At 38.6% G+C, this 72,089-nt stretch overlaps 1 long non-coding RNA gene across 1 annotated transcript; it reads left to right on the forward strand.

The window, feature by feature from the left end:
* Window positions 1-6,737: 6,737 nt before the first annotated feature.
* Window positions 6,738-44,108, forward strand: LOC120750729 (uncharacterized). Its single transcript, XR_005700125.1, has 3 exons — window positions 6,738-6,822; window positions 38,680-38,820; window positions 44,053-44,108. It is a non-coding gene; the product is annotated as an uncharacterized LOC120750729 (long non-coding RNA).
* The last annotated feature ends 27,981 nt before the right edge of the window (window positions 44,109-72,089 follow it).

Here is a 72,089-nt window from a genome sequence, read left to right on the forward strand (position 1 = left end):
CAGCCTGGTGTCACCAGCAAACTAGCTAAGGCTGCACTCAATCCTACTGTCCATGTGACCAGCAAAGATGTTGAACAGTGCTGGCCCCAGTACCCTGATCCCTGAAGGACATCACTTGTCACTGGTCTCCGTGTGGACAATGAGCCACTGACCACAACTCCTTGTGTGCTGCCATCCAGCCAGTTCTTTATCCACTGAGTGGTCCATTTATTGAATTCATGTCTCCCCAGTTTAGAGACAAGGACATCATGTGGGACAGTGTCGACACTTTGTATAAATCCAGGTAGAAAATGTTAGTTGCTCTGACCCTGTCAGAGGACTCCAACAATGGAGTCATCAGTCATCCTCACAATAAAAAAAATATTTCCTGATGTTCTGATGGAGCCTTCTGTGTTTCTGTTTGTGTTCACTGCCTCTGATCCTGTCTCTGGGCGCCACGGGGAAGTGCCTGACTCTGTCTTTAGACCCTTTCTTCAGGTACTTGTATACAGTGATGAGATCCCCCCTGAGCCTTTCCTTCTACAGGCTGAACAGTCAGTCCCAGCTCTCTCAACCCTTCCTCACAGGAGACTTGCTCCTTTAGTGATTTTTCACTGGGCTCTGTAGTATCTCCATATCTTGCTTGTACTCGGAAACACAGGACGCCTTGATATCCAGAAGCTTTACAATACCTTATTCTGAGAATTCAGGCTTCTGCATAAACTACGCGTGTAGTCTGACTTTGATAACGAGTTTTGGTCATTTGAACTTAAGCCAGTGATGCTATTTTTTAATATTTCTGTTATTTTGTTATTAATTCATATTGTTGTTTTTGAGGGCTTCAGTGGGAGCACTGTGGGACCGACTCAGAGCAAAACAGACACAGCAGATAACGGAAAGTGTTGTCACTGGCATAGCTCAAAGGATCTTGGGTGAGGAAACTGTATGCAAACTGGTACATTCAGTGCTTTACAAGTGTTGTCATAAGAATATCAGACATTTGTAAGTGCTCATATGAATATGCCTTAGCTTGAAATGCAGAATATGCACAGTAATACACCCCTATTAATCATGTCTAGTGGAACTATATCTGGGTGCTTTGCTGCTAAATAAGTCCTCAGAACATCAGCCTTGGTTGTAGAGCAAGTGTCATTTATCTGAACTTGGTGTGAAATGCTTGGGGAAATTTTAAGACAGGAAGGTAAGTGTGGGTTAAAAGCCTGACGATTTTGCTCCTTATGATCACTTTATAACTGCACAATAGAAAAGAAACTGCTGCTACTTCTGGCTGTGGCATTCCAATGATGCCCTTTTTGTCCATGAAATGACAAGAGTAAGAAAAATAAAGAAAACTTGCAGTGTCTGCTGCATCAGTGTTCTCTGTAACTTTATTCATGGACCTCTGCTGACATTTCTAATGACTTTACTGCTCAAAAGAAGTGATCCTTCTTTGGGCACCCAGATTTGTTTAGGCAAAACCCCACATTTGGCTTTATTTTTCAGATAGACTGGGATTTTCCCTTTTTTAAAATATACGTATATGGAAGTGTGTATATATATATATATATACACACACACACACACACACACACACATGTATATATTCTGATATAATTGTGGAGCCGACACTGGTTTATGTAATCTACAAATTGTTAGCTCTCCTGATAATATATTACCATAAAGAAGGGTGCAAAGGCAGCATTTTATATGTTTTAAATATTGTATAGGAGTATTATTACGTACAAGAGTACTTCATGACCCTTGTAGATGTTTTAAAATGCATGAATTTAGTAGTTTCTGTATAGAATTATTATAGTACTATTAAAATGCCATGCAGGCACATCACAGAAAAGTCTATTTTCTTGATGTTTTAGACAGCTTGTAATTTATAAACAACTTTGGACATTGCTTTCTAATTAGAAAGCAACATTCATACAGTGATCAACAAATAGACTATTTTTGTCTGTTATTTATTTCATAGGACTGTCACATGAATAGAAATTATTTTGTATTCTGTGTCTCAGATACTGCTTTTTGCTATTGCCAAAAATTTGCACTAAAATTGTTTGCAGTCTTTTTGTATAAGCTTTTAGGCATCCTGAACTCCAGCATCTGTCTGTTCTAATGGTGAGTGACCTAAAAAGACCTTTATTATTACTTCTGTTTTGGTACTTTTAATGATAATCACATTACCTACTTAGAAGCAGGCCTAAAGCATCCTAACTGTTTGTATCTGCTTCAATCAGGTATTCGGGAATGATCTATTGAAATTAATTTAGACTACTACATTTAAATTTCAGAAAACAAACCCTGTCTCTTTGATCTTCCTAAAAATTGCTTATAAGGAAGTAATGTCATTGCTTGTGCTTTATCAGGTGATTTAGGGAATAACAAACTTGATATTTCAGTAGACATATGTCTTGACCTATGAAATTGTAATTAGATTTTGAGTTTATTGCTCTCTCCTGCACAGACTTGGCACATTCATCTTAGGCAAGGAAGATGAAAAAGACAGAAGATAAAATGCAAAATATTTTTTAAACTTACATTTGTGCCTGAGTGACTTTACTTATGTCAGTAGCAATTCAGTTGCTTAAAATTTCAGTTTGCCTTGTATTCAGACAATTTGTGTTTAAGTAAATATCTGTAACATCTAATAATATATATAAAGGTAAATATTTGACCCAGGATACAGTAAAATGAGAACTAGTAACTGGAGTAAAGATAAATGCATAATAGTAACTTCCCTTCAGGATTGTTCAGATTTGACTTTCTATTATGTCTCAATGTTTTTGAACTTATATAAAAGAAATTTGAACTGGTTGAGGATTTATTTTATCTGATAAACTTCATATAGATTGGAACTGTGGATGTTTTCATGGAAATCTGTGTCCTTTTTTAGAACAGTTTTTCAGATTTCTTAGCAAATCATTAAATTTATGCAGTATTTTTCTGCCTTAGGAGGTATGTTTGTAGTGCTTTGGGTGTATCTACATCTTTTTTTGAGCAAAGCATTTTTTTTCCATAGTGTTGTTAAGTCTAGCCTCAGAGAAGAGCATACTTCTGTTTGCAGAACAGCGTAATCCATTTTTCATCCTTCTTTAACATTCGTTATCTAGAATTGAAAAACCATAAGTTAAATTACCTGTTGGCAAAGTGGAGCCTGCTTTAAAACAGGTAACTGTTCCTATACAGGCCCTAGACAGGCCCTTTCATGTGGTGGGAAGTACAAAACTGGACTCACAACGCCAGGTTTTTCTCACCAGGGAAGAATAGAGAGGAAAGACCACCTCCCTCGAAGGAAAGACCATCTCCCTCAACTTGCTGGCAGTTCTCATCCCAATGTGGTCTAGGATGCAGCCAGCCTCCTTTGCTGCAAGGACACATTACTGGCACGTGGTCAGCCGCTTGTCTGCCAGGACCATCAGGTCCTTTTCTGAAAAGCTGCTTTCAGGGAAGATTAACTTTATAATGCCAAACTTGCCTGAAAACTGTGATTTAAACTCTAAAGCTGAGATCTGAAGACGGGCTTAAATGTATCCATGATGAATGTCAGAGAACAAAGTCTTCAGTCACAGAGCTGCAGAATCTGGGATACCTTGCAGGGAGGCCTGCAGGGGCACACAGAAAGCTAAAAGCCTTTGAATACCACCAGCATATATAGCTGGGATCTCGTCCATATTAGATGTTTGAGCAGGAAGGTGCCTACTCCATCTGACAGTGAAATGCTGTGGACCAGAATATGTCCTAAATCCCCTTCTCCATCTACTCAAATTCCTGCCCCAGATCCTGCCAAGGGAGGCAGGTGCCTCCAGCAACTTTCTGTAAAACTTGAATGATGACCATTTCCCCATTTTCTCTCTCTCTCTCTCTCTTTTTTTTTTTTTTTTTTTTTTTTTTTTTTTTTTTTTTCTTTTCTTTTTTTTTTTTTTTTCCACCTTTAGCAACATTTTTAGGGCCCTTATTCATTTTTTTGAAGTATCAGCTTTAGGTTATCTGTGGTTTGAGGGGAATCACTTCTCAGGAGAATGTCTGAAGTCAAGTTATAATATGAAGTCCTTGCACTTCACACAACAGAATTAAATATTCTCTGAGAGAAAAGAGGATTCTTCATTTTTTTGAGTCACCTGGGAGTCTGAGGCTTGAATCTCAGTTATGTAATCTTTCCATCCCTTCTCATTCCCTCATCTCTAATTGTTTTATAACAAGTGTGAAAACTTTATCAGAAAAAGTATAGAAACCCTTTCATCTTTCAAAAATTATGATACTTTACCCAAATAATAGATGTCGGTCACAGAAACTGCAAATTTCATTCATAAATCTGTTTGAAGAAACAACTTTTTTACCACACATTTCTACCATACACATATATTTGAGTCTGGATTACTTTAATTAGGAGTCCAAACTCTGCAGATTGTTGCAGTGATTCAAGTAGTGATTACTGCTTATGAAACTTCTTTATTATTTCTTACTTGAATTGTAATGCTGCATTTCTTCCTGCTGAATGGCAAAGTGTAACACTTGTCTCATGGGAAGGAGAAGAGGAAGAGCTCAGGAAAATAGTCTTCTTTTAAAAAAAAGTAAACATGCAGAAAGAAAGATTGCTTGTAAAAGATCAGAAATAACAACAACAGCAATAATAGTAATAATAGAGTTAGATGTATCATAGTTTAGCTATAGACAGTTAAGAAATGTCTTTAAAACCAGACACTTAAACCCCAAACAATTGCTTAACATTACCCTCTATGGCATTTTGAAATTAGGCTGGTATAAAATATTAATTTTTGATGAGCTTGCTGCTGAAGTACTTTTCTGCATAACTTCATTCTTTTGTTTATAGCTATAATGGGTAAAATTCCAGGTTAAATCACATTTTGCCTCCTCTAGACCATCTATTACTTCCTAAATGCTTTTAACTATCGTGGAATGAAATCATATTTTCCATGTCCAGCACCAACATGATTTCCTCAGGTCAGAGCAAAGTCTATGCTGTGCAGAATGGAAGGGATGTGTACCACTTCACAGGTCTCTACTGACTGTCTGTGCCTGGGATGGTGTTACAACACCTTGGAGTTCTTTATTGAAGAACTTCTGAGGAAATATGGTGTTTATAGTGACTAGCGTTTAACAGCCCATGATAGTTGTGTCATTCTCATTTCATCTTCCCTTATGTTTTGTTTTTGTCTGTGTCTTTTATCCTGTTGTGTTTCAGATGAATTATTTATCTTTTTTTTGCCAATCACATCAGTAATTAAAATTCTCACTGGCCTTTATTTTTCTTCACTGGATTAATTTTCCTTCAGTTTTATACGTGCAAATCCATTGTCTTGAAAATATAGCTGAGGTGCCATCCGAGTAAACCCCTCGGGAATGTAAATATGCTAATTACAGTCAATTAAGAGACAAAAATATGATGTGAAATCTGCACGTGAAGAATACTACACCCCTATTTAAAAAAAAAAAAAAAATTAAGTACTTACACAGGTCTTTGACTTCAAACATGGTACCTGCCTTCATGAAGACTTTGGTCTCATGTCTCTTGAGGTTCAATCACAGATTTGTCTGGTTCCCACCTGTGGAAACATTGTGTGTTAACTTGGCATTACTCCTTATTTGTTTATTATATTTATTTTATGAGGTCTCTCTTACTATGCCTACGTAGATTTCTGCAAGAGGAAGGCACAGTTTAAACCTCTGTGGTTCACATGTTCCCTGGAGAGACTTTTCACATATGCTGTGCCCATATATGCAAGGGCTCGTGAATCTTTAAGCCAATTCCTTAGGCTTAGCACGATCTCTGTATGTTCCAGTATTCTTCAATTGCAGTTCATTGTTCTAGGCCTTGACAAAGCTATGAGACAGTAAAAATTAGAGGATTTAAAAATGTCTGTCATCTTGGTGGGTACTTCTGAGCATAGACTGCAAGAAATCCCACGAGTATTTGGGCCAGTCTGAAAATAACTAAAGGTGATCTTTTTATATCTTAAGAATTATGACAAGAATATCAATCAGTGTTCTCAGTGTGAAGTCTGTTACAAAAGTGTTGTCTGATGCAGGATTGAAAATTTACAGCCTGTAAGCTGCAGGGGAAGAGATGACATCATAACTATTCTTTTTGATATTTGGATCTATTATCTCAATATATTAACTAATTTTTTTATAATCAATTTTTTGAATGAAATCTTTAAATTTATGTGAACACACATTACTGTGTGTTTAGCATCCAGATGCCTTGGCCATGGAGGAGACCTCTATTTTACAGTCTACAAATTTAGAAGAAAAAGACAAGCCCAACCTATGCAGAATTTTCAGAAAGTATGAACTAGAGTAGTCCCATCGGTTATGAATATATGTCAGTTTACAGTGAATGAGAACCACAGTGACAACTGATGTAAAGAAAAAGAAGTAGAAAATAAATGCTTATGCCAATCAGATCTCTGGAAGAAGCCCTCCAGTGCAGAGTTATTTTGTACCATCACCTTAAATGTCCTTGAATGTAGCCTGAACAGCCTGGAGGGAACTTTTCTCCAGATCTTCCCTCTCTGTTGGTGATAGCCTAGGCAGGGAGGAATGCAGACAAGGTCAGGGCTGTTATTTCTTGTTTTTGTTGTTGGCCTCTTGTGTCTGTTACTGTCCTGTAGAAAGTAAGGAGGTCCTTGAACTACTCTAACATGACATGAGAGGAGTATTCCTGCAGGAAGCTGTTGCACCTGGATGAGAGCTGAGTAAGCAAATCCCTTGGGCCACCTTTGCAATCTGGTCACTGAGTCTGTTGAGCCTCACCACTTCTAAGTTCATTGATACACCCAGTTGTCCCAGCTGAAGATGGATCCTCAGAAAAAGGTAAGAGAAATCTCACTCTGTGAGATATTTATATAACTTATTTTTATACAATAATATATATATTTATATATACATACACACGTATATATACATATGAAAGTATTTTTGTAATGTAGGTCGTCAGTAAGACTTGAGAGAAGGTATGAATAAAAGCATTTACTTTGAAAACATAGCTTTAAAAATATTGTTAAGGAAAATGTGATTCCCAATGACCAAAGTTGCAAGCCAAGTACTAAATTGTTGATTTTATCTGTTCTTATTGTTGTGACTGCTGTATCACATTAACAATATCCTGTTTAAAGTGAAGATTGGAGCTTGAGGTCAGTTTACTAAAAGGGCTTCATTGAATAAGTCCTTAAGTGAAAAAAATTCGGAAATTAGCTATTCCATGAAGAGATTAATTGGGAGACTGAAGTGCTTGGGTAGGCATGAGTCTCGAGGCATTAAAATCTGCTGTCCTGGACAGGTACATTTCATTTTATTATTAACTGCAAGGACTGCACAAGGTCACCTATAGCTGTATTTTGTTGTACAGAGGACCAGTGAAAGCCTGGGTGCTTTCCATGGAGACAAAGACGCCGAATGAAGGGAAGCTGTGCTGAAAATCTGGTCCTTAGCTAGTAATGGTAGCACAAAAATGTTAATTCTTGCTTTTGCATTCTTTAGGTTTGTTTCTTGCATAATTAATTATTGAATTTTGCATGTCCAGGTTCTTTGAGTTTTCATTCTTGAGGAACTCCAAATAAACTTGAGTTGCAGTAAGTCCTACATCAGGCCCTAATGAACTATTTCAAGTGCAAATCCAGAAGTGAGCCTCGGTTATTTCTGAAAATTTAGGCCACAAGTTATTTGACCTCTCAGACAATTTGAAACCTTGGGGTTGAAGGGAGTATATGAACTGCAATGTGACTATAGACCTACTTAGACTCTAACCTGGTTTATTGTGTTCTATTTTTTCAGACAGAAAATACTTAAAAAAAAGGTGCCTTAGCATGAAACTCCTTCAGACAGAACTCAAATGCACAAGGGAAACTTCTCAAGCATGTCTGCTCTACTAACTTGTTAGGACCTTGTGCTTTCTTACAACTTCCCTTATTATATCAAGTCCAAAGTGCAGCTCATCTATGATTCTTCTTTCTCTAGGCAAGAACCAATAGTATAAATTTAGCTACTCATACATATCAGTCCTACTCAGTCCCAACTCTTCCTTTCTGTGAAATTCCATCTTGATTTGTTGGGGTTTTTTAGTTTGTTTGTTTTGTTTTTGTTTTATTTTTCCTCTGCGCTTCTTAAGGCATGAATTGATTTTGATTCCTTGTCTCTGGTGTCTGGTCTCTGCAGTTTCACAGTTTTTCATGATCATGTAAGTTACCAGCTGTGAGGTACATGCTCATTGTAAGAAGATGCACATTGACGTGGGTGAGAGGATTTTGAACTGCTTTTTCCACTGATTTGTGGAACTCCTGAGTTTCTTTTTGAACTACCTGATCTTTCATGACTCTTTAGTCAAACCATAAAAAATATTTGCACGTCTTTTTGCTTTTATCCATTTTTAAACACATGCTGATAAATACATTAATATCTACCTAGAGGTTCCTCAGCACTGCATTAAGAACAAAGTACGTATATAGTTTTCTGTGGCTTGTAGCACAAATATACAGTTTTGAATGCAAAGAAAATTTTGTCACAGAACTTTCCTTTGTCAAAAATGGTATTTTGATGAATTGAAACCTTTTGCAAAGGCCTGTCATTTCCTTCAAGACTCAGAGGAGATGCTGTCAATAATGCTTCCTAGGGTTTTTGTTGTTTTGTTTTCCATTTTTCTACTCTTTCTCTAACCGTCTTTGCTCATTGCCTGGCAGGGACATTGGACAGCTATATCCAATCTTTCTGGCTTACTGTGTTCATACTCTGGACTTCTCTGCTCCTTGGGATGTCCTTATGACCAAATGGCTCATTAGACAGGCTGTTTAATTGTTCTGGTCCCTCAGGTTTGTGAGCCAAGCCCTGTCTCTTTAATCAGGCTGGCTCCTTCATCCTCAAAGTGACTGGGAGGGGGCTGGCCTGGCTCATGAGTTTGCCTGTTGGAGCGACCTGGGGTTTCCATCTGCTGATGCAGCTTGTGAATAGGATGCCTGGATATTCAGTCATTAGAAGGCAGGGGAGCTGCCTGACCACCCAAAGATGTCTATGATTATGGGGGAAGGGAAGAACAATACAATACTTTTCTTCTGTGGGAAATCTTTTTTTTTTTTTTTTTAATCTTAGGGTTATTTATTTGGTTTCAAAATTAAGCAACAAGATTTGTAAATACACAGTGTCAGATTTCTCTACAGATCATTCTAGTCAGCTGTCTTGTTGGATGCTACTCTGGTGCTGTTGGTGCTTTTGAAGATCTGCAGGAATCCCTGTGTGAATGATGAATGCCTATAGGAGCAGCTTGATATGAAAATCACTCAAAAAATATGAATCACATCTTAATCTTGTTCCTTGAAGAAATGCAAACTGCAGTACTATGTCAATCTGAAAACTATATTTCTGTAGTATAGAAATATAGTATAAAATCAGTGCTTCAGATTGAAGACTAGTGTAAATTAGCACAGCTACACTGACCTAGTTCAAGCCATATTGATTACACTAGATATGAATCAGTCCTGCAGAACAGAGGTTTAGTAGAAAAGTTGAGTGACTATGTGGAAAAAAAAGATATGTATCTGTCAAAGTGCTTTGTCATTTGTGAATGTCAAAATGTTAACCAGTAGGCTTACATCAGGAACTATTCTTCATTAATTTTCAAACAGATGCCTAGTAAAAGGCCTGCCTGATTGAGCCAGTCTTTTTGTAAGAGTTGGACTGGCAACATGAGAAAATCTATTTTTTGGTGTACTGTTCTCAAATTTTATCTTAACAGTAAAATATTTTCCTGTTCCTCTGAACTACAAGTGCATGTCACTGACAATGGCAAGATACAAGGCTACTCCAGCATGGTATTTCTTGCCTTGCTGAGTGCATGTAGCAATGGCCTTTGCCATAACGAAACATATCTGATCCAGGTGTCTAAAAGGTTCTTCTCATTCATTGGAGAAGAGATAATTTGGAAAACCTTTACGTCTGACCCGAGGCTTGTGATGAATGAGGGATATTACTTAGGAAAATATAAACAATTTTAGATACTGCTTTTTGGCCTTATCCCTGGATTTAAAAAAAATATGATGGACACTTCAAAGGTGCTCAACAGAAACAGTGGTGAATTAATAATAAAACTTCATTGTGAAGATGCTCATACCTGAGATAGGTTAACTTGTTTGCCTGAAAGGTGGGCCACATGCAGAAGAAGAAGTGGTAGATTATATTCTCATCATTACAAGTTGCTTTCATTCCTCACAGCCTGGTGGCCTTTAAGTTCAGGTTGCAGAGATCTCTTGTAATGATAATTATTTAGATTTGGGCATACTAGATGCATTTGTTGGCTGCATAAAAACCACTGGTTTCCATTAATTTATCTTCAGACTCCATGCTGTCAGCTTAATGGAGAGTGGAAAACTTACCTTAAAGATCCTATCTATTTTTACTCTTATGAGAAAAAAATGTACAGATCTGACCTGCATTATATTAACATTCATGTGTAGTAGAGGAAGGGTCAAATTTTAATTATTCCATTACCAGCATTCAAGTGGATAATCATAAGTGCTTAGTTTTGTTTGCAAGGTACTTGGATGTTTGGGATTTTTTAAATAAAAGGAAGTTCTTTTTTCCAAGCATGAACATTTCTCAAATGAAATTGCAGTTAATTGAAGCTGTAATTGCTTTAGATGAACATCATTGCAATGTTTAGAAAGGTTTTTTTTTGTTTTTTTTAATGGCTTTTGAAAGAAAACCTGCAGCTTTTAGTGCTGTATTTTAAAAAGGTTCAAGACAGTAGATTTAATTCTGGTTTAATGATTTGAAAGGATTCTAAGACTTTACCTTATTAAAATATTTAAGTCTTGAATGAAAGAAAGTAAGTTAGGGAGGTTACCAACAGTGTGAATAGTATACATGCGTGTTATAATTAAATATATCAATAATACAATTCCTTGATGCCTTTCTTTTGGCAGTGAGACAGATTTTTCCCACCCCATACTTGGGATCTAACATGCTGCTAATGATATTGTGTCATCTGTAGATGTAATTAACAATTACTGTAATTTTTTTTTTTAATTTTAAGAGGAGCTATTTGCACAGAGCTGCTTCAGCTTCCACACACCTGTGAGGCACTTGGTGTTTTACTGACAGCTTAAAAGGTACATATACATGTGTCTTAGGTTTGTACTTCTCAAGTGGCTGCCAAGGAAATCAGTGAAATTGTGAAAGACTGACACGTTTGATCTCTTGGTGCTCCTCGTGATGTTTCAGTCTCTCAATGTCTTGCACTGGATTCCGTGTCCCTACCACATTTCTCTCAGGGTGGATGGGACTTGGAAGCTGCTTTAGAGGCTGAACTCATTTCCTTGTGAGTAACCTGCTGGGATGCTCTGTAGGTCATGAAGTTTCCTGCTGCAGAGGCTGGCTACTTCCCATGCTTATCTAACTTGATAGGATAGGATAGCTGATAGGATTTCTTTTTGTTTAAATAATTTTCTTACTATGCTACTTTGCAGAAGTACCACACAATTACTCTCATCTTCTTCACCACAGCAGTGATCAGAGATGGTGAACATTTATTATGGTTTAACCTGGCAGACAGCTGAATAGCACACAGCTGCTAAACCACCATCACACCCCCAAAGGGATGGAGAGGGAAATAGAAGAAAAACCCAGCAACAGTTGTGGGTTGAAATAAAGCCAATTTAATTGTGCGAAAAATAAGGAAGGGTTAATAATAATAATAATGATAAAAGAATTAGAAAATACAAAACAAGTGTTGCACAAAGCAATCACTCACTACCTACCAAACTGTGCCCAACCAGATTTGAAGAAGCACTCCTGACTATCTTTTTCCTACTTTATATACTGAGCATCTTGACATATGGTATGGAATATCCCTTGGGTCAGTTGGGGGTCAGTTGTCCTGGCCTTGTCCCTGCCCAACATCTTGTGCACCCCCAGCCCACACACTGGTGGCATGGTGTGAGAAGCAGAAAGTTCCTGACTCTGTGTAAGCACTGCTCAGAGGTTACTAAAACATCCCTGTATTATCAATGTTATTCTCATCCTAATTCCAAAACATAGGACTATACCAGATACTAGGAAGAGAATTGGCTCTGTCCCAGCTGAAACTGAGACATGTAAAACATTTTGTTTGTTAGTTTTCAGGGCTGTAGGTTATAGCTCTGCCAGCTACAGCAAGTGGAAACTATAATAAAAAAGAGGTTACTATTAATTCCAAATAAGCATTTAACTTAATGAGCTAGTTACTGTATATTAATCAAATCTAAATATCTTATTGAGAGAATCTTTCTGAGATTGTTTCATGCCATCTGGTTAACTTGTTTTAAGCGACAAATGAAATAAGTAATGATATCTCTATTAAGTGTATTTTAATGAGCATTTTTCAAGGTGTAGTGAAAGAATAGAGATGTTACCATCTAAGAGTAATTACTTGCAGTAAGAACTTATATACAGACTGCTGTGGTAACCTATCTTTGGAGCTGTGTCATGCAGACAAGAACAAAACGTCAGCTTCTTCTTGTGCCGTGACAGTCTTAGAATGAAAAGCAAAGACTGAACACATATCTTCTAAAGTAGACTTCATATTTCTTCCTCCTGTTGCTTCTGCTCAGTAGAACTAAGTCTGCTTTGTGAGGCTACAGCCTGTGAATTTATCAAGAGATCTACAGTAGTGGAATATTGGAATAGGATAATTCTGGAGACAGAGTAGGCTAACTTGCCATTTCAACATTGCCATCCGCTAGTGTTCTTACTAGAGTTCACCTCTACTTTGCCACTACTGTCACCTCACCCTACACATGGGACATCTATATCTCCCAGGATGTAATAAAACCAGAGGCCCCACAAAAGAAGGAAACCAATTTTCTTTTTAAATTAGGTTATGTAAGGTGCAGTTGAGGAGCAAATAATTGAAATGATGACAGTATTTAGGGAAATGCTCTCTGTAGTGTGTGTATAGTGCTCTATAAAGTCTAGTGAAAAAGAATTTTTTTATATTTGTGGAAAAGGAAAAGTCTTCTTGAAGTCATACTGCTGCTTTTGTCAAAGCATGGATATGCTTGTCATTACATATGGATAACAGTAATTTTCACAAAAATCACCTTTTCAACTTGGATTTAAACACAGTTTAGCTGCATCAGTTCTTGTTCAGTGACGTGCTGAGTGACTGAAAGAAAATGAATGATAGTCGTAATTAGGAAAAATGCCATTACCTGTTTTTCAGGGCCACCTTGGTCTGCAGCCACAGATGACATGGTCACACTTTACAGGGAACAAATGGCAGAAGTTAGATGCTGTCCCCAGAGGTGGTTTTATTCTCTGCTTAAGCCATGAGGGCGCCATAGGCAATGCTCAGAGTTGATGCCCAATCTGTTTCTTTCTGTGGCCAGGTGGGAGCTGAGTGGTTTCTGTGACAACCACCACTTTTCACTAATGGAGAGATAATAGGAACACAGCACCTAAAGGAATTTGCCTTTTGTACTGTTCAGAAAGAAGAGTAGAAAGAAAAGGTGAGAGAATTTCACAGAGACTTCAGTACTATGACTGGCCAAACAAAAGGGTTTTCCAGTTGCAAGCAACACTGGGGTGTTGTGCTAGGTTTGGTTCACAGTGGATCTATCTTATTTACATGTGCTGCTTATAAGATTTACTTGGATTTGAAGAGTTATTGTTTAAATGCGTTTAATTGAAAGTCAAAACCTCACAAAAATCAACAGGCAGCTCCATAACATGTTTAGATATTTTATGTGGCAGGAAGCAAGTTCAGATAAGAGTAGGCAGAAAATAATGAAAGCCCTCAAAATCCACATTGTTTAGCAACTGGATAATGATATAATTACAGATTTGTTGGCAGAGTGCTTAACAGCCAGCATGATTGTCTCATAAGGTCTCCATGCAGGGGGCTCTGCTGAAGAGAATGCGCCATCTCAAACCCATTTGAATACTCTTTGCTTTTTTGTTCATCTGTGTGTGGGGAGTAAAACCATTTTGGTCGAAAAGGAAGACTTAAGCACCAGTTTCTTAATGCGCAAATTGAATAATTGTGAATTAGTACTAGATTAACAACCTATAGTTTCAATGTAATTGTAAAGAAATAACAGTTCTCTAAGCAATGTATTAACCACAAAGGTGACAGATCATACAACACAGAAATAAACTTTGTAATGGAAAGTACGTAATGTGAACCACAAAACTAATTTCTGGTTTATTTTTTTTTTTGCTCCATTCTTCGTCATTTCTCCCCTTGAACACTCCGCCTTTTATCTTTCAGCCTCATGATCCCTGTTTTTCAGAACGCTAAAGGCAGCAGAACCATTGCAGTTTGAGCATAGTAGCACATCATCTATCAAATAATCTTATCCAGGCATCTTAAAATTCATTTTTCTGCCTGACCTCCCACTCTTCCTCCTTTTAAGAGGGGAACACAAAGCCCCAGAGCTCTCACTTCAATTGCACCAGCTCCCTCTACTCTGCTTATTAGTTTCAGGAGGCTCTAAATTCCCACCAATGAGTCAAACTTTCTGCTTTTTCTTTAACCTCGGTCATGCAGCTGTCATACTGTAATTGCAGATTTCAAACTGAAGAGAAGACAGCGAAGCAACTGCAAAGGTGATTCTTTACAGGGTAAGAAAAAAAGCATGTCCTTACTTCAAATTAAACTAGCCAGGTGTAGACAAGACAGTATGCAAATGCTGGGTCAAGTTAAGGAGAAAGCCTGAGCAGAAGGAAACCTCTCTAACTCCTGTAAATTAGCACAAAACCAGCTGGATTACCTATTTGAGTACTCAGTCTACTGACAAATTTAGAGGTCGGTTATATAGGCAGAGAGAAGAAAGGAGGTTAGGAAATATTAAAACAGCAACTTAGAAACAAGTACCACTTTTTTGAGTACCACTCCTCAGAGGCTTGGGCCCTATTTAAGAACACACTAATTTATATCCTGAATCATCCGTTTTCAAGGACTAAGATTGCTTATTGTGTCCTGTTCTTGGGCCTGTGTTTTTCTCAACTTCATATGACTGCAGCTGGGAATTGGGACCTTTTTTTTAGGTCATAGCAGCCCAATAAGTTCTTTTTTTTAAAAAATAATTGTTATTATTATTACAGATTACTATTTTGTTTTTATTTCAGATGCTGTTAGTTCCTATTAAACTGCAGCTCAGAAGCCTATATTTTCCCACAGCAGCTATAACCCCTAGAGAGCACATAGAGCTCAGAGCAGCAGCCAGCAGTGTTTGTTTCTTTTGCATCACCCTCAGGGAAGACAATGCTGGTACACCTCCTGTCCTCCTAGGAAATGATTTCCCCTGCAGCAGAAAGGAGCTGTGCTAGCAATGGGAAGTGTAATTTGTAGCATGCTGAGCCATCTTCACTCAAAATTGCCCTAGATATGGAGTTGTTTCTGCAAGTTCACATCGTTTTGAAATGGGACTTTATGTGAGTGCCTAGTTCTTAGGAGAACTCAGCAGATATGTGTCATATATGTCTATGTGGAGTGAAATGTGACAGAACTAGAAAGGGTATAAAGAGAATAACCATGAGCAAGCAAAATAGCTCTTACAATCAGCCTTCCTGGTCACTTTAGAAGCACCTCAGTGGCAATTCTGCAGCTCAAGAAGTACTGGGTACTTAGCAATGCCACCCTAAAGCAAGGAATTTGAGTGGTTGTACAGACTCCAGAACACTGACATTAAATAGCTCACTGAAGTTCTTGACTTAAGAACTTTCAAGGTCTTGACTTAGCAAAGTCCTGTTACGCAGCATTGCCTGCGTGAGAGTCTTTTCAAGGTAGTAATAATATAAGAAAACACAAGAACAACAGATAATTAAATCAAAATGGTCTGAAGAACTTTACATGTTAATCAAGGCTGTCATATCGAGAGTCAAAAATACTTAGGGAGAAACCTAAGACCAAGGAAATGGAGTCTTGTGGGAGCAGATAGCTTCTTGTAGGCTCTGGTTTCCCCTCACTCCACCATAGGTTGTGGGTGGCTGTGCTTTGAAGCTCTTTGGTTGCCTCAGTAGGCTCAGGAAATATGCCTGAGTATATACGTAGTGTGCTTCAGCACAGCCAGAGTCAGATCAGCCTGAAATATCTTAAGGAACAAGAATCATGAGATGTAAAGGATAAATGCTCAAAATACAGCTACAGAGCAATGGACTCAGAAGGCAGAAGGTGACATGAGTGTAAAGGAATCTTGAGAAATTCCACATGGAGAAAAAGCAGAGATAAGAAATCCTGACACACATTATCCATTTTTAATGAGGGAATCTTTAGATGAAGTCTGAAGTATCCTGAAAGGAAGCACTAAGATAATTATATTAGGTGACTTTTAGCAGTTGTAATCAACAATTCCTTTATGTAACACTTGTGAAACTCACAGTGAAATACTGAACTACTCATGCCATCAGGATTAATAAAAAACCCACTTAAAATGGACCTTCCTGGCCGGAGTACCTTAATTGAAGTCCATTTAAAATTCTATCTAGGAGTTCTTAGTTCTAAATTAAGGACTTTCTTAGCTGTTCTGACTGCTTCTAGCTGCCGCATGCCAGAGGCATTTTTCATTTGCCTCGGTGATAATATGCACATTGTAATAAATATTCAATCATACCGCTTGGCACTTGAATTTTTTTTCTAGATTATTGTCAAGACAGCCAGCTTGAAGGGGCAACAGGTTATTTTTAACAGCTGGCAAGTTCTGGCAATAAATAAATAGTCCTGTTTTATTTACATATTTTCCTGATTTATTTACATATTTTCATTTTGTTGTCTTTTACTGACTTATACATGATGTATTTTATTTACAGCCTCTAGAGGTAATAATACCAACTAAAAAGAATGTGCTACTATAAAGAGATAGAAGAGCTATGTTACAATACCTTGAAATGTGCTGTATTCCATTGAGCATATATGAATGAGAATTGAATATGAGGAGAGGGGAAGAGTGAGGCATCTCTCTTTCTGTCTGTACCTATATATAAAGCCACATGTGTTGCTCTACATATGAAAATGTGATTGCAACAAAAGTAAGGCTTTGATGTATCATATATTTTTTATTGAATTAGAAGAAAAAACATGGACATGTTTTTTGCATTGGGAATATTTCAAAAAGGAGGTGGAAAAGCCTTGGAAGGGAATAACTGAGTGGTGCATAAACAAGAAGAAATAGCAGCGGGTAGAATAAAGCTGGTCACCCCTAGATGCTAGACATGCTATTTCATGATATATGTCCAGGACACAGGTGATTTGCCATGGGTAGCCATTTCTAAAACATTAACCTCCAGGACCTGAGTTCTGCTCACATAATCCACTGAAATAATTCTACTACAAAACAAGATCTCTAGCAGCCTGACTTGGCCTTTGAAAGGCTGGACATATTTTTTTCTGCATTTGAAAGTAAAACTGTAAACATTGCAGTCACTAAGCTGGCAATGAAAATCATTATTGTTTCCTTCTTATCACCAGAAATTGCATCTAGATTGTTTTCCATTAAAACAGACTTGCAAATACGATTACGAATTCTGGCTTAGAGAAGCAGCCAGTGCATGCCAGGGACTTGGAATGATGCTATCTATTTATAAAGATGAAGCCAGCAAGTACAGGACTGAGGCATGGGGGTGGGATGGGGCAGTGAGCTGGGCCGGCAGGAACTGGGAAAAGAACACAGCACTATTGCTGGGGAGATGATATTAAAAAATTCTCTATGGGAAAGGTGCTGTTCTGGTTTCAGGCAGATTTGGGAGAAACCCTCCCACGGGGCCCCCCTCCCCTCCCCCAACTGGTTTGGGAAAAGACTTCCTCAGAGAGAAGCGGAAAAAACCTGTTTATTAAACAGGCAAAGCACTCCCAGCACAATACCCGATGACAAGAGCTTCATGCAGCTTACAGAGGGATAACAAACTTAAAAAGAGAAGGTCTTCTCTTGAAGATAGTCACTGTGTTCCGTTGCTCTGTCTCCACTGGCGTTGGGAGAAAAGGAGATGTGCAGGGCTGGTCTTGGTGGGGTGGCTCCCCCGTGGAGGCCCCCGGTGCTTCCCCAGGTCCTTAGTCCAGAGAGGTTGGAACAGTTCCGAGGAGAGGGCAAAAAAGGAAAAAAAGGGAAAAAAAGGGAAAAAAACCTTCAGCTATTCTACAGGGTCTAACTACGCTAGCACTAAACTAACTAACTCCCAGGGGAAAAAAAATGAAAAAAACAGAGCTTCTTTCGTCTTGCAGTGTTCCAACTCCCCCGCTTCAAGGTCACTCCGATGAACAGAATTTTCCTGGGGGAAAACAAACTGCGCTTCCCCTCCCCTTTGCACCTAGTAGACGATTGGGGGATACACAGTCACCCTAGGACAGGTGCACAGTGGCATCACTCCTGGGGCTGTCCTCCACAGCTCCTGTCAAGGCACTCTTCTTGAGCCAGTGGACAGGGTTATTTTTTCTGCTCTCCACCGCCCTCTTAGACATGATACACAGTGCTAAAATAGAGCCTCCCCTTTCTTCTCCCTCTTCACAGAGGACTGATGACTGGCTTCCTTCAGCTGCCAACTGTTGCTGTGCTGTCTGGCTCATCCCCATCTCCTTGTACTGCACAGGATAGCCTTGAAATCTTCCCACAAAGAGGGGTTTTCAGATTATGTGAGGTCATCTCTTTCAAGGACTGAAAGCAGAGAGCAGGTATGATTAACAGGATATTTCAAGCTAGAGACAGGAGCCAGAGGTTGCTGGATCAGGAAGGATGGCATTAGAAAGCAACCCCAAAACAGGACTGTTTTTTCTGCTGTGCTGTATGCGAATATGTGGAGCAGAGAAGCCATTTTCACCTTCTTACTCTGGAAGCCAGATGAATGCCAGTTCAACATTTTACATAATATGAAGTATCCTAGGATCTGAACCATAGAGCACCTAGGGCTAGATGTGTGTGCACCAGCCAGCTGGTTGTTTCCAGCGTGCTGCTGTAGCTCTTCTTCCAGCACCGGCAATACCCCAGCACAAAAAACATGCTGCATGCTAGCCAGGTAGCCTTGCTTTAGCCTGCTCTGTTGGACTTCCCAGTAGGGATGCAACACAGGGGCAGCTCAGCATGGCTGAGGAAGTTTTTGCCCAAGCTTCTGGCTTTCTGTGCCATGGGACAGCAGAGGCAGAGTGAGAGAAACTTGAAATGCAGCACATCCAAAGGGGAAGCTGCCAAATGTCCACCTGTGCTTCTAGTGAGGAAAAAGGAGACTTTCAGAAGGGGAAAACATTTGGTATTCAAAGATCAACAGCCTGCTAAGCAAGTATCTCTGTACTTTTTATTTAGCTTAATGACAACCACGAAGGGCTGTCAAGCTTCTTTCTTCAACTTACTGAAGCATTACGCTGCTACGTGGGAGTGTTGTCTCTGGCAGGCATTGTGCGCTGTTTCATTTGTGAGTGAAAGAGGCTGTCTGCATTTCGAAGAATCACAGTGAAAACGACACTCAATTTGTGGCAGAATAATGAGGTGATCTATTGTACTGCTTATGGAAGTAGAAAATGAGCTCTGCTCTAGGTGTATAATTTTCCACCATGGAAGCAACAGAAATATCAGTAAGATACAGATGCTCACACGTGCTGTGCCCCACACAAAAGGTGTTTGCTTGCTCATATATGAGCATGCATATATACTTGACTGGGAGGGGATATATTAATCTCTGACATCATGGCCTGTAGTTGTGCAGGTCTTCAGCCTGTGGAGCAGAAGTTCTTGTGAGACGTCTAAGGTCATGGTAGAGAGTTTATTTTGAAAGCTTGATGAATATTCCTCCACCCAAATTTCAGTTATGGGGAGCACAAATACCTAAGCTTTTTCTTTTCGTGGAAATAAGAAAGGGATCTGGGTAGTCACATTAAAGCAGCTGGATGTTTTAATATCTGTGATATCATCCTCTGAGCCTATGCTCTACCTATATTCCTTTAAAGAGTAGGAAGTACCATTGATCAGGGTGTGATCTTAGCAGTCAGTAAAGACTGAGCAGAAAAATGCAGAATTATTTTTGTTATAACAGGTTATGGGAAAGAATGTGAGAAGATACTCCTTTAAACAATAAAAAGAAACATAAATTTTCCGTAAGAAAGGGAGCAAAATATGTTTTAGAGATGAAGAAAAAAGGTGTGTAGCTGGCAACATTTAAATGTTTTTTCTTCAAATGCACCCATCCAAGTTTGACTAACGACTCTCTTTGATCTGTAGAAACAGCTGCAGGTCTGAGCTCAGAAACGGCTGTCTTATTTCTCTGCCTACACTGTGATAATGTGTTTTTGGACAAAGTGATGCTCAGTTTAGAAAATTGCAAAAGAGAGAGATGGGGAAAGAAATGAACAAAGATCCAGCGTAAAAACTGTGTGAAAGTAATGCTTATGTCTTCTCTGTGACATAAGGTAATGGCTCTGTCTGATATAATGGGGCAGAAATTGTCGTCTTGAATTTAAAGGATCAGAGCAGGGAAAGTAAAAAAACCCCAAACCTACAGTATCAATAGCTAGCAAACTCTTTCTAAATTTCTCCTGGTAGGTAGCCTTATTTTCAAGATTGAATAAAGTTAATCTTGAGACAAAAATAAATAACTCTGGGCAGTAATATAAAATCATACTGGTAAATATTTGATGAAACAGGGGTATAAATTACTTAGAACCAGAGCTCTCCAACACAGTACTCAGAAGCCCAAAATAATTAATTTTTCTGATTTCTAACAAACAGGATTTTTCACCACAATCTTTCACAGTCACTGCTGATTCAGAAGGATCAAACCCTTGTAAGTCAGTAATGCTTTCTCAGTGCAAATAAAGCAAAACATGCTGGTCTGTGTAAGGAGAAGCATGGCCAGGAGACCCAGAGAATTTATTGTTTGCCCTTCTCTAGTACTGTTGAGGCTGTACTTGAAGACTGTCCAAATCTGGGTTTCCAATTAAAAAGGGATGTTGAGAAAGGTGATAGGTTCTGGTTATCCAGAGAGGAGAATGTCAGGGACCTCCAGCTCATGACCTCTGAGGAGACAAAAGGGAGCTGCCTGTGAAGAAAAGAAAGCTAAGAAGCTCTGTGATAGCCTGCATACGTCTCAATGCCAAAGATGGCAAAGCTAAACTTTTCTAAGTGGTAGCAGATTACACAAAAGCAATCCACAAACAGGGGATTTAGAGCTTCCATGACTGGGTCATAAAAATACCTTTTAAACAAGTAGGGGGTGGTGGAGGATTTCAAAAGTCAGCTATATCAAGTCTTGGCTGACCTGATTTTGTATTGGTGATAGCACTGAGTCTTCTTCAGGTTATCTCTGTAATGAATGTGAGATGAGAAATCTCCATGACACGGGTTCTGCTGCACACTGGGAATGCCTGAGGCTGTAATGACATTTGTGTCAGGTACACTTACTGAGAGGGGAAAGCAGACACATTTTCCATTATAAGGTCATTATAGCATGTAAGCCTATTAAAGCCATCAGGACATGGTTTTCTGATTTAAGTTCTCAAATCCCAGCAATGAAGAATCCTATCAGAGGACACGTGTTTGATTTACTTTGCTAGCCTAGTTGCTTGCTTCATATATATGACACGTTTACCAAAATACCATTAATGGGAATCTTTTCAAGAGCCAAATTTTAATACAAAGCAATTCCCTTGGATTTCAGCAAAAGTATGGGAAGCATCCAGTGAGAAATCCTAATAATTCTGTTTCTGAGGTGCTACTATCAGAAGATATCTTGCTTTACTCTCACTGACAATAAAAACTTTCATATTTTTAAATAATTTATTTGATGTAGTTCTATGCTATCATGCTACATGGTGAGAATTGTTTGTAATTGCTTGCAAGTTGAGTGAGTGACTGAATTTGTGATGAGCACCCATTCATAATTTACAACACTGAAAAAGAAAAAAGACTAACTTTGCATTAATTTTCACTATTTCTATTACACATATTCACTGAGACCTAATTAAAACTATTAGATTAGAAAGCAAGAAACTGCACATGACTTTGGAAGATTTTGGTGGATATAGTCCAATATTTCTTAAACAGCTGCATTATGGATTTCAATGGGACATTAATTATGTAGGGAAATTAAGTTCCAGAAGTAATTAACATAATCACTCTTTGAAAAATTTAACCAGAAGTCTAATCATTAAATTATTTCACACAAATACTCAGTCTTTGATAAAGACCAGGGAATTGAATTACTTGAGGGGTCCCCTCCCTGAGAGCTGACATTGAAACCAGTGAAGGATACGAAGGAACACTTTCTGCCTCTTTTTTGTAAGTGTTCTGTCTCCTTTTCTGTTCTGACTTAGAGACCCTCAGTGGGTACAGACCTGTTAGCAGGAAGCTGAAACTTGCCAACAATTTAACTACATAGCAGGCTGTTTTAATGTGATTCATAATGGTTATCTGAATCTCAGCTTTATTCATATGATTTTTAATCTGGCTACTTTCTTTTTAAGACAAAAAAAAACATGTCTAATCATATGAGTTTTAAAAAACAAGACACACAGTGTCTTGCCCTCATCTTGTACCTTTACATTTTCTGACATGAAATGGAGGTCTCCTGTGGGGAGGAATTACAGCAGTGGCAAACCGTTGGATTCACCCCCTCTACTTTGCTCCTATCACTGTGGGACTAAAGAGGTGGAGGAATAGATGGTGGTGTCATATTTGCAGGAGCTCCTGCATCATCTCATATTCTTCTAGTATGGCAAAGAACTAATCAAACCAAGGAGGGTCATAGGATAACACCTTTTTTTTTATTAAGACTGCAGATCTGGTGGTAATTTTTTAGAAGCTCTCACAGATGCAGGATTGCTCTATGCAATAATTTTATTTATAAACCATGACACCGTTGCTGTATATATCTATCTTGTTTAAATGCACATACTGAGTCAAATATGGGATACTGGGGAGAGAAAACCCAACAAACAAGCAGAATAGCAAGGCAATAGTTTCAGGTCAGTCATCTCTCAATAACCATGTAGGTGAGGTAGCAAAATGCTGGAATGGCCAAAAAATAAAGGGGCCACCGAGGAGCTCTTGCTGGTTACAGTGGTTTTCTGAATAAGGCTTGAAAGCCTGAAAGTGCAGATCCTGGGGGTAGGTAACTCTGGGATGAGGACATGATGTGGAGTTGGCAGGAAATTCCTTATGATGAGTTCAAACAAAGATGAATTGGAGAGGAGCACCTGAGGCAGCTGGCTCAGTTCTGCTTTGAGGGGAGACTGAACCATGAAAGGCAGGCTTCTGTGGAGATGTAGTTAAAGTCACCTCTCAAAAATTGTGAGGAATGGTCAGGTGGCTTTCTATCTCTATCTGGAGCTGAAAGTTTATTATAGGGAATGGGGATTGTATTATAGGGACTACATTAAATATTTCACAGATTTGAATATCCACCTTCAATGTGACCCTTTAAACCTAAGCCCAGGTTATGAAGGTAGAAAAGCTTGAACATGCAGGTTGCCTATTATGTTTATTTTGACAGCAAAAATAAAATGAGTAAAATACATAAATTAAACGTGCAAACTAGGTGAATTAATATTATACCACAATAAGAAACTAATTAGCCATCTGCTTAAGCTGACCTGATTAAACTAATGCTTTTTAATGTGTTTCATACCATGAACTGGAAAACCAGAGGTCACGTTTACTTATCAGCCTGTCAGATCCAGCATTAACTTAACTTACTCACAATGATAGTATCAGAATATCTTTTTTTCTGGCAGATATTTTGTGTGTATATGTGTATATATAAATATATACACAGAGAGTAATCTCTTGTGGAATTGATATAAAGATTACAGTGTTGATGGTGTATAATGCACAGAGCTCATCCCCTAAATTATAAAAAAAAAAAAAAAAGAGTCAGTGTTTCATGACTGGCATAAATAAGAATACATGAAATATTCTGATGTAGTTCAAGGTAACAAAGCAAGGAAGACTCACCAGCAAAGAAGACACAAGCAGCAATTTCACAATAGCAACAATGTCTGTTGTGGGCTGCAAGGCTTATCTACTTGTAAAGTTTTAGACAATGGAATTATGATAGGTAGGGTTGAATTCTCAGGGTTGTCCTAGAATTTAGGATTACTGAGTTTTTAAAATAACGTTGTGGCATACTTGATGTGAAAGGCTTCATTTCTGGGCAGTGCCTTGCCCGGTACAGGATTTTTAGTTGTGTCAGTCATTACGAGGTGTTGGCAAAACCCCTCACTTCAAAGCAGCTTTGGAATACAAGATGTTCCTTTGAATAAGCATTTTTTTTCAATGACATAGAGAAAAAGCTAAGGAATTTGAGGGTCAGAACTAGAATATCCAGTGGAAATATCTGGAGCCTCTAGTGTCACTGAACCACATGGTTTTGGTTTTGTTTGTTTTCTTGCTCTTATTCTCTTCAGTAGTCCAGAGCTGTATTTCATCTGCTGTCGGCTTAGTGACCAAGGGAGCGCCCAGATGTACTACCTCTCTTCACTAAAGAGGAAGGTGCATTGCCTCTGGCAGAAGTATGCAATATAAATGGAAGTACAGAATGAATACTGTCTAGTGCAACTCTCATCCCTCAGCATGGCGACAGGTCTAATCTGAAATAATTTTGAGGGGAAGAAAAAAAAAAAAGAAATCTTGAAAGTAGTAATTTTTCAATGGAAAATTTCAGTTATCTGAAACACTATTTTCTGTTGATACCCACCCGACTTTATATGGATTAAAGCTTCCTTGAGGGAAAAGTCTAGAAAGTCACTACTTCAGGGTTCCCACAATTCATTCAGAGGTCTGAGGTAAGGTAAGGTAACCAGTGATGCCTGGAATACCATAGGAGCCCATCGTTATGCTATGCAGCCATCACCTCTGTAACTGCAGTGTGTACATATGCTCAATCTAGTATTACACAGAAATAAGCATAGCCCTATGTAGGTTTTAGAGATATATTTTGATCTGTATAATTTCCATTATGAGGTTATTTAGAGTTTTAGGGGCATATTATGCAAATTGCTATTCACACCATGAATTACCAAACAATATAATACATTTTTTTCTCCAATTCAAAGAATGAGTAATTATCCAGGAGCAGGGCAGGAAATTCAAAGCCACTGAAAGAATAGATCAAATGGAATCTGTAACAACAAGATGCGGTAACATTCCTCCAGGCTATTCTCCAGTGGGAGAAATAAGCTCTGCTTATTTCATATTTTTGGATATGTCTCTTAAGTCTAGCTAGGTGAGGGTAGCTGTGTTTGTCTCTGGGTTTGCATTTGGTAGAAAGTTGATTGCTCTTTGCTATTGGATTTTGCTACGTAAGGACCTCTTGCTTTCTGTTAGAATTATTTTTTTCTTCTGCACCCATTCTGATAGGTATTATGCCAATATGTATTATGAGTTACAGTTATTTTCCATTCATCTTTTTAGATGGTCTTTGGCCTTTAACAATACAAGCTACATAGTTTTTCACAAGTTGTTATTACTTAATGGAGTGTTTGGGGAAGGAATGGTCTGACAGTAAATAGATGATTGTAAGAAAGATTTTCAGGGACAAAAGTCAATATAAAAATTCCATGGGCTGTATTGAATAGACAGTAGATACAGAAGTCTACTCATTTTAATTGTTCTGGATTTACCCATAGGAAGGTGAAAGACGTAACCCTTTATAATGCATTAAGCAAAGAAGAGAGTTGTGTGGTACTGGCTGCTAATTCTGTCCTTCATGGCAAATTTCTTCCAGAACAGGAACCTGTAGAATATGTAGAGTGTTACTGCACGTTCCTAAAAGGTGCAGGAGATCTCTGGGGTTACTAGCTGAATGTTTTGACTGACGGCTTCCATAAATTACATAAACTTTTTTCCATTCAAAATTAATAGTGGACTGATAAATCACCAGGCACTATCTTTATGGTGATTAGTTAGGATTTCAGTGGTGGTGGGCTCAAGTAGTTGTGTGGTGGTTTGATGTTGGCTCAATGCCTGGTGCCCACCCATGCTGCTGTGTCACTGCCCTTTTGAAGTGGACAGGGAAGAGAAAATATCACAAAGAGCTCTTGGGTCGAGATAAGGGCAGGGGGAGATCACTCACCAATTACCATGAGTGAAACAGACTAATCTTGGTGAAATGAATTCAATTCATTAACAATTAAATCAGAGTAGGAAAACTAGAAGTAAAAACAAAGCTCAAAAACATCTTCACCCTCCCCCCACCCCTCCCTTTTTTCTGGGCTTAGCTCTCTTTCTGATTCCCTACCTTCTTTCCCTTGAGCAGCACAGTGTGACAAGGAATGGGGGTTGCAATCATTTCATCACAGTTGTTTCTGCTGCTCCTTCCTCCTCATGGGGAAAACTCCTCACACTCTTCCCTTGTTCAGTATGGCGTCACTCCATGAAAAACAGTTCCCCAGAAACTTCTCCAAAGTGAGTCCTTCCCAGAAGGTGCAGTTCCTCAGGAGCAGACTGCCCCAGCATGGAGCCAGCAAACCTACTCTGGAATAGGCTCATCTCTTCACTGGTCTCCTGCCAGGAGTCTGCTCCAGCATGGGCTTCCCATGGGGTCACAGCTTTCTTGGGGGAATCCATCTGCTCCAGTGTGGGGTCCTCCATGGGCTGCAAGGGGACATCCTGCCTCACTTTGGTCTGCACCTTGAGCCGCAGGGGAATCTTTGCGGTGGTGCCAGAGGCACCTCTTCCCCCTCCTTCTGCACTGACCTTGGCGTCTGCAGGGCTGTTCCTCTCATGCATTTTCTCTCCTCCGCTCTCTGGCCACCGTTTGCTTCTCCACAAAACTTTTTTTTTCCCTTCTTAAATCTGTTATGCCAGAGGAACTACCACCACTGCTGATGCGCTACGGCTAATCAGGGACAGGTCCATCTTGGAGCCAGCTGGCATTGGCTCCTTTGGACATGGGGGAAGTTTCTAGCAGCTTCTCAGAAAAGCCACTCCTGTAGCCCCCTCTGCCACCAAAACCTTGCCATGCAAGCCCAATACAAAGTGCTTGCCATACAATTAATGTTGCAGAGCTGTCCTTTCATCAGGCCCTCTTACGCATTTCTCTCTGGTCATCGGTCCATACATCTCCACGAACAGTAGTGTTTGCCTTTGCCTTGTGGATGGAGACTGTGAAGTGCAGGATTGTGGCAGAAAGTTCCTTTCAGTCAAGACATTAAGCAGAATGTCTGTTTTAATAAACCTTTTCTGCAGTATTTGTTGTGTTAGTTATACTTAGGAAGAAGTGCAAATGTAGCAGTAAATTTGTATACCGCAATTGGTAAACTTCCAGTGTCCCATGGGGCCCCTATAGATTTGTGAAATGTTGTTAATTTTTGAAATTTTATATTATTTTTCATTGCCCTAAAACTCTGAGACCATGATATTAAAATAGCAATAATAATTTATAAAAAAATGTAACAAAAGCTTATTTATTTTCCCTCAGGACCTCTGATCATGTCCCGCAAAATCTGAGTCTTATATGGGAACTTTTTTTCTGGAGACAGTTTTATCAAATCAGATTATTTTGAATGACTGCAGCTCTTATGCTCCCCCAAAGAATGGATATTACCTTTGCCTTTTGTTTATAGCTCTATCTTGCTGCCTTACAAAGACTGAGATTTATTCCACCAGCTACTTCACTAGGTATGTGTCACACAGCTCCCCAAAACTTATGTCTCCATGAGCATCTCCTCTGTCAGGTCTTGTGTTAGAATTAGAAGAATCTTACATAAGAAGATGATTTGCAGCTATCTGCTTCAGTCTTTGAAAGAAATCATGTCCTCATTGAATAAGGACTTTCATACTCCCATTTGTGAGCAGAGACTAGAGAAAGTATGTCCATTTTACCTTTGAAGTTAGGACTCCTGTTAATTTGTGCTTTTTTCCTGCAGGGGTTGACATGATTAGCCAAAAATCTTTGGTACAGTTCATTACAAAATAAAATCTAGCTTCTGAATCACCAGGGAAGTCTCTGTGGAAGAGGTTCAGGATCTGGGTAAGACATGTGAGCATTTAAATGAATATCTCTCATTTTTCACTCAGAAAAAAAACTCCATGGCATTTGAAGTGATGAAACAAGTTCCTTTGATGAAAGGAAGGCAGCTACTCCTATTATTTCTTTAACTTCTCCTTGGCAAAGACTTTTTTGTTTTGCTTTTGGTTTTTGTTAAACAACAAAGGCTGTGTTCAAGATCTCAATATTCATTGTTTTCATGCTGAACTGAAAATAGCTCTGTGGTGATAATAATTCCTTCAAATCTCCCTGAATCTGGAGGACAAAGAAAGTTTTTTTCTTCCTATCTACATGGGCTCTGAGTTAAGATTTAAGAGAAAAATATTTAATTTATTCTGGTAAAGTTTGATGTCACAGAATAAATGGTAAAGCAGGTAGATTTAAGTGAGAGCTCTCTACATTCTCTAAAAGAAAGCTAAAAAACCTGAAAAAAAATACTGTTCTGGGGAAAATATGGTAGAAAAATTTGTACAATGAATACATTTGTACCATGTCTAAACTGCTACAATCTGAAATAAGTTTTACAATACCTTTGCCTGGAAATACAGTTAAAGATGCTGCAAAAGAGGTTGTGTGAAAACTGTAGTGTATTTAATTTTATTTAATTTCAAAGGCTGTTGAAAAAAAAAATCTACTCTTTTCATATTAACTTCTGAGATAAGGAATATCAGGCACAGAGCTGGAATACTTGCGAGGTGTAAGTGTGGATAGGTGTAAAGTAGCTTCAGCTCCTTTTGCTTCTGACTGTTTATACTCCTATAGTGAAAGATGCCAAAAAAAGTCATGATGCTTTACCTCAGCTGCTGTGTGCCCTTTCTGATGTGGGAAGCCTGTTAAAATTAAGGAGATTGACTACTTTCAATGCAAAGTTTGCTATCTGAAATACTGAATATTCAAAACTTAAATGATCCATAAGGAAAAAACATTTTAGTTAAGAAGTGATAATTTTAAAATGTAATAAATTTAAATATTCTATGATTGTGGTATTGTAGTATATATAGTTCACCAATTAGATCATCAGTTACTAAATGTATTTGTTACCAAAATAATTAAAATGTTAATTACCAAATTCTCAGTCAGTTTTCAGCTAGAATGCCGACTCCTGGACCAGGAGCATATATCAGCCTTCATGTAGGCTTTGTCAATACTAAATCCTGGCTGGAAAAAACAAAACCCAAACATCAAAATTGAAATATATCTTTTCCATAGGAAACCCCAAATCTAATGTATTTTCAGTATTAAAATCCAAGAAAATATTTCCTGTTTTCCAGAGCTGACTGCGTTACTGAATTTTTGTTTGTTGTTTTGAAGTTTTGATTTTTCATTACAAAAACTGCTGGTTCCCTAAGTGTGGACAGATATTTTTACTCAGCACATGTGGGTATGCAAACAGAACAAAGTTACTACATTTGTGTCTTTGGAGGGCATCAGGAACTTCACATCTGGCAGAGGCTTAAGAAATTTGGTGGCAGCACTACCCCCAGCACCCCTGACCACCATCGCACAAGGACCCACAGCTCATTCATCCTCCCAGTTTGGTCCTAGAAAGACTCTTTGGTGCCATTCAGAGAAAAGCAACCTCTGCTCTCAGTTTTCACCCCCTCATCTCTTTCTAGCCCTCTCTCCTTATGCCATCAATGGAAGAAGTATTTATTCTGCTGCTTTCTCCCCTCCTCTGTTGCCATGTCAGCTTTTCTGCCCAAACATCCTAATTTTGTGCCTTTTGGTATTCTATTCTTCAGGCCTAGCTCCAATTCCTTTAAAAGTTTTTGCCAGGTCGAAAAGTCTTCGTCTTTTCAACCTTCTTGGCTCTGATTTACCTCGCTACTCACAAGCTCTTGGGCATCTCCAGCTTTCTCAGTCAGAGTCACACCCCCAGCTGTTTTTGCTTCTGTGTCTATGGCTTGAGTGATGGCGCAGTTGACAGTGCTAGGAGGTGCAGACTCAGGACTGGAAGGGGAATGTGGGCACCTGGAATGAGCTTCTGAGGCAACAAGGGGTTTTAGGGTCTTTCAGGTTTTGATGTGTAAAGGAGTGCATGTAGAGATCATTGCTGCTGTCTTCCAGATGACTTCCTTCATATCTGCTGCGTGCTGTTGTCCAAGATTCTTCCTCTCCCATGTGATCAGTGGAAATGATTGAAGTTACCTCCCAACTCCCTCTCTCTTACCTTGTTGATGGCTATAGATCCAGCTGTGCCCCCTGCAGAGCCTTCAAAGGTCTGTGTGCAAGGCTGCAGTTATTAAAAGGCAATCAGGATGCTGAAAGCCAAATAGTGCCATGTCTGGGAATGGTAGTGGCAATTACACGTACTAAGAAACAGAGCCATTCCTCTTGCAAGCATCAACAGCACCATCAACATCTATAGAGAGCAGGTTGGTGGTGTCCTTGAGCTGACAGGATGCCACTGGAGGTGCATGCCCTTCCATCATCCTGCATACGTCAGTCCAGCCCCTCCATGCCCTAATCTAAAGCAGAGGACAGAGAAAGAGAAATCAAAATCCTACCCTCTCAGAGAGATGGACTTCTGTGTAGCAGTAAAGCATTTTCTATAATTGCTGTTTCTTTATAAACTTACTCAAGGCTATATATGTATTTCTGAAATTTTATTTCAGACCACTAAGCCCCAAACAAGATGTTTTATCCTTAATTTTGAAACAAAACTTTTATATCTCTACTGGAGAAAAAAAAAAAAAAAAGTTTAAATTAATTAATACTTATTTGGAAATGAAAAAAAACAAAACAAACTTGTCTCTGATCTGAGTTAGCATTCTGGTACCACAATGTGTCTCTATTACTGGGTCCATTATTAAAAATCATGTTTCTTGGCCCTTGTCTCCACTTTACCACCCTCCACTCTGCCCCGTGAGAGAGGCTGTGTGCATGCAGCCATGTTTAACTGCATCTTTATTAGAAAAGTGTGCTGCTTATGTGCAGGGTATTACAAGAGGCAGCTATATGTTTGCCTTTCTTTTAAAACAAATTGGAGGAAACTGCCCAGTTTCCATTTTTTGCCACTAGAAACCTTCTCATACTGCTTCTTTGAGGCTATGATCCCTTTCATGCCTCCTACCCTCACTTACAGAAGTGATGGATGCCTGGAAACATGCATTTTTCCTTACTTAAGAGCAGGAGTGGAGCCATGCTGTGTTTATGCCCCTTCATTCTACAGGGGCTTTGACAGAGCACAACATCCCATTCCTGTGTAGGATCATGGAACAGGAGCACAAAATGGCACCAAGACAGAGAGAAGAGCAGCTCTTAAGGGAGTCAGTCTGGCTTTGGGGAATTTAGTTCTGGCAGTCTTGGCATATGAACACAGAGATCGTGAAAATTATTGTGTTGTTACCCAGTTTTAGTGTTTCCTGTTCCTGTTGTTGTGATGCTTCATAGCCTCAGTCAAGAGCGGGACTTCACTGTGTAAGGAAAGAATGGTTTGTTCCCCTCCTTGTTAGTTACTGGCAACTTAAATTTGTGTTTGGCTGCCCTGTTTGCTCCATATTTAAACCTTCGGTTTAAAGCTTGAAAAAGCTTTGAGCACCATTGGTACTACTTCTTGAAAAACATTTTTTGGATTAAAAAAATGAGCTGTGACTTTTCCATGTGCCCTTCTTTGCTGACAATTCAACTTTAGATTGAGTTAAAGCCATGAAGATAGCTCCCAGGAGAGTATCAGCTGTGGTTTGACAATATTGCTGGCAGCAATATCAGCTTTAAGACTTTCTACACTTATGATCCTATGTCCTGCTTCTTCACCCCTCCTCTGCCTCCAGGCTCATTGTAAATATATACTAGCCTAGCTGTTTTTCACAGATGGTCCACATCCTTGGGGAGCTTTTTAAGATAGATGACATATCTGATCTGATTTAGAGCACAGGCCCTAGTTGCATTTTCCTTGCATGAAGGATTTGGATACTGCTGTGGTAAAGGAGTGGGCTTAAGTGGCAGGAATCATAACATCATAAAAAAAAAAGAAACACCTTAGGTTGAGTGGAATCTCAGAATGTACCAGCCTCTGGCTCAAAACCAGGCTACCACCACAAATACAGCAGATTGCTCCTGGCTTTATCCAATTACATTTTAGATGTCCTTAAGTATACAAAATCTTTAACCTCAGCTCAACAATCTTAATGCTGATAAAGAAGGAAAATATAGAGGCTGCATGCCAGCTGTGTTACATTTTGATAATTGAACAGGTCTGTGGGCTATCACCCCTTCTGTTCCATTGTAGCTTTGGAAATAGTTTATGTCTCAGAAGAGTAATGGCAGCTCTGTAAGGTGGTTGCACTTTGGCTAATGAGCCTTTTTTCAAAATGTGGCTGATTATCTCAGGAGACATGAGCTGAAGGGCGTGCATTACTCCCAGTCTGAAACAAACCCAGTTAACTGTTCTGTATGTAGTGCACTGCATAGATACCCACAATTTATTTTGGACAATGTGCACATGATAAAATAGAGTGAAATTGGGAATGTGAGCCAGACTTCTCTGTTCGTGTGTCAGTGCTTGGATTGAATTCCTAATCTGATATCCAAAACAAAGAGAGCTGCAAAATCAGCTGAAGCTACTGCAGTGCTTGTATCAGTCCATTTGCTTGTGCATTAATTCCTTAACCACATGTAACTGACTGGTACATGAAGCATGAGGCAAGTGAAGGGTTTCTATTTCTGCAACAATGCTGCTAAATATTGACAGTTTTTTCAAGCTACCGGAAGCAGCTGAAAGGTAAGAATGCCAGGCAAACCAGGCTTGTCTGCAAAACAATAATTCATTCAGTCAATTTGCCACTTAGCTGAAATTTGTGTTCTATTTAAAGAAAAATGGAAAGAAGAAATAATGAACTCAGTGCATTAGCTTCTGCTCATACAGTCTTGAAGTTAATCTGGCTTCATGTGAAGAAAAATAAAAAAAGGAATGGAACAATATTCACAGGATCATTATTTAAATGATAAATATAGGTACAAACTGCTGAAGAACTTTCTGCAGGCTTCTGAAATCCTTAAACACACTCCCAGAGAAATTGATATAAAATCTTACCCATTGCTTGCAAAGGGAGCTAGAGAGTAAAGCTCTGCTTTCTGGTGCAAACTGGAATGAAGCAATGTTGATTCATACTAGATTTAAAAGGCATGTAGGATGCTGGAAGGTTGACTTCAGCAGGAGCTGACTACCCTAATTTCTGTGTCTTGTTAGGCATGAATAGATCTCTGTCTGCCTTTTCCTTATACCTTAGGAACAGAACTCTGAGGTCTGAGTTTTTGTTGGGAAATGTGCCTCTCCCGAGGGACTCAGGTGGAGAGCTGCCATGCTGTCCAGGGACAAGACCAGCTGGAGGAAGACACGAAGCAAATAGTCACAGTGCAGCAGCAGCTTGCAACTGAACAGGAAGGCACTGCCACGAATGCTTCTGCCCCAATCCCTCTGCCTGACTCACTGGTGACTGGATATGGTTGCTTATTATAATCTGATAAAAAGTTATTTTTTATCCTCTTTCTTTCAAAAGATAATTATTTCTTGCCTTCAATTCAGTGTTAGAGCAAATATGACCGAATAATGGTTCATATTTTAGGGCAGACCTAATTAAACTTTCTAATTAAAAGAATTTCACCTGTATCTTTTGATTGAATATATACGCAGATTTTCCAGCATTAGAAAGTGCATGGTGTGGACCTTCTGGTCCCTGCAAAGTGCACAGCCTTTGGAGCACTTCTATTAGTATTGCTAAGGCTCAGCTCCACAGAGAGAGTGGCTGATTGCAAAGTGAGTGAGACAGAGATCACTTCACATCTGTTGTATCACTGTTCACTTGGTGAAGTGATAATCCAGAAGCCTTCAGACTGGGGGAACACACTCTGTATCCAGGAATTTAGAAATCAAACACTTGGACTACAGACATGTCATCTGCAAAAAAACCCTTGTCTTAATTTAAAGTGCTCTACATATTAGTTCCATCTTTCATCACCATCTTTCTTTGGCCCCTGTACTCTTGCTCTTCCTAAACTTGGTATTGGATTTTAAGAATAACAATTTGCAAATAGGTATTTTAGGAAATTCGGGTCTAACATAACAACTGAAATAAAACTATCCCATCTTATTCACATAGGAGATGTGTGGAAAAGGACACAAAACGAGACACAGATAAATAAAAAATTTAAAAAATTAATGGGGAAGCAGACTGTTCATCTGATATAAAAATGAATACATGGGAAATAACTACTAAAAACAGCCATATGGAGTGCAAATGTGTATGCACCCTGTAAAATAGGGAAGAAAGGTACACACAGCACATGAAAAGATCAGAGCCAGAGACAACAGACAGAAGTAGAAAGTGGAAAAGAGGGTTTCAGAGACTTCATAAACATCTTTGAGAAAAATAGATTTTCTATTTAGTAGACAATCTGGGCAATTTCTTTAACATAAAAGAACTATAATAGTATTTTTCAGGATCTAAATTCCACAAAGTAGATTTGAAATTCTGCTAACCTTAAAGTGCAATTATATGTGAAATTAAGAGCAAGGATATTTATCGAAGTAACTTTGTGGGTTTGGTTTATACAATGACAAGTCTTTTGTGGATTATGGTGGAATACATAATATTGAATTTATGTATTTGTCTTGGAAGGAAAACAAAGTGTGTGAGTCCAGTTTCAGTGCAACTGGAGAAACCATGTGTACACTAAGATGATGTGGGTACCCCTGCATGATCTGTAGAGGCAAGGTAGTACAAGAATTCAATGTTTCCTCATAATTTTGGTCTTAGCTGTCAAGGAAGACACTGACTTAGCTTACAAGGCAGGCCTATAACTGATTTTAAAGTGCAGAGAAATTGCTTTACCTGTAAAATATCCTTCAGCTTTCCTGAAATCGATTTTCTCAACTTCATGCAGAGTTTGCCTCTGTCATTATCACTATTGCAGTTTTGCCTTTCACCTTAGTTTTTAACCCTTATCTCTATAATTTGCTATGACATGCAGCTTGAACAGGCAGTTTTTAAGCGAAGTTAAAAAAATGTTTTTCTTCATACATCTCATACTACTAACTTTGAGATATTTTAAGCACTAAATAGGGTCAATACTACTCTCCTCCCCTTTTATTTGTATGGTTGAAAATAATTAATAAGCTCATGTTGAAAAGAAATTACTGAAGATATTGCAGTGAGGAAGAAAGAAGAAAAACACAAGAGGGTGTTAAACCGCAACATAGTAGCAGTAACTGGGTGGTTGATTGGTCACCATTTAAATCGATGGATCACACAGCCTAGAAAAAGGACAGACCTTTCTGAATTATGAAGTGCAGTAGAAGAACTTCAGTCTAATTCTTGCTTGCAGAATAGTGTTGCTATTTTAAGTAAAGTTAGACAAATCTAACAACAGCTGTAAACCACTCCCTGGATTTATTTCTTTTTATTGTCTGTATTCTTGCTGTCACAGAAGAGACAAAAGAAAGCTATCTTAGTAAGGATTAAGGAAGAATTTGTTAGGAAGAACTTTTTTGCTGTGCAGGTGATCACACAGCAGCAGAGTTTGCTCAGAGAGATTGTGGAGTCTCCCTCACTGGAGATATTAAAGGACTGTCAGGACACAACCCTGTGCCACGTGCTCTAAAATGACCCTGCTAGAGCAGGGAGGTGGTACCAGATGACCAGATGCAGTCCCTTTCAACCTTATAGTGTAATTCTGTGGTATTTAGCATCTATAATACAAAACTTCTATGATCATAGGAAGACAAGTATTCCATAGGTAATTCAGATACTTTTAGTCAGAAAAGCTATCTACTGGCAACTTTACATGCTGATGTTTTAAATCTAAAGCTAAATCTAATTTAGAGCTGAGGTTTTTTTCCTGTATAAGAAAAAACCCTTGCATTTTGCAAGAGGTATATTGAAGCAAACATAAACATTTTTAGGACTGATATTGTGAGAAATTTTGAGGCTAAAATGTGATTATTAATCGTGATTTCCCTGTCAAGAATGTTCTGAGTATTCACTTGGAAAGGAAAAATACAAATTAAAAATACTTTGAAAACATTTTACGACATAAGGAGCTATATATTATAAACATTAAATAGGGCCTGGCCAAGGCCTAATTGGTGTACAGAACAGAAATATTACTTTTCAGATTTTTCAGCCATTTCATACAAATAATGTATGCTTGTAGAAAGTTAGGATGCTTTCACAGTAGTTCCCTAATCAACATGAAGGTTAAATTCATCAGGAGTACTATTCATATGTACCCACTTTGGTACTTTTGGTACTTTTCTGCTTACAGTTATCAAGTCAAAGTCCCTCCAATTCCTCTTTGCAGTCATGGAGGAAGAGGATTTTTAAATGCCTGCATCTTATTGAATCATTGGAGAAAACCAGTTTGATTTTAACATTGCCTGTATGGAAGACTGTTAATGATTTTCTAAGTCTCTCTCTCTCTCTCTTTCCCTCCCTTTCTTCTTTTTGGGTCATCCTTTAAACAATATAAGGATTATTTCCTGCCTGTGCCTCTATGTTTCTTCAGCAGGGTTTACCCTCATAGCCTCAATACTAGCTACAGACTTCTCTAGCTAAACCTGCTGGACTGTTTCGCACTTTCACAGGGCTACAAAGATGTTATAGGCTTACATTGCCACAATACATATTCAAGAAATAAGATCCATTCTGAAATTCAAACCACCCTGGCACATATTAGTAAAATTCTTCTCTGAGTTACAAATGAGTTTGCTCTCTTTGCATCTTTAAAAAAAAAAAAAAAAAAAAAAAAAAAAAAAAAAAAAAAAAGCAATAAACATTTGCTCAACCATAAAAAGGTGGAATGAATGCAATTAAGCCATTTAAATATCAATCATTTAGACAAACAAAACACACAAGTGTCCAAGTGTTCAGCCAGTCAATTTTATAACCACACAGAAAAGAGTAAACTAAGAGTATTTTAATGGAAAAGCAAGCTAATTTGTAGTCTGCTACAACACAGCACTAAGCTTCTTGGGTATACTGTGATTAGACATGGATAGCAGTAAAATAGCTACCAAGAAGCCACAAACTCTGATGGTATTAGTGAGAAGTCTAACTTTCCCACAACCACAAATAGGAGAAACAATGGTCATGAAGGAGGAGTGGTGTTAATACTGAAGCTTATTGAGGCAAGACGTTCATCAGAGAAGCTGGCTTTTGGATTAGCTCCAAACCTATAAAAATCTGCCCAAGAACATATGAAAGCTGACACAGAAGATGTCTCCTTGTTTAAAAAATGTAGTGCAATCACTGCAACGTTGTTTGGGCATTTTAGTATCAAGGAATAATGGTAAAGAAACCAGAAAATATGTTTCTTCAGAATCCCCTTGGTGTCATCTGCAGCTAATGTACCAAATGCCATTTCTGAATGCTTTGCAGCCACAAGGTGACAAAATAGCTATCAGTGAGATAAGGCTTGTTCTGCTTAGAGCCATTCTTGCAGTTACAATAGGGAAGTGATAAATTACAGACTTCAATGATCTTTCTGGAGAAAGGAAAGGTTCGAGACAGTTACAGCTGAGATTAGCACTTTGGATAAGAGAGTGACAGGGGATGAAAGAAGACCAGAAGCCTGCAAGAAAGATCACAAGATGTAAAAGAAAAGACTAAAATATTCTGCTCATACAAATGCAAATGATCATGGAATAATGAACTGAGCACCTGCAAGACAAAGTTAAAGCAAGAAAAAAATTGTGAACTGGATAAATTAGCTGTTTTAAAATTGCTTGAGTTTTTGCTGTGGTCTGTGAATGAAACCTTTTGTTTTCAAACACCATGAAATATGAAAAGCAAAAGAAAGAAGTCTAGGAATTGAGGTGATTTTTTTTCTTTCTCAAAGGATCTTGCGCATATTCTAAGGGAAACCCACATGCTATTAGATTTGGGAATATGTCAAATATGCATGATTTCTAGAAAGAGCCAGAGGCACAAATCAACTAAAATGAATATCAAGGAAATAGTTTCTGAAATAGGTGTGGAGTGTTTGTATAGATGCAAGTTCTTGACAGTAGACAGTTCTGTCTGATATAGTCTGCTTGTTCATGGTAACAGCCTCAATGTCTGCACTGATATTTTGGGGAGAATCTAGCTGGCTTTTCAATCTAATTGCCTTTTGCAATGTTTTTGCTTTCAATATGAAGCTAACGTAAGCCATAAGCCAGCATGTTGATTTTGAAGTTGTGGGAGGTTTCCATACGTGAAGGTTTGGTCTGTCACTTACTTCAATATAAATACTGGAAGTGTTTGTAACACATCACACTGTTTAGTGCTACTGGTAATATTCTCAAATGAGTGGTAATACAATCTTTCTTTTAATGAAGTGGAGTCTATCCTCAAATAAGAATATTAACTTGGAGATGTACCTTGAATCTGTGGCTTAGTGCACTCTTGATGTATTTCCTAATAAAATGATCAATTTTTCTATGCAGTAATACATTGAGCTTTTGTGAGGAAAATCAGATTTTGTAGATGTGCACTGGATGGAACAGTGGAAGCTTCAGACACGTAATCTGCTTCCAAGGGAGACTCTTTCTTCTCTAAGGATGTCAATGGTTAAGAAGGAGTGCATACAAAGAGAGAAACTTAGGGCCGAACTACTTTCCTGGCAGGAAGAATGCATTAGGTATTGTGTACCAACACAGCTTGCTACTTATTGATCAATTTGGTAATAGAAAGTTATTCATTGCTTGGGAGGTTTTGGGGATACATGAATTTGTGAGAATGTTGCTGGTTTTTTTTTCAGATTCCCGGGAATGCAAGAAAAATCTGCCATTGAAAAACATAACTTAATTATCCCTGTTCTAGAGAAGACCTGGTAAATATGAACAGTGTGCATTCAAAACAAAATGGCAAAGAAAAAGACTCCAGAAGTTCTCATCACTTGGTAAGTGGAAGAGTTAGAAATAGGTCATGATTTTTAGATATTGGCCTTTGACAGTATCATTAAAGGTAAGATGCACAATACATCTGCTAAGTGGAGAAAAACCATTCTGTTGGGGACAATCTTAGGGTTTGAGACCAGGTTTTCTACATCAGTCTCAAAGTGAGTCTATGGCTGGAGAAATTTCAGAGATTTTCAGTTCTAGTCTCATGCCTTAACTACAAAACCTAAAATGTATAGTCCTATGGCATCTCATCCCCTTGAATCACTGGTTTTTGATCTGCTAAACTTGTCATATGAGGATATTGAAAACTTTATTAATGTTAACATCATGCTCTCAAAGGAAGACTGTGACATTCCAGTTGAATTATAGTTGTGAATATCTCATGTCCTGATTATCGCATTTAATTTGCTCAGTGTGTGTTCAGACATAACTTGCTCAATATTCCGTGTGCAGCTCATGGAGATCCCATTTGTAATTGTTGCTCTGCTTACTTTGGTACCTCACAGCTACACAGTGATAATTGCCTTGAATAAGATAATCTGGTTAATGGTAAAATAGTAAGTAACCATGAACATGGCTGGGCCTGGGTTGAATAGTCAAGCAATCTTTTGAGTCAGGGCTTGGAAAAAGAAAGGTTTTGATAATTTTACTAATCTTGTGGACTTCTGCTTGATTTACAAATGGACATAAATGCCAGATGTTGCAAGAATAAAGAATAATCACTGACACTTACTCAAGGACCATCTTGAAAAAATATTGATTGAATTATTGATTCCTTATTGACCTGCCAACAATACCTTTTGAATTTAGTTCTGCACAGACCAAAAAATATGTGATTACTTCACATTGAGAAGACTACAGATCTCAGACATTAAGCCATAGGCTGGGCTTCAGGATGTTTATCATAGTCTCTGGTTTTTCCTACACTGTTCCAGTAAAGAAACAACCTTTCCTGCCATCTTCCTAAGTGGTGATTTCAATGACAGAGACATTAATAAGATTACCTTCTCAAAATTTTTTCTTTTATTCATACTTTGGTCATGTATCAGCCTGTGAATGTCATTTTTTTTTTTCCACCTGAAATGTATCATCTCCTTCTAAAGCTTTTTTGAACAATAGTTTGTAGATAATGTCTTTGAACTCTAAATCTAACTTCTTGGGAAGATTTAGCAAGGCCTAGAAGACGTACGTGCAAATAGGAGAAAAGATAGGATTCTAGGAAGCTTTGCGTCATTCAGTGGAATTTTGGGTCCTAAGCATTCCTGTTAGAAATACAATCTATTTCTTAGATATTCATGTCAGGATTAATATTGAACTCAGAACTGATGGGAGTTGTTCTGACACAGGAGTCTGTAAGGTTATAAAATCAGAAAGCTTGATTACAAAGAAATAAAAGGTGCTCTTACATGAAAAGGATTTTGTTTACAGGCGGTGAAGAATGTAAGGTTTTCTTTAGCTCTGCACAGATTATTGACCATTTATCAGGTTTGCCTTGATGCTTATTTATATTGAGACTTTGCAGCAGCAACTGTTTAATTTATAGCAAATCATAATAGGAATGCCAAAAGAAGCTTTGGAAAACAAAAGTAACTGCGTGTGTTTTTATATATCTCCTCAATTAGCTCCAAGCCTTATAAAACAGCCACTGTAATTCTGCTTCTTTGCTGCAATGAGGATGCTCTGGACTTCCTTCTCACTGTTGCTTCTGCAGAAGATGATTTAAAGTTTATTGACTTATTTGTGTAATTTCATGCTGGGAATCAACTTTATATCAGTGTTTGGGAATGTGTTTGGTTGGTAACTGTGAAAATATTCTTCCCACACTGCTTCCTTGCTTGAACATGTAACACCATGAGAGGCTGTAAAACAGAGGGCTGTGCTAGACAGCAAAAGACGGGTTTATGGAAAGGGGACAGCACCAATACCAGCTGTGACGGCTCCCTTGTATCTGTCCTCTGCTCCTACTTTAACTGCCTTTTCCAAGGGTGACAAGTAATTCACAGTCCTTACAATAGACCCAATTCTACTGACTCAAGAGTTCTCTTATAAAAGACATTTCTAAAAGAAATCATTACTATCTCACTGGGTAACATGATTTGTTCCTAATCAGTATTTTGTGATACAAATAGGTGGATGTTCAGATATTCTTCTATATCCAGAAAGAAATTTCCCAGTTAATGAAGCACAGAACAAGTCATTCAACAAGATAATTAGCTAGGTAATAATTACATTAAGTAAAATAGAAAGGTCATAGTAGCTTCAGTTAAACTGCAATTCACTTGCACAAACGAATTCCTGCGCTGAGGAAAGAGACAATACTTGCATTTGAACTCACTGGATAAAGGATCGATTTATAATTACACTATTTAACGTATGCAGATTAGACTACAAAAGATTCTGTATTGAAACTCAATGAGAAGAAATGAAAATTTCATGTCTGAATATACAATCTGGCTTATGATTACTGGTAAGTTTCTCTGTATGACAAAAATATAGCTTAATCACTTTAAAGCCTTGAATAATCTAAAGCATTACTCCAATAGACAGGCTAGTCAACAAATTATCACTTGTCTCAAAAAGATGTGGAGTGCTTTTAGCCTCTTAACACTACCGAGAAATATCTTTAGCTGAGAGCTTTTCACTTTGAAAATCAGAGGTAAAGCCCTTACTTTATTTATGTGCACCCCTCAGCTCTTACATGACAGACTGTGCAGGAAGCATCTGGAGTTGATAGATGCTGACCCTGGTAGGATGGAGACTAAGCTAATACCACTGAGCTAATCTAGAGAGCTACAGCCAAGCTGATGAGAACCATGACAAGAGCATTGTGTTACCAGTGTGTATAACTGAACAATTAATTTTCCTCCACAGCCACAACAAAAGAGTGCTTAACATAAAACTTGCCCAGGGATGAATTGGCAACATCCCCAAAAAGCAAATGCTTGTGGGTCAGATTCCTGTATGCATAGCTCCACGTCAGTGCTAGGCTTATTCTTTGGAATCTTATCTTACAAAAGAAACGGCAGCAAAGTCTTTAGCACTTTTGTATGGTGTTTTGCATTCAGAGTTTAAAAATTCCCGCAGGGTCAGATGTGATCAGGAAAGGCTTATCTGTGCTGTGCCTGGTTTGATACCTGCTGGCTTGCTAATTATCAAGGAACTAAATGCCTATTTGGACTCTTTTTTATTTACTTTAAATGCAATGCATTCAACATTATCTGGTATCTCCCGTGCCTACTCAAAAACGAATTAGTTGCAGCCATTTCATTTTTTTCACCATCTGTTAATACTGCAAGACGTTTTTCCTGGGGCCTGTATTTTTAGCATCACAGGCAAGATGGCAGTGATACCTGTTACTGTCCTTCCCCAGCACATATCCCCAGCCAACTACACAAGGCGTAGAAAGGTCTCTTTTTAACTGTGTATGTGTTTCTTGGGCTCATATCTCGTATGTTATAACTTTAGATGCACTGATTCTGTCTCAAGCTGGAACTTTCTTGAAAAACTTTGAGGGAAATTTTCAAGCTGTGTTCAAGAGCAAAACTAGGAAAACTGTATTATTTTGCTCATGTTGAAAAGACCTCTTGTGCCTTTTTCCTTGAGTTGCTCTAGTTCCCCTGGCCTTTGGAGAATAACTTGAAAAGTAGAGATGCAAAGGGCTTTGTTGTGTAAGAGAGCATGGACTTGAGTGGAATTACTTGAGCCTTTCAAATTTGAAATTTACACCTGTTATGTGGAGACCTTCTAGAACATTGCAGTCAAACCACTTTGTGCATTGGGAATCCTGTTGGGGATCCTGTTGTCATATTTTCTCTGCTGCAACTGGCTGAACTTGAGCCAGGTCCTACAGATGTTTTATGTGAGTTTCCAGAGACCCCCTTTCCGGGATCAGAGATCTGGAAGTATCTTCTCCTGCTACTGAATTTTGCTCCACCTATTTTACGTAACACCTTCATAAAAGTTCCTTAACAAAACCTTATTAATGACCTTAGAAACAACTTAAACCCAGGATTTTTTGGGTCTCTGATGCTGCTATTTGCAGCAAGTATCTCTTATGAGTAAAAATCTCCTTTTTTTTTACCAATCTTACATTCATAGCTGGCTTGTTCCCTTTTTTTAAATATATATGAAGTATGCTTCAGTGTAAATCCCTTTTTCCACTTTTTTTTTTTTTTTTCATGTTATAGACTCTCCATGTACTTTTTGTCTAAATAGCTCCTGTGCATAATTCCCAGCCCAAATCCATATTTTCTGCACGCGGGTATGACAGAGAAAGACTTCAGATAGTCTGTCTGTGTCAGATAATATTCAGCATTTTTCTTAGGACTTGAAAGATGGAAGAATAAGCACACATACTAAGCAGAAATTTGGCAGGAAAAGAAAGAAGGTTCTGTAATACATTATCCAAGGAGAATGTGCCATCTTGACTGTAGGAGATCTCAAAAGAGATTTCTTTTTTAATAGTTGTCTGTTATGAATAATTTAGCACAGATCTGAATAGATTTGGGAGATGTGGGATTGACATGGGTTTCACATAGCCATTGCTGGCCATTTAATAGTAATGTCTTTTTTCTGTTCCTAAAAGAATATCCTTCTTCTTAGGTGTCTTCATCCGATCCCTTTTATACATTTATTGCCATTATTTCAGTTAATTTCTCAATATCCTTAGCTTAGTGAATGATATACAGATACTTTTATGTCTCCCAATTTTGTGTGACTAAAAACTGTATTAGCACACTCCCTGATAATTGAGATGGTCCCCGCACATTGAGATGACTAAGGAAAATATTAGAAATATCAAACCAAGACAAACCATCAAGAAATTCTTCTATATTAAAATACACCTATATTTGAGCACATGGCCTTTTTTTCTTTTTTCCTTAATATGTTCCTTCTAACAGCATTACAGATTTTGTACAAGAGCTACATTTTCTCCCACGTAACTGAAAATTTCCCATGTGGTGCTGTACTTTTCTGTAATCCAAACAGACTGACAAGCTTCCTTCCCCTTGTGTAGAAAAGCAGTTATTTTATTAAGTGAAAGTGTCAGGATAATATTACCAGATCTATTTGGTAAACCTACATAATACTTTGCCTTCTGCATTTTGATTTTCAGCCTTTTCTTTTCAAAGTTAATCTTTGCTCGGAAATCTGTATGGCTTCCTTTCTGCACCACTGAAGCAAGCATAATAAATCTCTCCTCCTGTGTCTTTTTCCCCTGTAACTGTAAGGATTTCTATATGATGGCTCTCCACTACTGATGGCAGCTTTTTGTGTACATCAAGCCAAATTAGGTAACCTATTGTTTTATTTGTTATCCTTTCCAGAACTCTCATAATGATGAACCTCCTCCATATGAAAGCCTTAGCCTCTGAGTTTTCCTTCCATCTTGGATGCAGAAATCTCATTTCATTTTGTCATTACTGCTAGGCAGTCTTCTGTGTTATATTGATTTTGGTCTCTCCATGTCTTTGCTCCACAGCTGCCAAGGTTTTTCTTCCTCTTCCTTTCCCTCCTTTTCTTCAGTATAGCTGACAAGTTTTTTATTTATATTTTTAAAATCTAATTTGTAATGTGCATGTCAGTTTAAATTTTGTATCCTTTTATATTATTGCCTGTGCAATCTTGTCTCTGTCTTTGCTGATCGGTGTTTTTTTCTTCATCCTTTGTCAGCCCTTCATTTTTTTCTTATTTTACTTGATGTTTTGCATATTATGATGTTTTGCTCATCTGTTTTTTATCTTTTTATTATGCTCTCATTAATTACTACTATGAAATCTGAAAAAGTATCACCATCTGATAAAAAGGCATTTGTAGTAAAAGACATTACACTGTGTACTATGGATTTTCCAAAGCACCTTTAATAGGAGCACTAACAAAGCTGAACTGCTGCATTTCTACATGCCATTGCAGAACAGAAAAATATTTTAAAGTTTCTCTCCTTCTACAGTTTTACTTTTGAATACAGCTCTCCAGTTCATTAAAAAAGCGAATATTTTATTTTTCAAAATTATAAGAAGGGCATCAAATTTTGTTTAAAGGAAAGAAGAAAGAAACAGAACTTGCAGTCGGAAAATCTCACTTAAAAATCTGTGTTGATTTTCTGTTTCCTCTAGAGAGATGAGCACTGTGGCTTGAAGTGGACACATGACTCCTTAATGCTTATTGTGGATAGCTGGCAACCTACAATGCTTTACATGTTTGTTGGTATTTTAAAGGTTTGTACTGCTTTTTCAGCAAGGCTCTGTCCTGTAATATGACTGTGTTTTCTGACCTGACTGGTGAGCCAGAAAATTCCAGAATGATGGTTTCAGAGCCAGAATGGCTGTTTCAGAGTATCAGTAACAGGCAGGCCAATACTAAACACTTAGTTAAAGATGCTAATTGACATGCACTGCACTGGCAAGACATGGATCTCGGGCTCAAAAGATAAAAAAATACTTTGAAAATGTGGAATGGTATAAGATTGTCAGAAATAAAAGCTGAAAACAAGTGTATTCCCCTGTCAGGTATAAGCTGTTACTGTATAAGCTCTAAGTCTTTATAAACTTCTAAATCCAAATGAAAAAAAGTCTGAAAATGATTAAAAATAGCAGTATTTTAAAACTATTGTTTTCAAAATACAGCAACTCATAAATAAAATAAAATTACTATTACATACTAAACTGTGATTATGTTTATATTCACAGAGGGTAACACTATTTCAGCTTAACCAACACTTATTCTGTTTTCGGTATGCTGTTTAATTGCTTAATTAAGGCTTCTATTAGTATTTTAGAAAGAGAGAGAATTTCACTAAATACTGGTATACTTGAATAAAAAAGTAATATTACATTTAATATTTTTCTTTAAAAATGTTTTTGCTGTTTGCTTGATAAATACAGCAAAACTGTGGCCTCAGTTTGGGAAGGATTTCACATTTGTCTTCAGATTGACTTCACTGTGTTGTAAATATGTACTTGAAAGTCAGTTCCTACAAAATGTTTTGCTGATAGATGGCTGAGAGAAGGTTGATATTGTGAATTAATCATCAAAGGGAGCATCTAATGATTTTGTGCCAGTATTCACCGTTGCACAACCTGCTCACCTTCTACACCCAACTGTTGGCAGGCCTGAATGCTCAGGGTCATGTTTAACATCGTCCTTTCAGGAATAAAGCTCTTGAGATCATGGGCATTGGAGGTTTATTCTAAAAATGTGAGTAATTTGGTTTTATTGTCGCTGATGTTGATTTATCTTTATTGGCTGGATGGCTAGAGTTTTTCTGTAGGAAGAGTGTTACTGCTATGAGTATCATTGTTTTGAGAAGAAGACATAGAACAAGCACCTTCTCTACTTAATAGTGCAACTCTTTCCAAGTCACTGTCTCTTTCTTATCCCTCGGTCAGTTCAGGCACAAAAGTGAATTGAATCAAATTATTCTAAAATAAGTGAGTGTATTAAAGTTAAGCCATCATGGATAGATGGATAAAATAAGAGGGAGTATGTGAGTGCTGCATTATCTAATGTGGAATAATTTCTGGGGCATGACTTCCAGAAGACACTTGAGACTTCAGTGCTGTTTGGATCGGTTTTGTGTACTGCATAAAACCATGTATAAAACCTCTTCTCATTCCTCAGGAAACCAGAGGGTCATACTGGAATGTCACAACAACCATTTCTTTCTTATTTATCGGTCCATATGTTCCTGTATTGAATTACATGTACTTTTATCCCATTTCACAACTAAATTTCTGAGATTCAGACTGATCATGATGGCTCTTAGTGACTATTCACTCCTGAAAAATTCTTTGAGCTTTCGTATCCCAAGAGGCAAACAGAAGTGACATTAATTTGCATTCAGGAATAATATTACCTGTAATTTTCTAAAATGATGTTTTAACATGGCCAAATTTCTGGATGACTAACTGTGAAATTACTGCTTTTTTATAAATGCTTAATTTCAGCCCTTAATGGAAAACCATTATACAATGCCCAAAGGCTGATATGGTAAGTGGCTTTCAGAGGTTTTCATTTCATAACAATTTTTGTTGAATTAGTTATAGGATATATAAAGAAATAGTAAAAAACTTTGCCCTAGTCTGCCAGAAACTTTGCTTATGTATCAGAAAATCCTGAAAGCTGTGCCTTCATATCAATTGGCAGAGGATGTCTAGCCTAGACTGCCAACTGAATAAACAGATTTTGCCAGAAAATTAAATTGCTGATTCCTTATCAGAAAGATTATTTGGCCTTCACGTCTTGCTACTTGCTAAGTGACTTAGAAACAAATATTAGTGTGGAAAATTGTCTTATTTTAAAACATAAAATGAAATATTTTAGGATGGTAGGCTTGCACAGTGAGGAAATTTACTTCAGGTTGGGAGAGAGAGGCACTGTCAGCACTTAAGGGACAAAATACTCCTTTCTTCTGTTTCTCTTTTCTGTAGTTGTCTGGTTTTTTGCCCACCAAGGTCCCAAGCATCCTAGAACTAGATCTCCCACTACTTCAAATATTTTGTATGCCTTTATATTGAAGATTACTAGAAGCCAATATCCTTGCTTTACTCAAAGCTAAGCTGTATTTCCATGCCCAAGCATCCTTGCAAGATGTGAATGAATTGTAGAACTGAGATGACTCTTAAAAACACTGGCAAGTTGAATCCCAAATTAGGAACAAAATGGTAATAAATTGTTCATGTAAAACCACACTCCTAAAAGAAGAATATTCCTCATCTGACTTACCTTACCTTTGTATGCTTACCTGAGCTGAGTTCAGAAATGGGTGGAATTCTCTTGCAAGATGATGTGTCCCTGTTAAAATATCAATTGCAAAATCTTGCTGACAGTATGTGCTGTGAGTACATACTAATGACTTCAGGAACTCAGCATTACATTCATGGCATTTTAAAATCTGCTTCAATACATTATGTTAATTTATCAAAAACCATCACTCAAAATTAAAATTTAGGAGTCAGACTTTGTAGGTTCATCAACAGTCATTGCTTAAGTGTGTGTCTAAATACTGACTTATTGACCCAGCTAATTCTCCCCCCCCTCAGTATCAGTAGTTCAAAGAGTACACATGTTCGTGCCTTGGCCCATGGTTGGAATCAAACGCAGTTCACATGCAAACTTCTTATATCGAAGCCACCTAGAAAAGAGTAGCTATGTGGTGAGAAATGGGGCAAGAGAGGTGACAAAGCTTTGATTCTGTGTTCCCACCAGCAAGAATTGAAGCATACCTTAGCCTGCACAGGGAGGGCTCTTCTTAGCCCAACGTGAAACCCATAGGCTTAGAGCATTAGTTATGGATGTTTTCTGGAGGGAAGCATTGTCATATGGTGTGCCGATCAAATCTTCTGTCACAATTTAATCCTATCATGACACCAAGGGCATTTAAATATAGGATATTATTTCTCATGCCAGTCTTGAATTTTTTCATACTTAGTTACTTAGCTGAGACCGGAAGTTCTTCAGGGCTTCAGGAGGTAAAAAGACACCAACAATAACAGGAAAATAAACTTTTTAGATGAAAACACTGTTTTTTTCATAGAGTTCTGGCCCTGAAATGCAGGGATGATGTCTAAAGGTCATAAACACACGAAAAACCTCTGTACTTCTAAAATTAACCCAAAACTCTGTTGCAATAGTTAAACCTAAATAAGATTTTTTTCTTTTATCTTGACACCTGGTCCCATCCAGTTTAAAACAGATGCATTTACCAGAATTGTGTGAATATAGGTTCACTACTTTTTTTACATGATGTGTTCTGCCTCAAACTGTAACTAATACACCAAGTCCTGCCGTACAGGAGTCAGACTGTAAGATCGCTGGAATCTCTGCTGGCCTTGTAATGAATGAATGTATGGTTTCATGCCAGGAATAAGCTATTAATTTGGACTACTTCTCTGAGCATCCTTTGTCTCTTTACCTGACTGAAACAGTGAAAACTTTTCTTTACTCTGGAGACCAGGAACACACAGTCAGGACTGTAGAGTAGTAATCGATATGGATGTGTATTATTACACTTCCCCCTTGGCAGGCTATATCAAATTCATTGAAGATGTTAAAAATTATTCCCAAGTATTTCCCTAATAATTTATGAAAATTACTTCCTTGGAAAGTGCTGCTTCAAGCAGGAAAAAAAAAAAAAAATCTACACCTTTGGAAGGTTAATGCTATGAAAACAGCATCAATTTTCTTGGTGAATTGATAGTTCAGAAGAAATTTGGTGTGAGTCTTCAATTCTGACAGTACATGTGACTTTGGCTAGATGCCTGGATAAAGGCAGTGAGTAAACACACAGTGGTAGAAATGGTCTTGATCTGTTATGTTCTGTGTGCTAAGACAAATAATAATAGCACTTAAAAATAGCTGCTAAAGCTCTCTGTAATAAAAGTACAAGACAGGAGAAAAAAAAAAAAAAAACCCAAAACAAATCCCAAAACCAAAACAGCAGTCCCTAAATTGAAGAATCATTGATCATTGTGGGCTGCAGTAAATCTGCTGGTATTAAAATTTCCTGGAATGTGGTGCCAGGGCTTAAAACAAAAAAATCCTACAGTTTGTTAGGCCTTCTTTCTTTGAAGGGCTTGCCAACCATATAGAGGAATTAGAAAAGGTTTTAGGATGCACGCAAAATTTGTATTTACCTCAGTATCAAATGCATGTGAAAAGACTTTGGACATACATGAAGAGAGACAGGAGAGCAAGTCTGAAGTTACATCCTTGTAACCATTTCTCTTCACCTTATTATCTAAGTAGTCTTGAGGTGGCTGTCAGGTAAAAAAACCTGCTAGAAAAATAATACAGATGTGCAGTAGCTGGCACACAGGGAGACATGAAAACAAATATTAGAAAGTGTGCAAAAAGCATCCTTAAAAGCTTTTCTGTCTCCTGAGGTTTTAAGAAGAGGATCAATTCAAATGCCTCTCCACTCTGTAAACATAGGAGAAAATAGTGGGAAATAGTTACGTCTAATGGATTTTGGTATTGTACATCATGTTAGTGTGTTTTAAAAGCCTGGTAAATTTCAGAGATTTTTAGAACAGTGCCTGTGATTTTCTGTGTAACTGAATTTAGGATTTTTTTAATACTTTTTTTCCCCTTTTTTCTTTTTTCTTTTTTTCTTTTTGTTTTTAAGGAAAGAAAAGACAAAGACTGTGTTCACTTATGTTCTACATTTTGTCCTTAAATACTGTAAAAATGTTGGTTTAATTTCTGTATCTGGTCTCATCAGGGAAATACATTTCCTAGTAAGCATAGACTCTTGTTTTCTTACCTCACAGGAACTGACCTTTTTGGGGTAATAGCAATTTTATGTTATTATAATTTTCTACCTGTGAATGAAGTCATTACTTCATTGCTTTGGACAGATTGTCAGGCTTTATTTTACAGTCCACAATATCACTTTTTCCCCTATGTGACTTCAATGTCTTTCCCCTCTCACAGCAGCATATACCTCTATAGCTTTTCATATGCATTTAAAATGAAGACACCATGGAAATCTGTCAGCCTGTACTAGGAGAAGGGAGATATAATGCCACAGAGAGTTCAACTCTGCTTATTACAGTAGAAATCTGCATCTCTAGGAAGTAGGGTGACACATTTGTTTGACAAGCAAAGGCTACTTTAGGAAACTTTGACCAAAATTTGTGTGAAAAATATTCAAAAGACAATTTGGAATTTTCTGTTGGTCCAGCAAGGGTTGCCAGAGCCTACACCACTATATGTTTTCATAGTCTATCCTGCAAAGCCTCAAGCTTAATTTTATGATGTTGAAAATCTTTGAAAATCCTTGAAAACATTTTTGGAATCCTTTAATTTATATTTTGGAGTACTTAATATACAGGGTTTGCAACTCTTATAATAATTTACCCTTCTTCTTCCCACTTGAATGAATCTATGCAATTTTCTTTAATTCTTTATATAAGCTCAGCAGACAAACTCATTGATATTTCCTCTAAAGGGATCTTGCTAGCCTTGAGTTCATAAAACTTGAGAAACACAGATTGCTTCAAATTATGTGCTTATTAATATTAACAGTAATTTTGGGGTAATACAGAGCATTCTCCCAACTCCATTCAATACATCTGGAGTGAATCATTAACATGCAAGAGTTTTTATTAACTTAGTTAACAATGTTTTCCTTTCTAATTTCTTTGCAAGTTTTAAATTCCTTGGTGTCTGCTTCTGCCTAGAATTTCTACTTCACACACTACAATTCATGTATCTGTAAAGAAATGCAGCATCCACTTCATGCTGTTGCAAAGGGTATGTGATTCTTGGATCTCCATTTTTCTGTTGATTTATCTAATTTTGATATCTGATTGAACCTTTCTTCTTGTGTATTCATTTTTTTTCTTAAAAATGTCTTGCAGGGGTTTTTTTTCTATACCTTATATTTGAACTTCCAAATATAGCACATTATATTCACTGACTTTCACCCTCAACAGTATTCTTGCTTGCAAAGAATGTGTTGACACAGGTGCAATTTGCCTCGCATACAGGAGGAATGGGATGATACATTGCTCTTCCCTTATACCTATTTTTGCATGTCTATAATTGCATCTAGCATGAAAACAGATTTTTTTTTTATAAAGAGTATTTTGTTACCCTTCACAAGATAAAAACAAAGAATGCTTTATAAGAAATTGAAGTTGTAATTTACGTCTTCAATTCTGTAATTCATTGTTGATCAAATCTTCCTATACTACTAACAGCAGCTTGTAAATGATGATCTCATTATAGGTAAGGTTGAAATATTTAATGTCAGCCAATGCATTTCTTTAAAAAGCACTGTACTTAGTAACTATTGTAATTATGCCAGGAGACATAAGAGATTAGTGCAACAAGTGACCTAGCTTTAATAATGTCATAGGAATCTGTAATTGCAAAATTATCCACTGTGTTATAAATGTTCACTAACATAATGTTCAGGTCCCTCATAATTTGTAGCACTTCATGAAGTAAGCAATTATTTTTTCCAGTGTACAGATACCAAGTCCATTAATTTGAGTAAGTCCCTCACTTGCAATCCTGAGAGCTGTATATTTAAGCATAGTAAAAAATGCCTTCAGCTCTGGCTGAAAAACATGTATTATAAACATGGCAGTGTTTGACTGCCAGCTTTCTAAATCTTTGAACTGGCCATACCTAGAGAGATTTAGAGGTCAAGTTTGAGTTAAGAACTCAGAACTTATGGCAGTGTCCCCTCACGCCTGGCAGGCACGCAGGCTAGCTCAGTTCTGCACTGCCACAACGAGGATCGGTCGGGGTTACAGGCAGGGCGAGTAACCTCCTCCCGGTGGGCTCTTGGTTCCCCACACCAGCGAGTGGACCTGATGGAGTTGTGACTGCGGCGACGGAAGAAGAGTCGTCTCTCTTTAGGCAGGGTAGAAGGTAGTTTATTAAGGGGAGTCTGGCAAGGGGCTCCACCTCAGACCACTGCTGCCCAAAGAGAGCAGAGATCAAAGCCTGACAGCCACTTATAAATGGGGGAGGATCCAGGGGTGGTGACAACAGGTCAGCCAACCAGGCAACATGGGGGTGTAACAGGGGTGTCAACTTCTGAACCATTAACAAATCACAAGAGGGGAGAAGGGGATTCCCTGGGCACCAGCCTACCACTCGACGCCTCTCCTGGATCTTTCCAGAATCCAGGGAAGGGTCTCGAAGTGACAGACAGGGCGACCAAGAGGAGAGAGGGGGATTGGCAGGGGAGGAATGATTGGCATAAAACGTCTGGTTATATAACTAACTCATAAGGGGGAAAACTATTACAGAACACAGGGGTATACAGTGGACAGAACCATTACAAAAATAACTTATAAATCTTACAAAAATAACTTAATAACTTAATAAAACAACTCTCACACCACTACAAGAACTGCATAAAAATGCCTGCAACCTGCTCTAAAATAGATATTGACAATATGTCCTGTCACCGAGACACGCAAAGCAATCACACGCAGACAAGAGATTTTTGCAGAGGTTCCTCTGATCCAGCTCCCAGGTGAAAGAGCGGAAAGAAGACACCCCTTTGTTTATTCTTTTACTTTTATACATTTGTGGGTCTAGCAGAAGATTGGCTTTTTGGGGTTTCCACCCCTCAGCCTCAGTGGCCAGACGAATTGTCAGTTACAATTGTTTTCAGGTTAGAAATATGCAAACAAAGGACAAAGAATGAAAAACAAAGGATTTGTTTATATTACTTCTGTGGGAAAGGTAGAAGAACTTCTCTAATATTCTACAGTAACTAAAAGATCTGACTCCATTTATGAAAATCAAAAGGCTAATAAAAAACTCAGAAAAACCAGGGTAACAATGTCCCAGATTTCTTTCCTTCTGGATAGATTGTGTGCATCTATGTCCGTCCGTCCATCCATCCATCCATCCATCCATCCATCCATCCATCCATCCATCCATCCATCAATGTCGATCTATCTCACAATATTTTACTATTGTGTCCTCAAGATTTAGGTCAACCTGAAAATGAAACAGAACCCCAAAACACAACAAACTGAGTGAAAATGGAAATTCTGATCATAATCTGTGTGTGGGATTTTTTTTCTGTCCTGTAAGAAATGTTATTATTCAGAAGGATGAGGAACAGCACTCTGCTTCTTTTGTTCTCTTAACTGCACTGAGCTATTGTCAGAATTAAAAAAAACCCCACATTTGCCCTGTGAATAAATCAGCTGCAATGGCAGCTTTCCTTTGAGTTCCCTGGTGTTTTCTGCCACTGTGTACATCTGGGGGAACCTGCTGGACTGACCCAAAAAAAACAGTGCATGGTGCTTCTCCAGATCCAATAATGGCTAAGGTGTTATTACAACAGATAAAATTTCCCAGGTATTTTGTATTCCTTGCCTTTTTGCTGTTTGGTGTTTACATTCGTGTGCTGCTTGTTACTGTATTTTTCATTCAAAGTCTTGAGAACAGAGAATTTGTTAACACATGTGAATTGAGCCAGGCACATTGTGACTCTTTACGTACCCTGTGAAGACAAGTAATGACACCTGTATTGTGAAATCTCAAATGCAAGAGGGCTTAAAACCCAAAAGATGCTAGGTCTGAAAACTGGAGATCCTTCAAGGTTGTATTGCCCAAGTATTATCTTATAAAAAACTTTTCATTGTGAGAAGAGAATAATTATGTGGAAATATTTTCCTTCACTGAAAACCCTCCACCAGCTAGTACTATCTTACTAGATAAGGTGCAATTCCTCTTGCCCAATTTAGACTCTGTAATAGGTGTCTGGTCTAAGAAAGTCACTCAGACTCCCTGTACAGCTGAGAAAAGTTGAGATAGAAGAGAAACTTTAGAGAATAACTCATGTACCTTAGGTTGAAAAGAATTGCTTCTGAACACACATCTTTCTTCTAAGAAAATGTAATGGAAACCTCAATTTCTCCTTATTGAGTGTGTATGGTCATCCTGCTGACACTGGGCTTAGACTGGATGCCCAACTTTCAGGCAGCTGGTACATCTGATGAATACCACCTGTGTTATCTTTAGCACAGAAATGCAGTATACTTCATCATGCTTTTAGAGGTAGCATCAGTCAGCAAGCAGACTAGAAATCACGAATCTTACAAGGGAAGTCTCTCTTGCCCTTCCTAAATAGCTACTTACAAAAGCTTCAGCCATGAGTTTCAAAAATGTTTAAACAAAGGTGTGAAATTTTCAATGATTTATGTGAAAACAGGGTTAGACAAAGACTGAACTTTGTTGAAAACATAATTCATGATGCTCATACTGCACATCTGCTGGCTTTTTTTGGAGGCTGCAGAGGTGGTTTTCAACCTCATCTTGTTACTTTTCACTTCCTAAATCTCCTGCAAATTCTACCTAGCGGGATTTTCTAGGGTTGGGAAAATAAAACATTTTCATACCAAACATGGGCTTAAACTTTCTCCAGTATTGTTAGCTGTTGGGAGCAATAAGAAAGATCCCCTGTGTTGAATTGTCAGGAAAAACAGTTTTAGAAGCATTACTTAGAACAACCACTTGTCCTTTCCCAACTACTATTACCAAAGGTATTTTCTTTACTAGCATTTCTAGGGTGTGATTTCCATGCTGTTGCTGCTTTTTCTTGCAACCTAGGCTTAATTTGCTTTGTGGTCATAACTTCCAGATTATATTTCACTTCCATTGCCTCTTCTTTTTACAGTTTATTTTGCAGGCTTTGTCATTGATAAGAAATTCAGGGAAGAGGTCACCTAATGGAAACCTTTTGGTACCTGAAAGGGTACCAGCAGAGCTGGAGAGGAATTTTTTACAAGGGTGTGAAGAGACGTGACAAGGGAAAATAACCCCAAACTGACAGAGATTAGGTTTAGATTAGATATAAAAAAGAAATCCTTTTCTGTGAGGATGGTGAGGCACTGGAACTGGTTGCCCTGAGAAGTTGTGGATGCCCCATCCTTGGAAGTGTTAAATGCCATGCTGGATGGGGTTTTGAGCTATATGGTCCAGTCAAAGGTGCCCCTGCCTATGGGACTGGATGATCTTTAAGCTCCCTTCCAACCCAAACCATTCTATGACTCTATGATTTAGATATTTTAACAAAGCTCTAAATTATTTTTATACTTCTAATGCTATTCCTCTGTAATGATCAGTCACTAAAAGACTGCCACAGATCCCTTAATATCCAGAGTGGCCAGTTTTCCATATTATAAGTGGAAATACTACATAGCTTAATTCAGATGATAATAGGTAAGATGACATGCTATGTTCCAATGAAATTATTTTATATAATTGTATGCTGTTGTTAAATTATATAAAATGCACAAATGAAATTTATTATATACTGATGAAGTGATTTACAAAAAAAAATTCTGTAAATTAAGAAATTCCTGTGGTTTATATATTTAATGAATATAGTGCAGAAAACTAATGTTACTACAGTTCTCTATGTTTAACTTGTAAAGATCTAGGGCAAATTAATTCCTGGTATAGTGCCATTAATTTAATGGGAGTTACATCAGAGATATGAACTCATTCAGTTACAGCTAACACCATCTGGACATTGATAATACCACAGCAATGTTTCACTTGCTGAAGACACTTTCATCCTTTCTGTTTAGTATGAGAAGACAGGGATTAAAAATTGAAGATCACTTTAACTTGCTCTATATCATCCTAAATTCTCTTGTAGGCTTTGTTATGTTTGGATGGCAAGATGTGAATTTAAATAATATTTAAATAAATGTAATGCAATCAAGAAGAGACCAAACAGATCTCAGGAGGCAAAACATTTTCATTAATATAACGCTTTTTAAAGAGGACTGGATCTATAGAAGTGATGCTTCTTTTGGTGTGTGGAGGCAGATGGTTGTCTCTGCCTGTCCTTCCTGACACAGATTTGTATCTCTGCTTTAGTGCTGGCATGTTGGAACCTTGCTAATCACAAAGTTCAGCTCAATTTTATCATGGCTTACAACATTGCAAAATTCTGCTGGAAATGTCAGCAACTTCATAATATCTTCTGTTTGTTTAGGAAGTTGTGTTGTTTGTTCTCATTATTTTCATTGGCATTGTGTCCAGAAATGTATTTTTGAGTGATAAGAAACCCTTGTCGAGTTTTGAAACTATGTTTCATCCTTGTGGAAACATGAAATGACAGCCTAAGCTATTTCCTTTCTTCTCAGCCTCCTCCAGAGCACAGACAGGAATTATGCTTGCAATGACTTCTGATTTGTTGTTTTCTGTTCAGAAATGCACTGAGTATACCCAGACCCAGCCATGTCAAAACTTCAGGTAGCTCAAGACTAAAGATCCAGAAACAATAAGAATATGAACAAAGCTATAACTACCCATCATATGGAGATATTTGCATGCTATGTGTACATGTCTATAACTCTATAACAGATAGAACTGTGTTATGTTCAGCAACAACATTTCAGAGCTGGTAGAAAAAGAAAAAAATCAATGAACAAGACTAATTTAGGCTAATTGATTAATTACTACACTACAGCTATAATGTGGCATCTTTAAGACAGCATATTAAGAAACTCCACGCAGGTGCAGAGTACAAGTCTATGCGTTGTCCCATCTAGAAAACTGATACTTCTGTGCTTTGAGTGCCTTCTTGTTCCGGTTTCCCATGCAGAGAGCGTTGCTGGTCTGGGCAGCAAGCCCAGCAGGGCCCTGCTGCCGTGATCCCCCTGACAGCAGCCCAGGAGTCTGCCGCGCCAGGGGAGAGCCGCTGTGCCTGCTGGCAGCCCAGCGAGCGGTGGAGCACAGCGCTGACAGCACCGTCCTCATCCTCGTCCCATCGAGTCGCACCACGCAGGGCTGGAATTTTTGTTAAGTGTAATGGCTTTGCTGAAATACTAATATCGAGGTGAGTTAGCAAGTGTTTACCATAAATTCACTGGTAGTGTAATTTTATAACTTTGCCTGAAGGATCCTATCCTTAGGAGTTCATTTTTTGCCTATTAGGCCATTGTTATTAGTGTCTGGTTTGTATTTACAAACCCCACAATATTCATCAAAATTGTTCACCTTTGAAATGAAATGGAAACGTTGCTACGTAGTTCACTGGAAATTACAACCTAGGAAAATTTATAAATGGAAATTTTTAGCAATTATAATTTATTTTTATTCAGACAGGACACAGTTAAAGAAATTAAAGATTTTATTTTTCAATGACTTTTTAATTTAAGTAAGTTGATTATGTAGCTATCTGATGCTAGGATGATGAAGTTAGATAGTCCCATAGATGTGTGTGTTTATATAAAGAAGAGAATTCATGCAGCATAAACCAGACAATTTATCTTTGTTGCAGTCAGCTTGGTAGGCATGTTGCCTCTGGAATGCTAATAACCAGCAATTTTTATGTAGTGAAAATGGAATACATTGTATTTAGAAATACTCAGAAGGCGAATTTCTTTTCAAGGACAGTGAAAGCATCAAAATGTCTAAGGGGTCACTAACAGCATAAAAACTCCCAACTCTTCCCCAAACTGATAAGCAAAAAACCCCGCTAACCAAAACATCATCTTTAAAACTGAGTCCTTTATGAGAGATTAAGAAAAATATCGATGGATCCAGTGAATCAGGAAAAGTGCATTTAGATGTAAAGATGAAAATAAATCCAAATAATAAAGGGAGGCGGGGGGGGAAGTGAAGAGCAAATCTGATTTCTAGAACAGATCCTGGTAAGTATATCTTCCCAAACTGTCAGTGCTGTGATATTTTTATTTTATTTTCACTTAAAGAGATGCCGAAGAGGAAACTCTATTCATCACAGGGATTCTTGACATATGATTGACATAATTTCACATTGTATAAACTAATAGCAGCCAAAAAGGTGATTGATGAGTCAGATTCCTTTTTACCACCCCAAATTCATTGCTGCTATGCCTTTGCTCCACTTCTTCAGCTTATGATCCACTGGCTTTTACTTCTCTGCTGGTGGAGGGCATATAATGTAGGGACCCCTTATACTAAAAAACAATGCGCTGTGGGGAGCCAGTTTCTGAGGCAATACTTTAACATGAGCTCTGCTCCCCACAGTACTCATATTTTGTGGTAAGCATAGGAAAAATGATTCCTTTCTATGAGCTGGTGTTGGGGAAGAAGCAAATTTGTCCCAGCTGCTGGACCAGTGTAGTAATCCTCATCGTCCTACATCTTCCCTTCTCTGAAAGACAGCAAATTTGTCCCAGCTGTTGGATCAGTGTAGTAATCCTCATTGTCCTACATCTTCCCTTCTCTGAAAGACCCTATCTACCTCTTGTGCTTGATATGTCAAAAGTCAGCAGTCTCTGCTGACTGTTCAAATGGCAGCATATGGTTGTATTTAATTTTTACCACTCTTTAACCAGTGATTTCTAGGGTTACATTTTTCCATTTTGAATGATACAGCATATTCGACACTAGAGACAAATTTCAGTGCCCAAGACTGCAGTAGAAAAGCAAGATTTTCAGAAGATTATGCTGTCATGCCCCCTAGCATCAAGAGCATTTTCTGTCTTTCTTCCTCTGTAGTCCAACAGTTGAACTACTGGCAGTCAGAATATGTTTTACCTCAGGAGATATAGCCAAGTCATGTGAAAGTTTACCTATAGCAGAATCCTGGCTGCATTTAGCCAAAGCATGAAAATCTGCAAATGGAGCCTCTAAAGACTTGAGGTAGTAAAGGATTTTACATTGCTGACATTCATCAAAGGCTATAGGCATCGTGCCATCTCCCTTCTCCACAGAGAAATAAAACTCTAACAACTTCTGAATTCACTTTCAAGAAGATGCAAGGCTCAAAAATGAAGTAGTGAATTTGTGCTTCAGTCTTATAATTTCACCAAAACCCTAAATCTAATATCCAGGCTTAGGACACTCCATATAGCCCAAGAGAAAGGGTATTCTTTGTTCAAGAGGATTTTTCTGGGCAGAAATAAGCCTGGTTCAGGGTGAATAGTCTAGTTAGTACGCAATAGATTGCACTAACAATCATGTCTTCTTCCTCTCATGCAAATATTTCTGGAATTTTTACTTGCTGTATATCAGCCCAAAATCCCATCTACATCAATGCAACCTCTTGATAGTCTTTCTGATCATGACTACTTTGAAAAAATTTAGCTGCCCCTTTAAAAGCCTTCTTTACCTTCTGGGATAGTAACTGAGATGAAGAGCACAGGCCATAACTGAAGAATGCATGGGTGCATGGGTACTGATCTGAGAGCATTAGAAATGAGGCATTCAGTTCAAGAGCAAAGGTTGTCTGTTCCTGTTCTGTGGAAGAAGAGCATCCAAGGTTCATAAATGCTTGTGGTCAAAAGGAACGACAAAAGTCAGAGGGTTCTCAAAGACTCACAAAGTAAGTTAGTAAATTACTTGGCACTGAAAATGAATATTAGATGCTATATAACCACATGTCAGAAAAAAAGAAAGAGATTAATTAAAGGGAAGACAGAGAAAGAGTGGAAAAAAGGAGAAAGAAAAGAAAGAAAAAGAAAAAAACAAGGAAGCAAGCAAGCAAGTTTCCAGTCCAGGCTCCAGCACTGACCAAGTTGATGGGATGTCCAGGGTCTTGGGAGCTCTGCCCAGGTTTGGTTGGGGTTGAAACCTCTTCATAGAGAGGTTTCTCAGATGGGTCTGGGAAAGAAGATGGGTTTATCACTCTATGCAAATTAGTTACTATGCATAATCTGTTCTTTCAGACCTTTCTGGAAACGGGTCAGAAGGGCTTCAGGGGTCTTGGGTAGTCTTGATGTCCCCCCTACAGTCCAAGCCCACTTCTCAGCCTCATTCCTGTGCTTGTACTGTACTGTGTTGTGCTCAGCTCCAGGAATTAGAACAAGGAAGCTGGAAATGTGCTGCCCTACTTCTGCATGGCCCCCTTTTCCAGCCACATCTCATTCTTTCCTACCACGTGTTACTAGCAACATTCCTTGTCTGTTATTATCAACAATCCTTGGTTGGTTCCACAGCTGTCCAGCTATCAGTGTTTGAGACATTAGCTCCTTATTTTCTGGGCTTCCACACTGACACAGAGAAGAAAGAGACAATGTGTTGGTTAGTTCCTTATACAAGCTTCAAGATTGCTGTGGCTTTACAAATTTTTCAGCTAGTAAGTATACTCTCAAACCTGTGTAGCATTGTCTTGATGAGCTTCCATCAGTTTGGCCAGGTGAAAAAAACCCAAACTCAATAAACAAGCACAGATATGGTTTATTTTGTTGATACTGTCAGTGTCTCATCTGTCTCCTTTGCAGCCTGAAAAGTTTCCATAGTGAATTACAGACACTCAAAGTTCCTTTTCGACTGGTGTTTTGAACGTTGTAAGCACAGGAGAGGGAGAAAGTGAGACCTGCAGAACAAAATCTGTAGAAAGAGACCAAAGAAACTAGCTTGGGTGAAGAGAGCTTCAGCACTTGAAAGCCCAAATCAAAGACTTTTCGTGGGTGGATGACAATTTAACAACCATTAAACCAATGCCACTTTAACAAAGGTCAGTAAAATATTTCATCTGGTATAGACAAGCTCTGAGAGCTGTGAGTTTATAACAATTACTTACTGTTGTTGACTAAACCTGGTCTCTGCTTCTGAAGCATTACTCAAGTTTTGGAAAATAAAAAAGATGAGCAGCAAATGCAATGTCTTGTCTTGTGAGATCATTCCCACTCTATGCACCTTCTCCCACAGAAATAAAAAGAATAATAAAAATAACAGACTAGTCCTTTGTCTTGGCAGGGTCTTAATTATCTTGCTTAATTAAGATAGCATTAGATGGATTTTTTTGAGTACATTGTTCTTTATGCCCCAGGGTTATATTTCCACATGAAGAAAGCACCCTGAGGACTCCTCTCCCAGCTTTCATGGGAATTTATTTCCAGGACATCTGGCCTCTGATCAGCTATAGCCATATCCTCAACCTTATCCAGACAGATACTCTGTTTGGGACTGGATTCACATAGACTTTTTGAGTTTTTTAGCTTAGTCTATTTCCAAAACAGGAACAGTTGAGAAATCTAAGGATGAAGCTACCAATGTTTTGAAAGGATGTTTCTTGTTTCACCATGATACATAAATAAACAAACAGTTTCTGTACTTCAATGCTTGATGCTGGGCTTTGAAAGAGGAGTAGTGAGGTGAGTGTTCCCAGCCCAGCCAACCCATTCCTTGGAAGAACTCTCTCCAAACAGCTCTGCGGGTGCAGGGCTATATTTGTGCTTGCTGTGGCCACAGAGTGGTGATGATACTATATTTGTAATAGTCCCCTGGAAATTTAGAAGAAATTACAAGTCGTAGAGTCTTCTAAATGTTGTATCAGCTTTATGCTGTAGCATACAGACCTTAGGGCTCCCTGTGATTGCCCTGCTCTGTTCATGTGAGACAATTTTGCCATAGCTGCTGATATGACCCAGCAGCAGGGAGCTGTGCAGCTCTGATCCCTCCCTCTCTTCCCAGCCATAGGGTGTACTGCCAGTGCCCAGCATCCGGCTCAGCTGCTCCTGGTTAGCTGTTGGGAAACTGAATCGCCCTGGGATTTTGGAGATAATTACAGGTTGGCCTGAAGCATCATCATAGAGGAGCAACCTTGAGGAGCACATAGCAGAGTCTCATGAAGCAGGATCCTGGAGAGAGAGAATCACTGCTGTGAGACTAGTTCTGAGAGTGAAGGGGAGAAAAAAAGATGTGTGGAGTTTGTTTTGAGACCAACATTCGGTCCTCTCATTCCTGCTCCTGGACTGTGTCACTTTAAAAGCACTTATCTGCAGTGATAAAATCATACACCACCGGTGCTCTTATTGTGGTGCTAAACATCTATTAACACTGGCAGTCGAGTAATGAGGTGACTGCAACAATTAATTTCCATGTTTCCATTGAGCTGTGCTCTGGAGGATTGTTACACTGATCCTTTGTGAACATCTGAGCATGTGGAGAGGGGGAAGAAAGGAAGTTCCATGTTTCAGCATTTCCCCCTTTCTGCTAGACATTGCCGAAAGGCCACTGTCTTTGGATTGCTTCCCTGTTTTCAAGTGCCAGAAATTTGATATAGTGCTATTTCATGGTTTGCTGAACACAGGGAGAATTGCTACCAGCAGTGTGTTTTTTGCAAAATCGGTGTAACCTGCATTTGATTTCATGCTGTTTCAGAATCCAGTGAAATAGCTTCACTCTTTCTCCCTCTCATGATGACATGTCATTAGTAATGTTACCAGGAGACCAAAATATCCTTGGAATAGGCATTGAATATTAAGATGAATATATCTATTGTTTCATTACATGTTGGAGTCTTTTTTTCCCAGTAAAATAATAACCTTAAATAATACTGCAACATTTTTTTAAAAAATCCAAACTCATTAAAAATGAGTGATTTTTCTAAAAACAGGAGACAAAAACCAGATTTTCCCAAAAGGCAGGCTCCTCTCAGTCCCTGCATTTCTGTTTATAGACTTACGCTTGGAATCACTGTTTGGAAGGGTGTAGGAGGCTGCCCCAGTTCAGTAAGGAGCTTTAGGCAGAAGAATAGTCTGTTGTGTTGGTAGCAGTAACTTATACAGAAACCATTAAACAGACACAGCCAAAGGGTAGTGGTCTTGATATTTTTGGAAAGCAATTGGATCTGAATCTTGTGTGCATGGGCATAGTTCCACTGAAAATAATGGAGTTGTATCAGTTTATGATGAGATTTGCATCTACTGCTTTCAGTAGACCAGTGAGAATTTAAAGTGGGGTTGGAAGTCATCTTTTCTTCTTTCAGCAGCTGATAGAAAGGCAGGAAAGGTCTCAGGAAATGGGATTTATGTGGGAAGTGACAGATGTTATCTGCTCAGTACAACTGTGTGCAGAAGAAGCTCCAAAAGGACCAGTGACAGCACTAGCTGTGACACACAGAGCAAGCAGCCATAACCACCAACACCCAGATAGCATGGCTGGATTGGGTTAGGGTGGCTGTACTGGATCTGAATTCAAATAAAAGGTTAAAGTTCAATTCCAAGCATCCCAAAGACGGTCTTTGTTTAGCATCAACAAAGTCTTGATAAACACGAAATCAATTCTGAAATAAAAAATAACCACAAAGCTGCTTCTGCAACTCTAAAAATAAATTAATCCAGTCAATGCTTGCATTGAATGCTGTACTAGGGAGTAAGGTTTTCTGGGAAGTAATTAATTATCTGACTCTCTACCAATCATTATTGTACTCTACTGTGCCGGGCGCTACAGTAATGTGTAAGAGACAGCGTGTGTCTCTGAGATCCTTGCCACAAGTCCAAAAGCAGAGGGATGACAGCTGAGACAGATGTCTGAGGAACTGATCCTCCATTTCACCTCCAGGGCCAGAGGTCTGGAACAACCTCATTAGTGCTACTGTCCCTGAAGCATACTGCTCTCTTCTCCAGGCCTTCTTCCCAAGTGTGCCTATTCCCAGGCACACTTGTATGCAAATTTCTAATTTGGTAAATAAGTAAAGAGAGGGAAGGGAAAGTCAGCTTGTCTGCAATTTGCCTCAGTTTACAGTGGCTCCAGTGCCTTCTTCAGCCAACAGTAACTTGCAAATTCAGGAATTTGCTAAGACTGACTAACCAGCCTCTGGAGACAGCTATGCAGGAACTAAGAAGAAACCTTTCCACTCAGTGTGCTCTCCATCATGTTTTCTAACAGCATCCTTGGAAAGCAATATGGAAAGAATTTAAATCACTTGCTGAAGCCCACTACTCCACCAACAGAGGTGCAGCAATAGGCCTGAACTCATGGCACCAAAATCAGAAAGGCAGTTGAGAAGATTTTTGGGGGTGACAAGTAAAAATCTCAATGGATTTATTTGAAATCCTAAAAAATAACTCAGACTAATGAAGTAAGTGTCAAGACAAACTGATGCATAAGAAAATACTGGCTCTCTGACGTATAGGACAAATCAACACCTTTCAGCTCATTGGCTACCACACCTGTAAATGTGTAATGTGTAATTTTTTTTTTTAAATACTTGTTCTGCAGAAATAGAGAAATGGGATCTACCAGCCACAGAGAGCATGCATGACATGATTTATTGCAAATTAATTTTAAGGGCAAAATTTCTGCCTGGTCCCTGACGTGTTAATCTAGTAATCAGTTTCGGTGAGGTCGCTCCACCTTTTTCAGTCTGCTCTGTCTTGCTGAAGAGCTTCCTATAGAGGATGTCTTTTAATGCTACATTTGTTTATGTCATGACTCTGCAAAATCTGAATTTCAAACGGTCATTGAATTTCACACTCAGATTGAAGCACTGTTGCCTGACACAAGTTTTAGCTTCATTGCTGCCAAATCCTCCAAACTGTCAAGAAGCCAAGAAGTAACATAGCAAGCAAAAGTAAAATTGCCTTGAGTTGGTCTGGTATAGATCCACCAAAAGACTATGCTGGCTCTAAATGAAGGAGGTATAGACAGACATTGTCAAAGACATTAAAAGCACAACAAAATACATATTTACCACATGATTATTACTATGTTTGTTTTTTAAAATTAGGCTCGTAGACCAGTGCTTGCAGACTGCATTTTGTATTCAGCACCTATTTTTCTTATACAGTTATCTCCCGACTTCCCTCTTCAGTACCTCAAGAGGTTTTTCAGAAACAGTTTATCTACATGTAATTTTCTTTTTTGGGGGGAAAAAAAAAAAAAAAAAAAAAAAAAAGGCGCCTTTTTAAAAAATATATATATATTTTTAATTCCCCTGTAAATTTTTTCATGAAGTCTAACTTGAGATTCCTCTCAATTTTCAGTTTTGCAGTGGCTTTCTTTTCTCCTAAATTAAACATCATATCTGACTTCAGCTTCCTACTTCCCCTCTTTCAATCCTTCTGATAGCAAAGGCCTTTGTAAAAGCCAGTTACGAATGAGGAGATGTACAAAAATAATGCCAGCCCTCAATTCTTCAGGAGGGCAATTTATGTTTTCTTGTAAGAGCAGAAAAATGAGGGTTTTTTTGGTTAATAATTCAAAGTGAACAGTCCTGTAAATGGCCCGGAAGAAAATCTCCCTGTTCAGTTTATCAGCAAGGATTTAATTCAGTGGTTGAAAGCTAGTGGAGAACCTGGGTCAAAAACTGCTCTGGTGCATCTGGGGTGAAAAGACCGGAGGACAGATAGAAAGCCGCAAACAGCTGAGTGTGCCTGCTCTCTTCTTATTATCTATTTATCTCTGGTTAATGGACTAACAGGAGTATGTCCCTCCAATGTCTAGGGCAAGAGGAGAAAAAATAATCCCTGGATATGTTTCCATGGTCTGTGAGGGGTCCTACAAAGAGTTGAGCATAGACCATCAGCTATGATCAGGCTAAAGCTAGATGTAGGATCCCACTGAGCAAAGGGTAAGTGATGAGACAACATCCAGGGAGTTGTCCAACAGGCAGTCAATTACAAGCAGCACCCTCTGGCCACCTCTGCAGTCAGTCTATACCTTATGTTTTAAGACTGTACTTTAAATTTCTGTACCTTGTGGTTTTCAGAGTGGCTGACACAAGACACTGATAATTCCATCAGTGGGTCATCTGTTGGAATCCATCAGTGGGTCATCTGTTGGAATCATCACTGACTCCTTAGAAAAAAATGAGTGTCTATACATTTTGTATGGACTGATTAGCTTGCAAGAAAATATATTGATTCTGGCAACTATCTCTTTGAAAATGGCATTTACACCTGGAGTATTTGAGTGGAAAAATTATCTTTGGCTTTAAGAGTTGAGGTAAAAAAAGTGACACTTTACTTTGCTATCCTGCTTTGTGCAAACCATCTGACAGCAGAGCCTGCAAGGCTAGACAGATAAATCTAAGCTTTGTGCTACTCCCACTGCAACCCCTGCTGTCCCTTCTCCAGCTACCTAAACCATGATGCTTCTTCTCTCTCTTTTGGTGCTGTCATGCATCACCAAGCAATCATTTGGCTTCATTGCATTTGATTTGGCTGTTTTCTGCCACTCCTTTGTCATAATACACTGGAGTGTGCTTGGGGACAAACCTGTGAGCAATTGGCAGAATTCAAATGTCTCCAAGGGAAGGCTGGAGAACCCAGTTATGGTCAGAAAAACTCTGATGATAGTAAAGGAGTTGGTAGCGTAAGCTATAAAATTTAGCTTTGGTCTTCTGCCAGCTTTAATTCTAGTATTCACTTTAAAATCCTAAAAAAAAAAGGATTCAAGAGGATGAATAAGTTGATGAAGTTATTAAAAAAAAAAACACCAACAAAAAAAACAACAACAACAAAAAACCACAAAAACAACCAGCTAAGATTCAACAATATTATCCAACCTGAAGGGAGCCAGTTCTGGCTTTCACTACTTTAGAAAGATTGTTTTCACACCCATGGAAATTGTTACATGACTGCAAAAAATTCTCCATTGAAAAGGAAACATCCCTTTCCATCGCTTTTGCTAATTTATGCCTGTGAACCGCAGCATGGCTCTCAGCGAGTGCAGTGAATATAGGGAAGGAAGAAAAAGGGAAATGAAGTCCAGGTGGGGAGCCCTGCCAAGCACGAAGCTTGTGACACCAGAGGGCAATGTTCTCTTGTTATATTGGTTGTGGTACAAAGCCACAAGCCTGAAAAAATCTGCATCACTGGCAAAAGCTCTTTTTAAAAAAGACCACAGTTTTGAAAAACTGTGGAAGTTTACGGCATTGTGTGCTAAGATAGACTATCAGTTTTGAAGCTTTGCAAGACATACAAGTTTTGGTTATACAGAATGCCTTTTAAAATCAATTTTTATATTGGATGACATGTGCAATGTCAGCAGACATGCAGTGTCAGGGAAAATTGAAAATCTCAATGACACCTGAGCTCTGGGTGAACATGGTATAACAAACTTATGTTCACTTTCTTCTTTGAGTTCACAAAAAAAAGAAAAAAAACCTGTAAGTCTTTCTTCAACTGAAATGGAAAACAATTGCTGGTGTAGTCACTTGATAAAAATTAAGGTTCTAATAAATTAATAAGCGTAAGTGACATTGAATGAAAAGTTAGAATAAACAATGTTATGCTTTTCTTTAACAAAAGTATTAAAGCAAGCACGCCCCCTTTTCCCTTATGCCATTTCCACAGTGGTCTATTAGCCTCTCCCTTTCCTCCAAATAAAATAGGACGACACTCTTGGCTGCCTGATCAGTGCTGAAGCTTGTTGAAGCACTGGGAAGGTGCGTGTGCCTAGGCAGAGCTGAGACCCCAGGCAATGGGCAGCCCTTCTGGGCAAACCCATTCTGGTACAGCACCACTGTCTTGGCTGTTAATGTCTCTTTGACCTCTTATTATGCAGGATGTGAGGGGAAATTTGTCTATAACTGGGTAATTATATCTGTTAAGTGAAAAAACATCTTGTGCAGAAATTAAAGATAAATCAAAAAGATATTATGAATGGCCTCAGGCAGGTGTGAGGGCAGTGTCTCTCAAACAGGATTTAAACATGGTGGTGTCAAGTGCTAACTTGCTGGTTCCTGTTTGTTATCTGCTGAACCAGAAGCAGACACCTAAAAATGGGGTTCACAGTTTTAAAGGGTTAGATTTTTCTGAAGGGGCGGGAACAGGAGTGTGGAAATTCACAGAACCACAGAATAAGCTGAGTTGGAAGGGATCCACAAGGTTCATCAAGTCCAACTCCTGGACATGTTCAGGACATTCCAAGAGTCACATCATGTGCCCAAAAGTGTTTTCCAAATACTTCTTGAGCTCTGTCAGGCTTGGTGCAGTGACCACTTTCCTGAGGAGCCTGTTCCAGTGCCCAACCACCTCTGGATGAAGAACCTTTTCCTAATACCCAACCTAAACCTCCTCTGACACACCTTCAGGCTGTTCTCTTGGATCCTGTCACTGTCACCAGAGAGAAGAGCTCAGTGCCTGCCCCTCCTCTTCCCCTCATGAGGAAGATGTAACCGCAGTGAGGTCTCCCCTCAGACTCCTCCAGGTTGAACAGACCAAGTGACCTCAGCTGCTCCTCATACGGCTTCCCTCCAAGCCCTTCTCCATCTTTACAGCCCTGCTTTGGACACTCTCTAATAGCTTTATATCTTATATTGTGGTGCCTAAAATCACACACAGGACAAAAGGTGAGGCCACACCAGTGCAGAGCAAAGTGGGACATGTTGGCTGTGACCAATGGCTGCATTGTCTTTCAGGTGTTTTTCAATACTTCCCAGAATAATCTCTGTATAGATCTGGCTTCATCCTGAAATATCTTAAACTTTCTCTCCCTTTCTTTCCCTTTCCCTGGTGCAACTGCTTAGGCAAAAGTAGGATGGACATTGAGAAGGCAGAGAAAAGATAAGACAAAGGCCAGAGGAGGGGAGCAAAGGTGCTTGAAGGTGTTCAATGGCTTACACCCAGGTAATACCTCCATGGGGATGGTTGCTCAGCAAAGGGGCAAAACAGAGGAACTGTATTGTGGAGTGATGAGAAGGTGATGAGATGTGATGGTTCGGTGTTTCTCCTGGTGAAAGAACTACAGGGCATCCAGAAGAAGCAGATGATAACGAACTCAAAATAAACAAGGCTTTCCTAGACATTGTGAATACTAGAACCTTACATTGATTTGTGGAAAGCAATCCAGTACAGTAAAAACTACTTAACAGACAGATACTGCCTTTTTCTCAGTGATCCATTAACCAAAAACCTGTGGACCTGGAAGCAACTTGTGGGAAAGCAGAACAGTAAACTTTTATGGTTTCTGTCCTCTTCCCTAGGTACCTGCTATGGCACCCTGACAGAGACAGCCCTGCAGGAGAGGGACTGCTGATTTGACCTGCTACAGGTATAGTTCATGAATTTAATTCTGCTTGTTCTTGCTTTTCCACTTTGTACTGGATGATTTCATTCCCTGATTTTGTAGGGGAAAGACTGGGAGAATATGCATAACTTTGGTTAGAGGTTAGAGGTTAAGTTACTTTGTTCTGCCTCCCCCTGCCATCCACAGCTTCATTAAGCACATATTATCACTTTGTCTTAATTATCACATTATCTTCTGGGGGTCTTAAAATATCTCCTTATGTCTTATGAGCTTTACTGACCTCACTTGAGTGCAGAGATTATGTAGGAAACTTTGAAAGAGACGCTAATTAAAACTCTGCAGATAAATGGAAAGGGGGATAAAATGTAGTAAGACTTGATCAGAGACACATTGTGTCAGGCTGTCCTGATGCCTGTCTAATCAAAGATTGATAAGAATCTTCATTCATGTTTCTACCAAAAAAAAAAAAGAAAAAAAAAAAAGAAAAAAAAAAGAAAACTGTGATTCTGTAGACAAAAGCAGTAGATCAAATCTATCTGACCTTGAGCAAAGCATCTGATGCAGTGTCACATGGGAAATTATCATCTGAAATGGTGAAAATGGAGATTATTACAGGAACTGAGACGGGGTAAGGAGCTCTCTAAATGAGAGATGACAATGAGTCATGCTGTGAGGCAAATGACCAAGCTGAAAGGTTACTAGACAATTTTCTCAAGGACTCTCTGGACAAATTTTATTTACTATTTCTACTAAAGACTTGGCATAAAAGACGAGAGCATGAGAATTAAATTGACTGACACATATAGGAATCATCTGCAGTGTATGACTGTATCAGAATCTTGTATACAGACATGGTGTGATCTTGGGGACAAGGGTAGAAATGGGTACAGCGGGATGCATGCTAAAGACACACGTCTTGGGGCTAATACCACGAGTCTGTGCTAGGATCTCAGTGGTAGGAAAGGACTTTTGGGAAAACACCTTTAACTTCAAGAAGTCAAAGGAATTTGGCTTAGTTAGGAATATAAAATGATGTCTTTAATGGGGCTGGGTAGGGTGATTCTCTCCTATATGTATGTCCCAGAGGACACTGTTGGAAACTGAAGAACTAGTAAACCCAGATTACGTACTTATGGTAAGACGATTTGGGGATGAATCAGCCGTAATTCAGTTGCAGATGCAAAAAGGAAATATTTCTGAAGGTGGAGAGTATGGAGCCATATTCTAGAAGGAAAAACAAGGCAAAAAATTTCTCATTTTATGATTCATCATACAATAATGTCAGCATCAATGACTGAAACTGGACTCAGTTGCTCAAAGCACTCATCCACTCTTTCCATATTTGCAAGCATTTGGTTATAGGCAGTCTTGCTTTGATTCAAAGCACACTGAATTCCTTCAGTCAGATAAAGCAGGTTGAATGGAGGGAGTTGCTATTCCAAATGCCTGTTGACACGTTAACTAAGATACACACCCAGATAGGAATTCAATCAGGTCTCATACCACCCTTGAAATAATAAATAAATGGAGAAAGACAGAATTTTCATTCTTTTCTCCTTCCAAATTCTTCTTCCTGACTCTTGGTGATGTGTTTTTCATTTTAAGTCACACTGAGATAAAACGTGCACCAAGCTAGCATAGTGTCACAGATTGCATTTTTCAAGTGTGTGTGGTACATCACTTATACTACCTTATCTTATAATGTCTTGTGTAAGGAAACTTTTTTGTCTGACTGTTCAGAGGGCATTCTGGTAGTCACACTTCCACCTCCAGAGACTGCACTGCTGGGTCTGAAACCCCATGTCAGTGGATGGCTCTGGTGAGCCCACGGATGCCCTTCTTGGCTCCCTACACACAGCTACCGCAGCCACACAGTCAGTTCAGATTTTGTTATTGGCTGGGTTTCTCTTGCACCCTTAAAGCAATTTATTCATGAGGCAGTAACAGGAACAGCTCATGCCGAGTGCCTTCAGGAAGGCATACCAAATAAAGCAACCCCCCAGGTTTTACACCTTCACAGTCTATGCACATGAAAGTCTGTGCTCTTCCTGCTGAATCCTCAGCTTCTGCTGTGTCTCTCTCTGTATGGTCACTTGGCTTGGCCACAGGTCACTGTGCCCTTTTTTTGTGCAAAGGGTCCAGTTCAGGGCCTCCTGCCTGGGGCTCCTGCCACCCAGAGCTCAAACTGCACCTTGCACTGAATGTATTTCTCACCATCTCGTCTGGCACCAATGATCTGCAGGGCTTTCCACATCCCTCAGAAGAAGAATTTGATTATTTCTATACAGCAAGGAATATCAAAATAATTTTAGTTGTTTTCCATGTTTAGGAACTGTCTTTAAGTTGATATATGTCCCTAAAATATTTCATTCAAAGTCATTCAGTGCTGCTGGCATATTTGAGACTGAGAACTTTTCATACTTATTATTCCTGCTAATCATAAATTTTATACAGTCTCACATCCCCCCCCCCCCCCATATATATATATATATATATAAAAATATACATAAAAAATATAAAATAGGTATTTTGTGGTTGCTGCTGTTTCCTGGCAGGATGGCTCATACACCATCAAAGCACTTTGAAAGAAACTACAGACCACTTCCCAAACAAATACTTCTGTGTCTGGGTAGGGTTTTGTGACAAATTTCATTTCCTCAACTACTTTTTACTACAGAAGTGTTCTGCAGACCAGTGTTCACTGAAAATGATGGCTGGTGCTGTGACGCAGGTAAAACTGGAAAGGGCCCTGCATTTTAGTCTGAATGTTCAATTGCAGGCATCTCTCCCCTCAGCTTTACAGTTTTAAAATGCTGCTGAGTTAGTTAGTCAAAACAGAGTTAGTCAAAGCAGAGTTAGTCAAAACTTTTAATCATCAGCTTTGGTCACTCTTAATCTTGTCAGCTCGTGAGCCACTCCTATAAATTGTTTCCTTGAACAGAGAGTGGTCACAATTGCTGCCCGCTTGAGTAATTGGTACTGTGTTGCATCTGACAATCATGATCTGTGACCCTCAGTACACCAACTTCCTCACAGCATACAATGAGAGAAGGAAAGGGTACCTGACTTTCCCACATCTTTGCAA

This window comes from Hirundo rustica, chromosome 3 (assembly GCF_015227805.2).
Source record: "Hirundo rustica isolate bHirRus1 chromosome 3, bHirRus1.pri.v3, whole genome shotgun sequence".
Taxonomy (NCBI): domain Eukaryota; kingdom Metazoa; phylum Chordata; class Aves; order Passeriformes; family Hirundinidae; genus Hirundo; species Hirundo rustica.